The following is a 72,089-nucleotide window of genomic DNA, read 5'->3' on the forward strand; positions in this document are numbered from 1 at the left end:
CTGTTCACAAACAGGGCATATAAAGACACAAACTCAATTTACAAGATAATGGTTGGAATGCGAGTCTTTACAGGTAATCAAGTCTTAAAGGTACAGACAATGTGAGTGGAGAGAGGGTTAAGCACAGGTTAAAGAGATGTGTATTGTCTCCAGACAGGGCAGTTAGTAAGATTTTGCAAGCCCAGGCAAGTCGTGGGGGTTACAGATAGTGTGACATGAACCCAAGATCCCGGTTGAGGCCGTCCTCATGTGTGCGGAACTTGGCTATCAGTCTCTGCTCAGCGACTCTGCGCTGTCGTGTGTCGTGAAGGCCGCCTTGGAGAACGCTTACCCGAAGAACAGAGGCCGAATGCCCGTGACCGCTGAAGGTGTTCCCCAACAGGAAGAGAACACTCTCTTGCCTGGTGATTGTTGAGCGGTGTTCATTCATCCGTTGTCGTAGTGTCTGCATGGTCTCTCCAATGTACCATGCCTTGGGACATCCTTTCCTGCTATCCTTTCATCCTATCAGGTAGACAACATTGGCCGAGTTGCAAGAGTATGTACCGTGTACCTGGTGGATGGTGTTCTCACGTGAGATGATGGCATCCGTGTCGATGATCCGGCACGTCTTGCAGAGGCTGCTGTGGTAGGATTGTGTGGTGTCGTGGTCACTGTTCTCCTGTTCAGTGACCATGACAGCACACAACCCTGCCACAGCAACCTCTGCAAGATGTGCCGGATCATCGACACTACCTGTAACCCCCACGACTTGCCTGGACTTGCAAAATCTCACTAACTGTCCTGTCTGGAGACAATACATGTCTCTTTAACCTGTGCTTAACGCTCTCTGCACTCACATTGTCTGTACCTTTAAGACTTGATTACTTGTGAAGATTCGCATTCCAATCATTATTTTGTTAATTGAGTTTGTGTCTTTATAAGTATAGACACAGAGAGGGACCTGGGTGTACAAGTCCACAGATCCTTAAAGGTGGCAGCACAGGTGGAGAGAGTGGTCAAGAAGGCATATGGCATGCTTGCCTTTATTGGACGGGGCATAGAATATAAAAGTTGGCATATGATGTTGCAGCTGTATAGAACGTTGGTTCGGCCACATTTGGAATACTGCATCCAGTTCTGGTCGCCACACTACCAGAAGGACGTGGAGGCTTTGGAGAGAGTCCAGAAAAGGTTTACCAGGATGTGGCCTGGTATGGAGGGTCTTAGCTATGAGGAGATTGGGTAAACTGGGGTTGCTCTCCCTGGAAAGACGGAGGATGAGGGGCGACCTAATAGAGGTGTATAAAATTATAAGGGCATAGATAGGGTGAACAGTGGGAAGCTTTTTCCCAGGTCGGGGGTGACGAACACAAGGGGTCACGGGTTCAAGGTGAGGGGGGCAAGGTTCAACACAGATGTCAGGGGGACGTATTTTACACAGAGGGTGGTGGGGGCCTGGAATGCACTGCCAAGCAAGGTGATTGAGGCAGACACGCTGGGATCGTTTAAGACTTATCTAGATAGCCACATGAACAGACTGGGAATAGAGGGATACAAACGAATGGTCTAGTTGGGCACATGAGCAGCGCAGGCTTGGAGGGCCTGTTCCTGTGCTGTATTGTTCTTTGTTTGAAAGGAACTTTCATTTAAATGGTGTCTTTCACATCTTTGGGATGTCCTGAAACACTTTGCAGCCAATGACGCACCTTTGAACTGTAGTCACTGGTGTAATGTAGGAAATGGTGCACACAGCAAGATCCCACAAACAGCAATATGACAACACCTAACTGATCTATTTTTTTAGAGAGGTTGATGGAGAGATAAAAATTTCCCAGGACACTGGGGAGAACTCCCTGGCTCTGTTTTGTAATAGTGGTGTTGGGAGCTTTCACACCTGAGACACGAGGCAGAGCCTCAGCTTAACATTTCCTTCATTCAATTCAACACAAGGTGAACTCTTTCTATATTCAATCCATTTAATATTAATCATTAAAATATTTGTTTTAAATGCATTTGTTAAATAATTATTCTGCAAGAAGTCCAATTTTAGTACAGGCAAATGAAAATCATTCTTCTTGTAACAAATTTTACATTTTACAAAAATTGGAGCACATGTTCAGAAGTCCCATGTATATTCATTGCCTAATTTAGTTTAAAAAAACATAAAATATACAAACAGCCTCTGACACAAAGAGTCATTATCCCTGTGAAAGCATTGTCCTGTGCTTAGTCTCTTTCTCGTGTCAAGTGCATCTGAAACCAGCGTAGTCAAGAAAATGTCCCCTTCTGGCTCAGTGTTAGAATTGGTAGAAGTGAAAGTTCAGCAACAATTGCACTCTTCATCTGCTGACTAATTAGCAGGCCCATTAATAGGAAGGTGTGGAGAGATGTTCCTTATAAATCTTCAACATCACAGCGCTATTCAAATTAGTTCTAAGAGAATAGTTAGGGGTCTCAGATCCAGCCCAAGTCTAAAAACAATAGTTCAAAAAAAGCTGTCCTCCTCAAATGGCACCACCTCTTTCTTTGAATAAGGAAGTATCTCTTAATGTCTGATATTTATGGCAGCATATTCTGTATCTTCTTCATCAGGGATAGTGATTGATGGCTTCCTACACAACATGGACGTGTTCAAAGAAGCATAAATAATTGTATTGTTGTCGGAAGAACAAGAATCAATTCTGTGATTTGCAGGATTGTTGCAGTTATTAACAGTTAATGAATTTGGATTTTCACAGCCAACTCCTTCAGAACATTCATTTGTGTTTTCATAGATTGTAGGTTTGCCGTTAGTTTGAGTCATTGTCTTAAAAATGAAAAAAGAAACAATGAGATTTTATGCTGTCATACATATATACATAGATAAATATTACTATGCTTCGATATATATTAGATTGATTTACAAATAAACACGGAAACCAAATGGAAGTTTCAATGTTGGGGAAAGGAACTGTATTGTTGAACTTTATTCACTGCTCCAGAACTCCAGTTACAGCACCTTGCTGGGACAGTTTAAATTTCCCAGCCCAGAACCCAGCAGCACCGATAGTGCTCGGAATCAGTCTCTGGGTTGCTATTTATTCCTATTACACAAATGTGGAAAATCAAGGCCCTGATTGGGTAAACTGGGGTTGTTCTCCTTGGAAAGACGGAGAATGAGGGGAGATCTAATAGAGGTGTACAAGATTATGAAGGGTATAGATAGGGTGAACAGTGGGAAGCTTTTTCCCAGGTCGGAGGTGACGATCACGAGAGGTCACGGGCTCAAGGTGAGAGGGGCGAAGTATAACTCAGATATCAGAGGGACGTTTTTTACACAGAGGGTGGTGGGGGCCTGGAATGCGCTGCCAAGTAGGGTGGTGGAGGCAGACACGCTGACATCGTTTAAGACTTACCTGGATAGTCACATGAGCAGCCTGGGAATGGAGGGATACAAACGATTGGTCTAGTTGGACCAAGGAGCGGCACAGGCTTGGAGGGCCGAAGGGCCTGTTTCCTGTGCTGTACTGTTCTTTGTTCTTTGTTCTTTGTTCTTTTACCGGCACGGCTGCCCCGAAATCGGTGCGGGTGAAGCTCACAGAACAGCATTCCCTATCGGCCTCGGGCACGATCTTACAAGCCTCAGGTGGCCATGCCGGTAAAACCAGGACCCAAGTTTCTGTTGCAACCATTGTTTATTGGTGGTAGGCACAGTAAGAAGTCTCACAACACCTGGTTAAAGTCCAACAGGTTTATTTGGTAAGTCACCTGATGGAGAAGCAGCGCTCCGAAAGCTCGTGCTCCCAAATAAACCTTTTTGACTTTAACCTGGTGTTGTGAGACTTCTTACTGTGGGTCTGAGGTCACATGTGGGCCAGACCGGGTAAGGACGGCAGATTTCCTTCCCTAAAGGACATTAGTGAGCCAGATTTGGAGTATTGTGAGCAGTTTTGGACCCCGTATCTAAGGAAGGATGTGCTGGCCTTGGAAAGGGTCCAGAGGAAGATCACAAGAATAATCCCTGGAATGAAGAGCTTGTCGCATGAGGAACGGTTGAGGACTCTGGGTCTGTACTCGGTGGAGTTTAGAAGGTTGAGGGGGTATCTTATTGAAACTTACAGGATACTGCGAGGCCTGGATAGAGTGGACGTGGAGAAGATGTTTCCACTAGTAGGAAAAACTAGAACCAGAGGGCACAACCTCAGGCTAAAGGGATGATCCTTTAAAACAGAGATGAGGAGGAATTTCTTCAGCCAGAGAGTGGTGAATCTGTGGAACTCTTTGCCGCAGAAGGCTGTGGAGGCCGGGTCATTGAGTGTCTTTAAGACAGAGATAGATAGGTTCTTGATCAATAAGGGGATCAGGGGTTATGAGGAAAAGGCAGGAGAATGGGGATGAGAAAAATATCAGCCATGGTTGAATGGCGAGCAGACTCGATGGGCCAAGTGGCCTAATTCTGCTCCTATTTCTTATAGTCTTCTGGTCTTAAATGGTTTTTTACAACAATCTGTGATACTTTTATGGTCACCATTACCAAGGCTAGCTTTTCAATTCCAGATTTTATTAATTGAATTTAAATTCCACCAGCTGCTATGGTGGGATTTGAACCAATGGCCCCAGAGCATTGGAATACAGAGTGGTGAGATACACACCATCGATCCTGTATGGGATTATCCTCAGCACCTCTGCTAAAACTTTCAACAAAGTAAAAGTCTGATGTCTCTGCTGAAGGAAATCCAGCAAAATTCTAAAGTAGCATCACAGCGACTTGATCAAAACCTTTCAGATCCTGAGGGGATTTGACAGGGTGGATGTGGAGAGGGTGTTTCCTCTTGTGGGGGAATCTGAAACTAGGGCTCACTGTTTAAAAATAAGGGGTCACTCATTTAAGACAGAGATTAAGATAATTATTTTTCTTTCCGAGGGCTGAGAGTCTCTGGAACTCTCTTCCTCAAAAGGCAGTGGAAGCAGAGTCTTTGAATATTTTTAATGCAGAGCTAGATAAAGTTAAAGTTTATTTATTAGTCATAAGAAGGCTTACGTTAACACTGCAATGAAGTTACTGTGAAAATCTCCCAGTTGCCACACTCCGGCGCCTGTTCGGGTACACTGAGGGAGAATTTAGCACGGCCAATGCACCTAGCCAACACGTCTTTTGCGACTGTGGGAGGAAACCAGAGCACCCGGAGGAAACCCACGCAGACATGGGGAGAACGTGCAGACTCCGCACAGACAGTGACCCAAGCCGGGAAGCTAGATAGATTCTTGATTAACAAGGGGGTGAAAGGTTATTGGGGGTCGGCAGGAATGTGGGATTGACGTTACAGTCAGAGCAGCCATGATTTTATCGAATGGGGCAGCAGGGCTGAGGGCTGAGGGGCCTACTCCTGCTACTAATTCATATGTTCATATAAAGATGAACAGAATTCATTTGCAGAAGAGATTCCTAATTTCGGGAATAGAAATGCACCCAGTAATAGATTGCTAATGACATTTGTCCATTCTCAACCTTTCACCATTTTTTGGTGTTTATAAATAGAATTGTAAAGTAGGACTCTGTATTTACATATCACCCCTTATTATATCAGCGAGCACTAAAGTGCTTTATAGATACTGCTGTTCCGAAAGTGTTTTACTGACGGAAATGTAACAACCAATTTTGTGCATAGCAAGATCCCACACACATGTGATAATTAATGACCAGATAATGTGTTTCTATTGATGATGGTGCCTATTAACAATATCAGCCAGATTGTTGTTTATTTCATGACCAGTCTAACCCGCTGCTTTTCGTGTGGACCTGTGACTGGTCCAGGTGTGTATTTTGTGAACTGATTCTGCATTGTGAGGCTGGGAGTTATGGGGAGTGAGGGCGAAGGCACAGAAACAGAGACTCTGACATGGAACATGAACCCCACAGCCCAACAGAGAGGCGAGGGTCCTACCCACTCAACTATGGGACATCCAGTCTAATCCCACTCTCCCCCTCACTCCCCGCACTCTTTAATATCCCACCCAGTCTAATCCCACTCTCCCCCTCACTCCCCGCACTCTTTAATATCCCACCCAGTCTAATCCCACTCTCCCCCTCACACTCTGCACTCTTTAATATCCCACCCAGTCTGATCCCACTCTCCCCCTCACTTCCCGCACCCTTTAATATCCCACCCACTCTAACCCTACTCTCCCACTCACTCCCTGCACCCTTTAATATTCCACTCAGTCTAATCCCACTCTCCCCCTTTCTCTGACACACCCTTTAATATCCCACAAGGCCTGACCCCACTCTCCCCCTCACCCTTTAATAACCCACCCAGTCTAATCCCACTCTCCCCCTCACTCCCCGCACCCTTTCATAGAATCATAGAAACATAGAAACCCTACAGTGCAGAAGGAGGCCATTCGGCCCATCGAGTCTGCACCGACCACAATCCCACCCAGGCCCGACCCCCACATATTTTACCCGCTAACCCCTCTAACCTACGCATCCCAGGACTCTAAGGGGCAATTTTTAACCTGGCCAATCAACCTAACCCGCACATCTTTGGACTTTAATATCCCATCCAGTCAAATCCCACTCTCCCTCTCACTCCCAGCACCCTTTAATATCCCACCCAGTCTGACCCTACTCTCCCCCTCCCCGCACCCTTTAATATCCCATGCAGTCTAATCCCACTCTCCCCCTCACTCCCTGCACCCTTTAATATCCCACGCAGTCTAATCCCACTCTCCCCCTCACTCCCTGCACCCTTTAATATCCCACCCAGTCTAATCCCACTCTCCCCCTCAGTGCTTATTCACTGATGTTTTGAAATCTGTTTCATTCTGGTCAGTGACTGAGATTTCTATGTGCTGATGACCCCGTGCGTAAAGACATTTTTGGGAAACATCCATCAATTCTATTTGTGATCATCATTAATTTGTGCCTTCATTCGCCCTGGAAATTGCCTATCATTATTTATCCAACCTCTTGCCAATCAGGAAGATCTCTATCAGATCAGTCAGTAAGTTTCATTCATCCAGTAAAAAATGGACCTAAAATTCTCAATTCTGTCTGCCGCAGTCACTGTGTGAATCAGGCGAGATAAAAGTTGTACCAAAACAACTAAACCTGTAAGTAAGACTAAAATAAGTATCTAAGTGGCTAAAGGTGACCTGTTAGATGTACTGTGCTGAATCTCCCTCAATTCTCTGCCTCTGACTTACAGCGATGGAACTGGAAATAAATGTTATAATTATTATTTGTCTGAAATATAATTGTTCACAAGATAGTTAAGCAATAACGAATGTGGTTTTAGTTTGAGAGAACTCCTATCTGCTCTCTGTTTTAGGATAAAAGTCCTTCCATAATCTTCTAAACCTTTAATAGTCTCACACCTTCTTTATCACCATTGCCCCAAACAAGAATATCCCACACTGGGAAATCAATGGTACATGTATTGTTCCTCACATGTAAGAGTCATTTAAGGTCAACTTAAAAGGATTAAACTAAATTTAAAACTATTAAAACTAGCAGAACTAGTTGTTGACAGACACTCTCTTTACTTATTTTTACATTAAATTTACAACACAGAAACTAACAATTCAACCCAATTATGTTTCTGCTTCAAATGAACCTCCTGCCACCTTCTCTTCATTTCACCCCGTCAGCATCTCCTTCTATTCCTTTCCCCCTCGTGTGTTTATCCAGCTTCCCCTAAAATGTCTCAATACTATTCAGCTCGATCACTCCCTGTGGGAATGAGTCCCACATTCTCCCCACTCCCTGTGGGAGCGAGTTCCACATTCTCCCCACTCCCTGTGGGAGCGAGTTCCACATTCTCCCCACTCCCTGTCGGAGCGAGTTCCACATTCTCCCCACTCCCTGTGAGAGCGAGTTCCACATTCTCCCCACTCCCTGCGGAAGCGAGTCCCACATTCTCCCCACTCCCTGTGGGAGTGAGTCCCACATTCTCCCCACTCCCTGTCGGAGCGAGTTCCACATTCTCCCCACTCCCTGTGGAAGCGAGTCCCACATTCTCCCCACTCCCTGTGGGAGCCAGTTCCACATTCTCCCCACTCTCTGTGGGAGCCAGTTCCACATTCTCCCCACTCCCTGTGGGAGCGAGTTCCACATTCTCCCCACTCCCTGTCGGAGCGAGTTCCACATTCTCCCCACTCCCCGTGGGAGCCAGTTCCACATTCTCCCCACTCTCTGTGGGAGCCAGTTCCACATTCTCCCCACTCCCTGTGGGAGTGAGTTCCACATTCTCCCCACTCCCTGTGGGAGCCAGTCCCACATTCTCCCCACTCTCCGTGGGAGCGAGTCCCACATTCTCCCCCACTCTCTGTGGGAGCGAGTTCCACATTCTCCCCCACTCCCTGTGGGAATGAATTCCACATTCTCCCCACTCTCTGTGGGAGCCAGTTCCACATTCTCCCCACTCCCTGTGGGAGCCAGTTCCACATTCTCCCCACTCCCTGTGGGAGCCAGTTCCACATTCTCCCCACTCCCTGTGGGAGTGAGTTCCACATTCTCCCCACTCCCTGTGGGAGCCAGTCCCACATTCTCCCCACTCCTCGTGGGAGCGAGTCCCACATTCTCCCCCACTCTCTGTGGGAGCGAGTTCCACATTCTCCCCCACTCCCTGTGGGAATGAATTCCACATTCTCCCCACTCTCTGTGGGAGCGAGTTCCACATTCTCACCACTCCCTGTGGGAATGAGTTCCACATTCTCCCCATTCTCTGTGGGAATGAGTTGCACATTCTCCCCACTCTCTGTGGGAGCGAGTTCCACATTCTCACCACTCCCTGTGGGAACGAGTTCCACATTATCCCCACTCCCTGTGGGAGTGAGTTCCACATTCTCCCCATTCTCTGTAGGAATGAGTTCCACATTATCCCCACTTTCTGGGTAAAGCCATTTCTCCTGAATTCCCCATTGGATTTATGAGTGACTATCTTACATTTATGACCCCGAGTTTTGTAGTCATCCATAAGTGGAAACATCTCCTGTAGATCTGTCGTTCAGAGGTCATTCCTAATTTAAAGACCTCAATCAGGTCACCCCTTGGCCTTCCCTATTCCAGAGGGAGCCTGTCAACCTATTCTGGAGGAATGCCACTTCTCAGAGAGTTATGGTGCCACGGGTGGTTACAGAGACTCGGAGAGGGTGCGGAGGAGATCGACCCGGGTGGTACCACAGATGACGGTCTTCAGTTAATGTCCAGCGACCAGAGAGACAGGGATTTTTCTCTTTAGAGCAGAGAAGGCTGAGGGGAGGGTTGCTATTCTGAGGGTACAGATTTAAGAAAATTGGCATGAAACTGCTACCAGGGAGATAAGGAGGAACCTTTGATGCAGTGAGTTGTGGTGATCGGCTACAATGTGCAATGGAAACAGATTCAGTCGTAAGTTTCAAAAGGGAATTGGATAAATACTTGAAAAGAAGAATTGGGAAAGCTCCAACATTGATTCACATTTATATAGTACCTCCCACAGAGTGAAATAGTTCCACAGGTGTGTTCTCAGACATGCTTTCACATTGAGACACGTAAGGAGATATTAGGGCAGATCACCAAAATCTCGGACAATGAGATCACTGTTAAGGAGCGTATTAAAGGAAGGAGAGTTAGGAGATGGAGAGGCCTAGAGAGGGAATTTCAGAACTTAGGGCCCAGGCAGCTGAAGGTCACCATTAGTGGATTAAAATTGGGGTGAGTTAGAGGCTAGGATTGGAGGAACGCAGAGACCTCAGAGGGTTGTAGAGCTGTGGGCTCTACAGATAGTGGGACAAATAGGATAGCTCCTTCTTAGAGCCAGGACATGGCACTATGGGCCGAATGGCCTTTTCCTGGGTGTTGTGTTCTTCTATAATTAAGGGTATGGGGCACAGCGGAGGAGGAAGAGAAACATTGCTTTGGTTTTCAGCTGGACATTAGTTCTAACATGAGTGAAATAATGAAAAATCCAGACTCACATGGCATTCATGTTTTCCACAGCTATCACTGCGTTGTCTTGTCTCTCGAAATTCTGGAAAACGATGAATGAATTGATTATGCATCAACGGCAGAAGAAGCCTATTTGAAAATAAAGTTCTGAAATAAAAATAGCGCTGATGTTTATTGGACGGGAATCCTCACCATTCATGTTTCTGATGCAGAAATATGTGATGAGCACAAGAAATAGAACAGTGCCCAAAATCCCCATGACAATAATACTGTAAAAGATCCAAGGCGGGGTACCCAGAGCACCTACTGGCTTCATTGTGGAGTTTGTAGTCGTCTCTGTAAACACAAAACGCAGAGCTTATAGTTCATGGGCCATGTACAAGTTGAGCAAACAGTGCCCTCCCCTCAAACCCCCCCAGCACTCCCCTCCCCCAGCCACCCACCTCTCCCCCAGCCACCCCTCCCCAGGCATCCCCCCTGAGCCACCCCTCTCTCTCCCCAAGCTCCCCCTCCATCCCTCCCCTCACCCCCTCCATCCCTCCCCTCATCCCACCAACAGCAATGTGATAATGACCGGATCATCGGGTTTTTTGGTTGTGGTTGAGGGTAGAATATTGGCCAAAACACCAGGGAGCACTGCTCTGCTCTCCCTCGAAATAGCGGAGCTGGGGTCTTTCCTGCCCACCCGATGTTACCCACAGTATACATCACTAACAACAGCGAGAGAAATGAAGAAAATGCAGGAGAGAAGCCAGGGCTGGAGAGAAGTGATGTATCATACAATCTCGACAGTGCAGAAGGAAACCATTTGGCAGATTGAGACCGCACTGACAACAACCCACCCAGGTCCTATTCGCGCAAACCCACACATTTACCCTGCTAACCCCCCCTGACACTAAGGGGCAATTTAGCATGGCCAATCAACCTAACCTGCACAGTCATAGGTAGATAGATTTCTGATCAATAAGGGAATTAAGGGTTATGGGGAGCGGGCGGGTAAGTGGATCTAAACCACTATCAGATCAGCCATGATCTTATTGAATGGCGGGGCAGGCTCGAGGGGCTAGATGGCCTACTCCTGCTCCTATTTCTTATGTTCTTATGCACATGTTTGGAATGTGGGAGGAAACCGGAGCATCCAGAGGAAACCCACGCAGACACGGGAAGAATATACAGACTCCACTCAGACAGTGACCCAAGGCCGGAATCGAACCTGGATCGCTGGCGCTGTGAGGCAGCAATGCTAACCACTGTGCCATTATGCCATCCAAAGAATATAAGGATGTAAGAATAAATGATGGGGAGCACTGTACGATGGATCAGCCTTGATGTGACACTTGGTACATCAGGAACTGGAACTAATAATTGGAGCTGAAGGTTTGGTGTTCCTGATCAATGATCCATCAGTACATCCTCCAAGATTAATGAATACACCCTTGGGGTGAGGAGCCCAAAACGGAAACAGTTACTCCAGAGGAGATCATATCAAACTCCATATAAACCGCAGCGACTTCCATCCTTCTGCATCCCATATAAACTGCAGCAAGATTTCCATCCTTCTGCGTCCCTTATAAACATAGAACATAGAACATAACAGCGCAGTACAGGCACTTCGGCCCTCAATGTTGCGCCGACCAGTGGTACCAATCTAAATCCCCTCTGATCTACACTATTCCAATATCATCCATATGTTTATCCAATAACCACTTGAACGCTCTCAACGTTGACGAGTCCACCACTGCTGCAGGCAGGGCATTCCATGCCCTTACTACTCTCTGAGTAAAGAACCTACCTCTAACATCTGTCCTATATCTCTCACCCCTCAATTTAAAGCTATGTCCCCTCGTGTTAGCCAACACCATCCGAGGAAAAAGGCTCTCACTATCCACCCTATCTAATCCTCTGATCATCTTGTATGCCTCTATTAAGTCACCTCTTAACCTTCTTCTCTCTGACGAAAACAACCTCAAGCCCCTCAGCCTTTCCTCATACGATTTTCCCACCATACCAGGCAACATCCTGGTAAATCTCCTCTGCACCCTTTCCAACACTTCCACATCTTTCCTATAATACGGCGACCAGAACTGTATGCAATACTCCAAATGCGGCCGCACCAGAGTTTTGTACAGTTGCAGCATGACCTCCTGGCTCCGAAACTCAATCCCTCTACCAATAAAAGCTAACACACCGTACGCCTTCTTAACAACCCTATCAACCTGGGTGCCAACTTTCAGGGATCTATGCACGTGGACACCCAGATCCCTCTGTTCATCCACACTACCAAGTATCTTACCACTAGCCCAGTACTCTGTATTCCTGTTCCTCCTTCCAAAGTGAATCACCTCACACTTTTCCGCATTAAACTTCATTTGCCACCTCACAGCCCAGCTCTGCAGCTTATCTATGTCCCTCTGTAACCTGCCACTTCCCTCCGCACTGTCTACGGCAGCAAGACTTCCATCCTTCTGCATCTCATATAAATCGCAGCAAAGCTCCAGATAAACCGCAGCAAAGCTCCAGATAAACCGCAGCAAAGCTCCAGATAAACCGCAGCAAGACTTCCATCCTTCTGCCTCCCAGCTCCCTTTGCATTGAGGAGGAATTCAGCCATTTCTGCAGATTATTGTCCAGTTGCTCAGCAACAGAGCAGCCAGCCAATAACAATGGAGGCTGCGTCTCGTGTTGGTGAGGGTACTGATTCAAATGAGACTCATCATAAACCGATTGAGTTTCACCCCGTAAAGATCCTGATTGTTTGGAGGAAGAAATGTACAACTAGAAGATGTTCCTAATGAGTAAACAATTCATTTGCTTTTACTGTAAACTCACTGGGAGGGTGTCACCGAGAGAAAAGACAAGTCGGAATATCACACTCCAAAGTTGGAGCTAAAGAAAAGCAGCTACAGACTCACCATTGAAACTGTTCCCATCAATGTGTCCTTTCGATTCTAGAGAGACAAATAAACATAGATTCAAAAAAGATTTATCTTCAAACGGGGAATATGTAAAGTGTGACATTTTATCTCCCAGCTCCATCTGGAGTTAATTGGAAGCAAAACAGGAGTTAAGGTTGTAAAGATGTAAATAAATAGAAAAGGATGATTCTGAATTCATTTTAATGTACCATCCGCATCTCATCCACACCTTTAAACATCCACTCCCTCCACCACTATCCCTATCTACAAGATGCACTGCAGCAGCTCACCAAGGTTCCTTCGACAGCATCTTCCAAACCCGTGACCTCTACCATCTAGAAAGACAAGAGCAGCAGATACCTGGGAACGCACCACCTGGAGATCCCCTCCAAGCCACTCACCATCCTGACCTGGAAATATATCGGCCGTTCCTTCACTGTCATTGGATCAAAATCCTGAAACTCCCTCCCTAACAGCACTGTGGGTGTACCTACATCACATGGACTGCAGCGGCTCAAGAAGGCAGCTCATCACCACCTTCTCGAGGGGCAATTAGGGATGGGCAATAAATGCTGGCCTTGCTGTGAAGCCCACATCCTGATTGAAAATCGAGATCTCACCTCTGCACCAGAAGTTATTCCTGAACTAAAGAACATGGATACGGACTTAGAATATTCACATTGCTGGTCAAGGTCCAAATTTGAGATCCACTGATGAAAAATCTGGATGGTCAAGAATCTGAATTAATCTGGACCCGTGCCCATAGTTGCTTTAACATTGTTGTAGATGCATCCGGTTATCTTGTGAGTAACACTCATTATGATATCACCGAGCTCAGTGTCATATAGAGATTCCATTCTGATGTAACAATAAAGGGATTGGATAGAGGGAGTGCCGCACTGTCAGAGGGTCAGTACTGAGGGAGTGCCGCACTGTCAGAGGGACAGTGCTGAGGGAGTGCCGCACTGTCAGAGGGACAGTACTGAGGGAGTGCCGCATTGTCAGAGGGACAGTACTGAGGGAGTGCCGCACTGTCAGAGGGACAGTACTGAGGGAGTGCCGCACTGTCAGAGGGACAGTGCTGAGGGTGTGCCGCACTGTCAGAGGGACAGTACTGAGGGAGTGCCGCACTGTCAGAGGGACAGTACTGAGGGAGTGCCGCACTGTCAGAGGTTCAGTACTGAGGGAGTGCCGCACTGTCAGAGGGTCAGTACTGAGGGAGTGCCGCACTGTCAGAGGGTCAGTACTGAGGGAGTGCCGCACTGTCAGAGGGTCAGTGCTGAGGGAGTGCCGCACTGTCAGAGGGTCAGTACTGAGGGAGTGCCGCACTGCCAGAGTGGATGTAAAGGCTCCTATGGACATAATTTGTAAGAAGATTAGGTGAGTTCAGTCTTGTTCAATCTTCATCCCTCAGCCAACATCACCAGACACAGATATATGATTATTATTGGATTACTGTTTTGGGGATATTTCTGTGCACAATGACGGGCTGAAGAGAAGAAAGTCACTGCAAAAGCTGAGGAAAAACAAATGATCTTAAAGAAACGTCAGAGAGACAGGATGGAGCAATTATCTACAACTCCTTTAGCTCTGCCAAATTCTATAATGTTCAGATTGAACTTGAGAACATTGGCTGATTATAGTTACATCAAAAGATGGCTCACTCAACAGCTACAATAACTTGCATTGATATAACGCCTTTTCCACACTGAAACATCCCGAGAGGAGTGTAAATGAGACACCAAATGCATCAAGTGGAAGCTTCGCGACTGAGGTAATTTTTAAGGAGCGTCTCAAAGGCTGAGCAGGAACATAGAGGGTGGGGAGGGTTAGAGAGGGAACACTCGGCCACCAATGGCGGATTGATGTAAATTGGGGTTGTGCAAGAATCCAGATTTGGAGGAATGTGGAAATATGGGATCACTATAGGACTGGGGGAGGCAACAGAGATGGGGGCGGGGGAGTGAGAACATGGAGGCGGTTGGAATTGAGAATGGGAGAATTTTAAAATCATGGCATTGTTGGACTGGGAACCAGTACAGGTCAATGAGAGACGAGGTTGATGGATGAACAGGGTGGGTGAGCTAGGATACAGGATGCAGAGTTTAAGATGTCCACAGGTTGAAAGGTAGAGTTTTAAAGTTTAGTTATTAGTGTCACAAGTAGGTTTACATTAACACTGCAATGAAGTTACTGTGAAAATCCCCTAGTTGCCACACTCCGGCGCCTGTTCGGGTACACTGAGGGAGAATTTAACATGGCCAATGCACCCTAACCAGCACGACTTTGGAGTGTGGGAGGAAACCAGAGCACCCGGAGGAAACCCACGCAGACACGGGGAGAACGTGCAGACTTCGCACAGACAGTGACCCGAGCCGGGAATCAAACCCAGGTCCCTGGAGCAGTGAGGCAGCAGTGCTAACCACTGTGCCACCGTGCCAGGCAAGCCAAGAGTGCGTTGGAAATACTCGAGCCTGGAGGTAACAAAGGCACAGAGGAGGGTTTCAGAGGCAGATGAGTTAAGGCAGGAGTAGAGATTGAAGAAGTTATGATGAGATTGAGGATGTTATGTGGGGGTAGGGGCTGTTAAGCGGAGATAGAACATACTTTGCAGAAATAGGGGATATTTTGCAGAGATAGGGGATATTTTGCAGGTGGTCTTATGGATGGACAGGAAATAGGATGAGGAACTCTGCTCAGTATCAAATGGGATGACAACATTTCCAACAGTTTATTTCAGTCTCAGAGATTCCCTGGTAACAATCATGGAACAGGTCGTGAAATTAATTTTCTTTTCTTACCGAACACATTCACAACGATGGTGTGTCCCATTGCACTTACACTCCCTTCTTTGGCCTGACATCGATAGGTGCCTCTGTCCGTCAGGTTAATAGAAGAAATTGTGAAAACCAGAAGAATTCTTTGTTCTGTGCTATTGTTGGTAGGAGTGAATTTGTGTTCCTTTGCTTCCTCTACTGGCTCACAGCTGTTTGAATGGAGTTTACACCAGGTAATCTCAGGTAGTTTTGGTCCACAATATAGTATCGTGCAATTCAATGTCAGACTGTCACCAATCGAATAATTTAGCACCGCTCTGGGATATCCCACCCTCAATGGACACGAATAACTGCCTGCAAAATAAACAATCAGATGATGTTTTAATGTTATCTGGAATTATTAACCGCAGCTGCAGTTTTGCTGCTGTTTCCAGTATGGAATGTGGGAAATACACTCATTAAAAACCAGGAACATTGGGGTCAATTCCCTGATATTGATGGTGGCTGCAGAGAGCATCTTTATCTTCCAGCCCACCACTAACTACCCCATTGCTGCGGAAATAACACCAATAGTAGAGTAAGAGGTCTCACAATATCAGGTTAAATTCCAGCAGGTTTATTTGGAATCACGAGCTTTCGGAGCACTGCTCCTTCATCAGGTGAGTGGAGAGGTAGGTTTCACAAACAGGGCATATATAGACAGAGACACAACTGCAAGATAATTACAGATTGGAATGTGAAGAATGTTGGAATACGAGTCTTTACAGGTAATCAAGTCTTTACAGGTACAGACGGTGTGAGTGGAGCATCTACGCTATGACAACGAATGAACGTACACCATGTGACAATCGCCAGGCAGGAGAGTTCTCTACCTGTTGGGGAGCACTTCAGCGCTCACGGGCATTCAGCCTCTGATCTTCGGGTAAGCGTTCTCCAAGGCGGCCTTCACAACACACGACAGCGCAGAGTCGCTGAGCAGAAACTGATAGCCAAGTTCCGCACACATGAGGACAGCCTCAACCGGGATCTTGAGTTCATGTCACACTATCTGTAACCCCCACGACTTGCCTGGGCTTGCAAAGTCTCACTAACTGTCCTGTCTGGAGACAATACACATCTCTTTAACCTGTGCTTAACCCTCTCTCACTCCCACTGTCTGATACAAGACAGTGCCCTGATTGGATTGGATACTGGACAGTGCCCTGGGATTGGATACTGGACAATGCTCTGGGATTGGATACTGGACAATGCTCTGGGATTGGATACTGGACAGCGTCCTGTGATTGGATACTGGACAGTGCTCTGTGATTGGATACTGGACAGCGTCCTGTGATTGGATACTGGACAGAGTCCTGTGATTGGATACTGGACAGTGCCCTGGGATTGCATACTGGACAGTGCCCTGGGATTGGATACTGGACAGTGCTCTGTGATTGGATACTGGACAGAGTCCTGTGATTGGATACTGGACAGTGCCCTGGGATTGGATACTGGACAGTGCCCTGGGATTGGATACTGGACAGTGTCCTGGGATTGGATACTGGACAGTGCCCTGGGATTGGATAAAGGACAGTATTTTTGCTAAGTAGTTTGAAAGGGAAGTGTTGGAACACAGAAAGCATGTTTGCCCTCAGCGGGGCTGTGATCACAAATTTTGACTCTGCTTCCCAGTATTTCAGAGAGTCACAGATTACAGAAGGAGGCTAATCGGCCCCTTGTTCCTGTGCTGTCTGTTTGAAAGAGCTCTCCCACTCTCCCACTCCTTCCCCACAACCCTGCAGTTCTGCTTCTATTTTAAATTTCAGTTTGGATGTTACTGCGGAATCTGTTTTCACAGTTTATTCAGGCAGCATATTCACAGGTCACAGATTCACCGAGTAAAATTCAATGTTCCTTATCACCCCCTCTGGCCTTGACATTTATATTACATTTATATTAAACCTCTGTCCATCTGATTACTGACCCTCTGGCCACTTGGCAAGTTTCCCATAATCTTTTAATGACTTTGCACACGTCCAATAAATCTCCCCTTAACCTTCTCTGCTCTAATGTGGCACAGTGGTTAGCACTGCTGCCTCACAGCGCCAGGGACCCGGGGTTCAATCCCGGCCTCGGGTGACTGTCCGTGCAGAGTCTGCACGTTCTCCCCATGTCAGCGTGGGTTTCCTCCGGTGCTCCGGTTTCCTCCCACAGTCTGAAAGATGTGCGGGTTAGCCGGATTGGACATGGTAAATTGCCTCTTGGTGTCACTTGCTCCTTAGGGGATTAGCGGGGTAAATATGTGGGGTTACGGGGATAGCGCCTGGATGGGATTGTTGTCGGTGCAAGCTCGATGGGCCTCCTTCTGCACTGTGGGGATTGTATGCCAGATTCTCCAGCCTCCCGATATTAACTGAAGACCCTCATCCCTGGCACCGTTGTGGGTTAATCTCCTCCGCACCCTCTCTAAAACCTTTCAGAATTAAATTCTGCATCAATGGTTTTTTTGTGGTTAGCAACATCTGTACAGAAATCCACCACAAACAAACCTCTTTCCCTTATTGCAAAGAACTTACAATGAACAACTTTTCTTCTTAATAATTTCATGTCTCCCACTCTCCACTGAGTAAAAGCCTGCTATATTTTACACATTAAATAATTTCTGTATTTTATTCTTCTTGCTGGGGACATTGGAACTGGGCTCCATCTCTATCGATATTTTAGTTAAGGTTAAGTTTACAGAGCGAAGGCTTGTTTCAATTGTTAACGTGTGGATGAGCCATGACCTGGTTAAGTGGGAGAACAGGCTCAAGGGGCCGAATGGCCTCCTGCTGCCCCTATTGTCCCCAGATGGTCAGGTCCCTTCTTGTCGGTCAGTGCTCTCATCAAGCGGATAAACTAGGAGTGGGATTGGCTGATATAAGATGGTGAAAACTGCTCAAAGATAAGAATTTAGGTGACCAAAGATGGACAGTGCTGTGGGTGGAGGGTCAGTGCTGTGGGGGGAGGGTCAGTGCTGTGGGTGGGGGGTCAGTGCTGTGGGTGGAGGGTCAGTGCTGTGGGGGGAGGGTCAGTGCTGTGGGGGGAGGGTCAGTGCTGTGGGTGGGGGGTCAGTGCTGTGGGTGGAGGGTCAGTGCTGTGGGGGGAGGGTCAGTGCTGTGGGGGGAGGGTCAGTGCTGTGGGTGAGGGGTCAGTGCTGTGGGTGGGGGGTCAGTGCTGTGGGTGGGGGGTCAGTGCTGTGGGTGGGGGTTCAGTGCTGTGGACTGGGGGGGGTCAGTGCTGTGGGTGGGGGGGGGGTGGGAGGGTCAGTGCTGTGGGTGGGGGGTCAGTGCTGTGGGTGGGGGGTCAGTGCTGTGGGTGGGGGGTCAGTGCTGTGGGTGGGGGGTCAGTGCTGTGGGTGGGGGGGGTCAGTGCTGTGGACTGGGGGGGGTCAGTGCTGTGGGTGGGGGGGGGTCAGTGCTGTGGGTGGGAGGGTCAGTGCTGTGGACTGGGGGGGGTCAGTGCTGTGGGTGGGGGGGGGTCAGTGCTGTGGGTGGGAGGGTCAGTGCTGTGGGGGGAGGGTCAGTGCTGTGGGGGGGGTCAGTGCTGTGGGTGGGAGGGTCAGTGCTGTGGGGGGAGGTCAGTGCTGTGGGGGGGGAGGGTCAGTGCTGTGGACTGGGGTCAGTGACAGGAACAAGGTGAGAGTGAGTGAGGTGTCACACAGGCTCCTGCTTGAAATATAAACACAGTTTTGCTGCCAGAATATCCAACCATTACTGTAAAAGTTTCAAACGTATTTTCAACTCCCTCCATGACTTCACTCCTCCCTATCTCGATAGTCTCTCCAATCCCACTCCACTCCGAGCTCTCTGCATTCTTCCAATTCCAAATTCTCGTGCAATCTTGATTTTAATTATTGCTGGATGTTCCTTCAGTCCTGGGATTCACTCCCCAAACCTTCGTCCCTCTCCCTCTGTCTTCAAGGTGGACTTTTAGATCGACTTCCTTAACCAATCTTTTGGTCAGTTGTGATATCGCTGTGTGCGGTTCAGGGTTAAATTTTGTTTGAAGTGGAATTTTTAAAATCACATTAAATGTGCTATACAAATGCAAGTTTTATTGTTGCGTATAAATCAATCTTGTGTTTCATTTGAAATGATGTCCTTCTGCTTATCTGTCTATTTTGCACAATCTAATTGGCTCATTTGCTAATCACAGAATCTTTAGTTAGGCCGCACTTGGAATATAGTGTTCAATTCTGGTCGCCACACGACCAGAAGGGTGTGGAGGCTTTGGAGAGGGTACAGAAAAGATTTACCAGGATGTTGCCTGGTATGGAGGGCATCAGCTATGAGGAGAGGTTGGAGAAACTTGGTTTGTTCTCACTGGAGCGATGGAGGTTGAGGGGCGACCTGATAGAAGATTATGAGGGGCTGGACAGAGTGGATAGTCAGAAGCTTTTTCCCAGGTGGAAGAATCAATTACTCGGGGGGCATAAAGAACAAAGAACAAAGAACAAAGAACAATACAGCACAGGAACAGGCCCTTCGGCCCTCCAAGCCCGCGCCGCTCCCCGGTCCAGGATTGAATCCTGAATCCAGGATCCCCGCCCAATTTTCCAGCCTATCTACATACCAATACCCTATCCACCGAGCTGTCCCTCACAGCTACGATGCTTTGTTCATCACAACCTATTAACTCACCCCCACCCCCCCCATTCCAGACCATGTGATCTCCAGGGAGAGGCGAAAACCCAGAGTGAAAACCCCAGGGCCAATATGGGGAAAAAAGAATCTGGGAAATTCCTCTCCGACCCCCTGAGGCGATCGAAACGAGTCCAGGAGATCACACTGGCCCTGATCGGAAAATGCTTCCCAACCCTAGTCATTTCCACTTCCACGAACACCATATGAATTCCCTGCCCCCGAGACAGGTTCCCAACTATCCGCAGTCTCGCTCTGTACTGGCACCAGCAAGATGATCATAGAATGAAGCCTTGAAACGAGAAACAAGGAACAATTAGCCCGCGCCACTCCCTGGTCCAAACTAGACCACTCTTTTGTATCCCTTCATTCCCACTCCGTTCATATAGCTGTCTAGATAAGTCTTAAATGTTCCCAGTGTGTCCGCCTCCACCACCTTGCCCGGCAACACATTCCAGGCCCCCACGACCCTCTGTGTAAAATATGTCCTTCTGATATCTGTGTTAAACCTCCCCCCCTTCACCTTGAACCTATGACCCCTCGTGAACGTCACCACCGACCCGGGGAAAAGCTTCCCACCGTTCACCCTATCTATGCCTTTCATAATTTTATACACCTCTATTAAGTCTCCCCTCATCCTCCGTCTTTCCAAGGAGAACAACCCCAGTTTCCCCAATCTCTCCTCATAACCAAGCCCCTCCATACCAGGCAACATCCTGGTAAACCTCCTCTGTACTCTCTCCAAAGCCTCCACGTCCTTCTGGTAGTGTGGCGACCAGAACTGGACGCAGTATTCCAAATGCGGCCGAACCAACGTTCTATACATCTGCAACATCAGACCCCAACTCTTATACTCTATGCCCCGTCCTATAAAGGCAAGCATGCCATATGCCTTCTTCACCACCTTCTCCACCTGTGACGTCACCTTCAAAGATCTGTGGACTTGCACACCCAGGTCCCTCTGCGTCTCTACACCCTTTATGGTTCTTCCATTTATCGTGTAGCTCCTCCCTACATTATTCCCACCAAAATGCATCACTTCGCATTTATCAGGATTGAACTCCATCTGCCATTTCCTTGCCCAAATTTCCAGCCTATCTATATCCTTCTGTAGCCTCTGACAATGTTCCTCACTATCTGCAAGTCCTGCCAGTTTTGTGTCGTCCGCAAACTTACTGATCACCCCAGTTACACCTTCTTCCAGATCATTTATATAAATCACAAACAGCAGAGGTCCCAATACAGAGCCCTGCGGAACACCACTAGTCACAGGCCTCCAGCCGGAAAAAGACCCTTCCACTACCACCCTCTGTCTTCTATGACCAAGTAAGAAATTTAACAACACCAGGTTAAAGTCCAACAGGTTTATTTGGTAGCAAATGCCACACAAGCTTTCGAGGCTCTAAGCCCCTTCTTCAGGTGAGTGGGAATTCTGTTCACAAACAGAACTTATAAAGACACAGACTCAATTTACATGAATAATGGTTGGAATGCGAATACTTACAACTAATCAAGTCTTTAAGAAACAAAACAATGGGAGTGGAGAGAGCATCAAGACAGGCTAAAAAGATGTGTATTGTCTCATATACACATTATATATTATACACATCTTTTTAGCCTGTCTTGATGCTCTCTCCACTCCCATTGTTTTGTTTCTTAAAGACTGGATTAGTTGTAAGTATTCGCATTCCAACCATTATTCATGTAAATTGAGTCTGTGTCTTTATAAGTTCTGTTTGTGAACAGAATTCCCACTCACCTGAAGAAGGGGCTTAGAGCCTCGAAAGCTTGTGTGGCTTTTGCTACCAAATAAACCTGTTGGACTTTAACCTGGTGTTGTTAAATTTCTTACTGTGTTTACCCCAGTCCAACGCCGGCATCTCCACTTCTATGACCAAGCCAGTTCTCCACCCATCTAGCCACCTCCCCCTTTATCCCATGGGATCCAACCTTTTTCACTAGCCTACCATGAGGGACTTTGTCAAACGCTTTACTAAAGTCCATATAGACAACATCCACGGCCCTTCCTTCGTCAACCATTTTGGTCACTTCTTCAAAAAACACCACCAGGTTAGTGAGGCATGACCTCCCTCTCACAAAACCATGCTGACTATCGTTAATGAGTTTATTCCTTTCTAAATGCGCATACATCCTATCTCTAAGAATCTTCTCCAACAACTTCCCCACCACGGACGTCAAGCTCACCGGCCTATAATTACCCGGGTTATCCTTCCTACCCTTCTTAAATAACGGGACCACATTGGCTATCCTCCAATCCTCTGGGACCTCACCTGTGTCCAGTGACGAGACAAAGATTTGCGTCAGAGGCCCAACGATTTCACCTCTCGTCTCCCTGAGCAGCCTTGGATAGATTCCATCAGGCCCTGGGGATTTGTCAGTCTTTATATTCTCTAACAAACCTAACACTTCCTCCTTTGTAATGGAGATTTTCTCCAACGGTTCAACACTCCCCTCAGAGACACTCCCAGTCAACACATCCCTCTCCTTTGTGAATACCGACGCAAAGTATTCATTTAGGATCTCCCCTACTTCTTTGGGCTCCAAGCATAAGTCCCCACTTTTGTCCCTGAGAGGTCCGATTTTTTCCCTAACAACCCTTTTGTTCCTAACGTATGAATAAAATGCCTTGGGATTCTCCTTAATCCTGTCTGCCAAGAACATTTCGTGACCCCTCTTTGCTCTTCTAATTCCCCGTTTGAGTACTTTCCTACTTTCATTGTACTCCTCCAGAGCTCCCTCCGTTTTTAGCTGCTTGGACCTAACATACGCCTCTCTTTTCTTTTTGACCAGTCCCTCAATTTCCCTGGTTATCCACGGTTCTCTAATCCTACCCTTCCTATCCTTCTTTTTAACAGGCACATGCTTGTCCTGTAGCCCTAACAACCGTTCCTTAAAAGACTGCCACATACCAGATGTGGATTTACCCTCAAACAGCCTCTCCCAATCAAGAGCTGCCAATTTCTGCCTGATCCCAATAAAGTTAGCCTTCCCCCAATCCAACACCTTACCCTTGGGACACCACTCATCCTTTTCCATCACTATCCTAAAGCTAACAGAATTGTGGTCACTATTTGCCACATGTTCCCCAACCAAAACTTTGAAGACCTGACCGGGCTCATTCCCCAGTACCAGGTCCAGTATAGCCCCCTCTCTAGTCGGGCTGTCCACATATTGTTCCAACGAACCCTCCTGTACACATTTTACAAATTTCTCCCCATCCAGAGTCCCTGCCCTGTGGTTTAAGGTTCGAGGGGCAAGGTTTAAAGGAGATGTATGAGGCAAGTTTTTTACACAGAAAGTGGTGGGTGCCTGGAACCCGCTGTTGGGGGAGGTAGTGGAAGCAGATACGATAGTGAGTTTTAAGGGGCGTCTGGACAAATACATGAATAGAATGGGAATAGAGGGATATGATCCCCGGAAGGGTAGGGGGTTTTAGTTCAGTCGGTGCAGGCTTGGAGGGCCGAAGGGCCTGTCCCTGTGCTGTAATTTACTTTGTTCTTTGTTCCATATGGCCTTTCCTCCTGCGTTCTGATTAGCTACAGATGTGTGTGCTAAGAATTAGTGTATGGTTAATCTGACTGAGGTGTTTATAGTTTTCAGAAGGGTGGTGGAGAAATACTAGAAGGAGGAACACTGCAAGGCTGTGAGGAAAGTGCAGGCGAGTGGGGTTAATTGGAGAGCACTTTCAAAGAGATGGCACCAGCACAATGGGCTGAATGGACTCCTATGCTGTGAGATCCTATACCCATCACGCTGAATGCAGAGTTTGGATTTAACAGTTTCTGGTTGGGATTTTACAACCTCGCTCATCCCAAAACTATAAAATCCTGCCCGAGGTTACCGGACCTTTCCATGGTCCGCCCCTCGCCCACTCCGACTCCTGCGGCGGGCAGAACGGTAAAACTTCGGCCAAGGTGAGTGAGTGAATATTAAATGCATCATTACAAATGGCTGCTAGTTTGTTCCTGAGCTCTGCACTGTACAGGGCGGCACGGTGGCACAGTGGTTAGCACTGCTGCCTCACAGCGCCAGCTACTCAGGTTCGATTCTCGGCTTGGGTCACTGTCTGTGCGGAGTCTGCATCTTCTCCCCGTGTCTGTGTGGGTTTCCTCCGGGTGCTCCGGTTTCCTCCCACAGTCCAAAGATGTGCAGGTTCGGTGATTGGCCATGATAAGTTGACCCAAGTGGCACAGTGGTTAGCACTGCTGCCCCACAGCGCCAGGGACCCGGGTTCGATTCCTAGCTTGGGCTGCTGAGTGTGTAGAGTTCGCACGTTCTCCCTGTGTTTGCGTGGATTTCCTCCGGGTGCTCCGGTTTCCTCCCACGGTCCGAAAGACATGCTGGTTAGGTGCATTGGCCGTGCTAAATTCTCCCTCTCTGTACCCAAACAGGCGCCGGAGTGTGGCGACTAGGGGATTTTCACAGTAACTTCATTGCAGTGTTAATATAAGCCTACTTGTGACACTAAATAAATTAACTTTACAAACTTTGCTCAATGTCTAAATTGAGGTTCTGCAATTTTAAAACAAATACAGTTCCTTTTCTTTACAGAACAGATCCGGGAAACAATCACCTTAGAAATTGTTTTCTTCTTGTTTTGTCTTCCAAGCTTCAAGCTGAGTGCATGACCTGTGAGATGCATTTTCCAAATGTACAAGTAGAAAGTTGTGCCCTTTAAAGTTGTCTTTTTTGTTACTGAATTTGAACAGGATGTGGGAAGGTGGTGCTATGAAACCACTCCGAAACAATGTCCTCCCAACAGAGGTTTCACCACCTCAATTCTCCGCTTACTCTCCCTCCCATCTATTGTTTCCATTCTGCAGCCCGTAAACTCCTACCCTCGCTACAACTGCAGCTCTGTCATTGTTCTGCAAGCATTTCACATCCTTGGTAATCTCTCTGCCTTTTATCTTTTGGATGCATTTAGGCAAAAGAAAATGGATTTATCAAAGTAAAAGTCATAAAACAAGCACAAAATGGAGAGTGTGTTGGTTCACCTTGTGTTTGACAGAAGCCCCGAGTGTGAGACGGAGAGGCACAGCACTCTTCCAATTCTGATCCCTTATCATAGAATCATAGAAACCCTACAGTGCAGAAAGAGGCCATTCGGCCCATCGAGTCTGTACCGACCACAATCCCACCCAGGCCCTACCCCCATGTCCCTACATATTTACCCGCTAATCCCTTTAACCTATGCATCTCAGGACACTAAGAGGCAATTTTAGCATGGCCAATCAACCTAACCCGCACATCTTTGGACTGTGGGAGGAAACCGGAGCACCCGGAGAAAACCCACACAGACACGAGGGGAATGTGCAAACGCCACACAGACAGTGACCCAAGCCGGGAATCGAACCCAAGTCCCTGGAGCTGTGAAGCAGCAGTGCTAACCACTGTGCCACTGTGCCGCCTATAAACCTCAATTTTAATCACCACCAATGATGGATGTGCTTCTGTTGCCTGGACCCTAAATTCTGAAATTTCAACTTTAAAACCCCCCAACTCTCTCCTCCTTTAGGACACTCCTAACAATCGACTTCTTTGACCAAGGGTTTGGGCACCTGTCTCCTTCTGTGGCTCAGTACCAAGTTTTTGTTTGATAATAAGCCTTGTGGAGTTTGGTAAACTCTGGCCTTTGCTAAAGTAAAGGTGCTATATAAATGCAAATTGTTGTTGCCGAAACCCCAAATTGCACTATTTCTGTCCCATTAACAGACGCCACACTTGCGCTGACAATATAAACACATCAAAAGGTGATGTGGATTGAGAGAAGCAGAAGTTCAATAAGAGATTGTGGTGACTTTACAGTGAGACTCATAGTTCAGAAGCAGGAAATATATTGGCACAGTGGGAGGTTTTTTCCAATCGAGATGTCAACCATGGCTCACGCTCTGTGTCTCAGGCACACTCAGCTATTAGTGAGAAGATTCAGTGTTATAATCACCAATCGCTGAACAAGAGGGTATAACCATGAAATTGGAGTCAAGGGGTGATGCCAGGGAAAACCTCCTCACACAAAGGGGAGTGGAACTCTCTCTCTCCAACAAAACTGCTGAGGAGGGGGTCCAATTGACAATGTCAGAACTGAGATGGATTGATTTTAATTGGGGGAGTGAATTAAGGGTTTCAGAAGCAAGGCAGGTAGATGGAGTTAAAATACAGATCCGCCACGTTGTAATTGAATGGCAGAACAGGCATGAGGGGCTGAAGGGCCTCCTCCTGTTTCTCATGTTGCCATTGTGTATTGGGTATTTAACCCTTATTCACTATGGTACCTCACCAGTGAGCAACCTGAAGATTCTCCTATCCTGTACATTGCCAGGAATGTCCAGGTGACTAAAAGCTCCCCACAGTACCTTTCGAACATAAGGCATAACGTGCCTTCACCGAACTGGACACGAGTCAAGACTCTTGAGGTACTTTCACAGACAAAAGCTTCTTTTAAAAGAAGAAAGTTCAGCTTCTGACTTACAAAACAGTGTTGGTGATATTCCCATTTTTTTATTATTCATTTGTGGGACACGGGTGTCGCTGGCTGGCCAACATTTATTGCCCATGCCTTAGAGGGTAGTTGAGAGTCAACCACATTGCTGTTGCTCTGGAACCACATGTAGGCCAGACCAGGTAAGAACAGCAGATTTCCCTAAAGGACATTAGTGAACCAGATGGGTTTTTCCAACAATCGACAATGGTTTCATGGTCATCAGTAGATTCTTAATTCCAGATATTTTTTATTGAATTCAAATTCCACCATCTGCCGTGGCGGGATTCGAACCCGGGTCCCCAAAGCGTTAGCGGAATTTCTGGATTAATAGTCTAGCGATAATACCACGAGGCCATCGCCTCCCTCCTTCCCATTGCTCAATGACTTTCACTGAAATAGTTTTGTTGAATTGTTTTCTCTTTATTTGAACTAAACCGACAGTGAAAAGAGATATGGGTGTTTCTGGGAATGTGACCAAGCAACCAGATAGTTACTGGAGAGGGAATGCCCAAACTGGGAAAATATCCTTGAAACTGATGAGTTAAGCCGATTTTCCTTCAGCGGAGAGAAAGAGAGAGCGAATGATGACCAGTCTTGTATTTCTAAAGGTCCTTTCCTGAATGTCCCGGAGTGCTTTGCAACCAATGAAGATATTTTGTCATCTGGTCACTTTGATAATGCAGAACGAATGGCTGAATCTGAATCGAGATCCCGCAAACAGCAACTAGAAACTGAAGCTGCGGATGGTGGGATATAAATAAAAATCTTTCTTTTCTTGTCTTCTCTCAAGGCGTCCTTGCATTTTCACAGTATGTTGAAACCATGATCAGTACCTGAGTGGGTAGTTGCTGGGGATAATGTACTATAATACTGGCTCATTGATCTCTAAGTCCTCATCGAGTTATGGGCTGCACACACACTGTCCTTTGATGACTGGAGCAGTCTAACTTGAGGGCATTCGTAGAGGAGTTTGTAATGAGATTACGGGCACAATTTTCCCATCCTGCCCGCCACGGGAATCGTAGTGGGCTGGACACGGAACATGCAAAGGTCCGCTGACCTCGGGCAGGATTTTCTGGACTTGGGGTGAGCGCGGCTGGAAAATCCCCTGCCCTAAGCCTCTGCCAAAGGTTTCACTGGGGGCTACCAAGAGGTTGGTAGCAACATCCTGCAACACCACTGTCTCATAACCAGCCTCCCTCACCAATTACAGAGAGCAATTTTCACATTGTTTCTGTGGTAACGAGGCCCCTTTAAGGGACAAACCTTTGCGGGCCACGTGATGAGGCCAGACCCAATGGAGTGGCTGCGTGAGAAGAGGGGCCAATCAGGAGTGAGGGCGCACATCCTGGGATGGGGAGAATCTCCAGTTGGAGCCAGGGATGTGAAGAGAGTGGACCTGTCCGAATGTTTGTCAGACCTTCATCCCGTATATGTATTTATATTGGTTAATAAACTCTTTGTTGTTGGAGCCAGATTGCGTTGCCTCCAGTTATTACAACTCCTAACTGGTGCTGAGCTTACTATTGGATCAGATCCATCAACTCTTTGTCCGTGGTTAGATACACCTCGCAGTTCCTCTTCCAATGAGGAATAAAGAAAATGGTCCACACAAGTCGAGAGTCGAAATGTACAGACTTCTCTATTTTGTGAAATTGGATATATTTAGGTTTGATATCACCCTCGATGGTCACATGTATTTCCGGAGTTTTCATCAGATGATTTCCTCCTGCCACACGCTGCCCAATGCTCTACCAATGCCTGGCCAACACTTCCATCCTTGTGGTACCCACGCCAACTGGAAACTGGCTGTCAAAAATCATCCAATTGCCCAAAGCAAACTTTTTCATCTTCAATATTTTATAAAGAATAAACAAAAATGGTCATAATGGAAAAGAAAACTTTTTTTCCAATGTCTCTATCTATGACTTTTCCCCTCGGTTTTTGCTCAGAGCAGCATTCTGGAGATTAATCTTCAACTTGTGGCAACACCTGGCTAAAGCTGAAAGGCTGGCAAGCCTACTTTGGATGGTTTTAACCTTTGCTATCAGGGCTGGTATCCATTCCCTTAATGAATACATCTTATTTTGAGTACCGCTGAAAAAGACACACATTGTTAAAACTTTTCATCTTGCACTCATCAGGACAATTCACAAGAATACCAAAGGTAAAGGGAACAACAATTTATACTTCATGAAAAGAGAGAGTGCTGAATAGTTGGCAAGTAGACTCTGTAACCATAACCAATTCTGCACAACATGAGTTGAGCGAGTTGCTACAATCAGTTAGGAACACACACGGTGAAGGATTCCTTCACATTTGCGAAGACCCTATAGGACTTGAATTTCAATTATGATGCTGTGTCCATGTGCTTATTCAACATTGCTACCCTAATCGCCAATATACTGCTCAAGGAAGCCATAGGCATTTGCACCGTGTCACTGCATCATGGTGATCTGGACCCTCCACCTTTATGAATCTGTATTCATTGAAATTATGGACTCAGCAACTCGCACACTTTGAGTTCAGTTTTACCAACAACATATACACCCAAATCGATGGTGTTGCCATGGGATCCTCTCAACGCCCCGCTCTCGCAAACACCTTTGTCGGTTTCTATGAGAAACGTGCCTTGGGTGGAATGCCACCCAGTGTCCGACCTCTGGCGTATTTCTGTTCTGTAGATGATCCATTTGCTGCATTTCAGAGTTTCCACACGCACCTTACTCTGCTCCATCCTCTGCTCCGATTCATCTTTTGAAATGGCGCAGACAAATGAGCTCTCTTTCCTCGGTGCGCTGGTTGAGAAATCTGCCGGTGGGTTCTCCACCCCTGTCGACCGCGAGCCTCGCTGCATTGGTCAGTCTCAGCATTGGGATTCTTACAGTTCCACACGCTACGAGATTGGCCTTTTCAGTAAGCGCACAGACAGAACCCGAGCCGTCTGCTCACTGTGTGAGCTGATGCTGCAATAGAGAACATCTAAACTATCCTCCAGAATAATGGCTACCCTGATCAGATCATTGCTGACTATATATCACACAAACTCAAGCACGGGACCAAGGTTGTCACTTTAGGCAGTGCCGTGGTGGTATTATCACTGGATTAGTAATCCAGAGACCCAGGGTAATGTTCTGGGGACCCGGGTTTGAATCCCACCACGGCAGATGGTGAAATTTGAATGCAATAGCAATGTGGAATCAAGAATCTACTGATGACTATGAAACCATTGTCAATTGTCGGAAAAACCCATCTGGTTCACTAATGTCCTTTAGGGAAGGAAGTCTGCAATTCTTACCCGGTCTGGTCTACATGTGACTCCAGAGCCACAGCAATGTGGTTGAATCTTACCTCTGAAATGGCCGAGCTAGCACTCAGTTCAAGGATAATTAGGGATGGGAAATAAATGCTGCAACATCCACATCCCATGAAAGAGTTAAAAGAATGTGCCCAGTCTACCTCAGATTACCCTGAAAGGATAAGGTGTCTGAAAATATTGAGCCACAGGTGGAGCTAGCTGTTTCACGCTGTTACAGTAGCAACAGCAAGTGGTATTCACCACTTGATGCTGCCACCAAGCCAAAAAGATGTTCTGGTTACACACATATCAATAATGTGGTGTGTGAATGTCAGTGCTGGTGTGATGCCAGGTATGTAGACCGTACGTCCCAAATACTGATAGATCGTATCAAACAGCATGTCCCTTCCACTCTTTGTAACAGACAAGGGACAGACCTGTACCCAACCAACCCGTGCTTGCAAAACTCAAAACAAAGTGTCCAACATAAGATTCTACGATCGAACAACATTTACTGAGCATTCCTGAGTGTGCTAACAATTATACTGATAACAAATTTAAGATTGTCAGTTGGGCTTGCAGTGTGGTACACTTGCACTTACACTACACAGATCCTTGTTCTTTGCAGGCAGAAAGAACATGTACATACATTGCATTTATTTCAACTAAACAAATAGGTGACAGCCATTCTCTGGTTCATTCCTCAGGGTTAACCTGCCTGGTTTGGGTTTAAAGAAAGCTTGGTGGTTAATAGTCAGTCATCAGTTCACTGGTGCATGCTTCGTGGCAATGCCTCTACCAATCAGATACTGCTTGCCAACCAATCAGCACTCTCTCCACATGAAGTACAAATTGTTGTTCCTTTCACATTCGGTATTCTTGCAAATTGTCCTGATGATTCCAAATGAAAAGCTTTGACAGCATTTGTCTTTTTTCAGCAAGACTCATGTTCTGTTTTACCAAGTGACTATCAATATTAATCCCTCAACCAACATCACTTAAGCTGCTTGGCTGGTCGTTTATTTCATTGCTGTTTGTGGGATCTTGCTGTGTGCAAAGTGGCTGCTGCAGTGGCTACAACAGTGACTAAATTTCAGAAAGCGCGGCCTGGCCAGAAGTGCTTTGGAACTCCCTGGGCTATAGAAATGCAAGCTCAGTCTGAGAGTTTCTGGCACACAGGGAAGTTTGGGATGTCCTGGGATGTAACTCGTTCCAATGAAATGGTATTGGTCTGAAACGTGAACCCTCTCTCTCTCTCTCTCTCTCCCCACAGGCGCTGCCTGTCCAGCCGGCTACTTCCTGCAGTTGTTGATTTTATTTCTGTGATGTAAACTTAGTTTAATGTTGAATTCTGCCCAGCTTCCAACACATTAGCTGGGAGCACGATGACATCTGTTATAAAAAACACCTTGCTTTCCTAAAGCAAATTCTTAAATTCTAAAATGAAAACCGATGTCACGCCCATTGTATAAATAGAATACCACAGGGTCCAAGCAGGAGACCACATTTGAACAGATTATAGAGTTGACCAGATACATTAGATTGATGTTTCATAGCAAGTCCCCAACATGCTGTGTGGTGTTATGTGGTCAGGTATCTTGAATGGTATCTGTGTAGAACTATCCATCAAACAAACCTCTATTTTATCAGACTGTTCTCAGTGGGCAAATTAGCCATAGCAGCTGTATCAGTGACATCACAGAGGGCCTTTTGGCTAAGATCAAGTGTAGTATGGTCGGCAGCCCATGGTCGGCCGCACTTGGTTGAGGTCATTGGGTTGCACTGAGGCTTCATATGTTTCATATGAAGCAATTTTTTAAAGCGGCATCTCGGCCTTTTGGCTAAGATGCAGATGAGCTCGGGTCTTGGAGGAGGAGCCTCCCCCTTCTCCAATCAGCTTGGCTCATGTAGATCAGGCCCAGGACAGGGTGGTTTGGTCGCTCGCCCTGTCTTGTCAGCCTGGATCTGAAATGTCTCAACTTGTTGAGACTCTGAATTGGATTTGATTTGATTGAATTGGAAAAGTATTTAAAAAAAAAGCTGGATCAGTGACATTACAGAAAGAAGCAGCAGTTAATTGTTTTATGAATAACAGTAACCTCTAGTTGCTGGAATGCACTCTCTGGGAAGGCCAGTGCAGGCTGATCTTGCATTGGACTTTGAATATTCTTGAAATAAAGGTTGGATCTCATGAGATAAAGGGGGAGGTGGCTAGATGGGTGGAGAACTGGCTTGGTCACAGAAGACAGAGGGTGGTAGTGGAAGGGTCTTTTTCCGGCTTGATGCCTGTGACTAGTGGTGTTCCGCAGGGCTCTGTATTGGGACCTCTGCTGTTTGTGATTTATATAAACGATCTGGAAGAAGGTGTAACTGGGGTGATCAGTAGGTTTGTGGACGACATGAAAATGGCTGGACTTGCAGATAGTGAGGAACATTGTCAGAGGCGACAGAAGGATATAGATAGGCTGGAAATTTGGGCAAAGAAATGGCAGATGGAGTTCAATCCAGATAAATGCGAAGTGATGCATTTTGGTAGAACTAACGTAGGGGGGAACTATACGATAAATGGCAGAACCATAAAGGGTGTAGATACACAGAGGGACCTGGGTGTGCAAATCCACAGATCCTTGAAGGTGACGTCACAGGTGGAGAAGGTAGTGAATAAGGCATATGGCATGCTTGCCTTTATAGGACGGGGCATAGAGTATAAAAGTTGGGGTCTGATGTTGCAGTTGTATATAACGTTGGTTCGGCCGCATTTGGAATACTGCGCCCAGTTCTGGTCGCCACACTACCAGAAGGACGTGGAAGCTTTAGAGAGAGTGCAGAGGAGGTTTACCAGGATGTTGCCTGGTATGGAAGGGCTTAGTTATGAGGAGAGATTGGGTAAACTGGGGTTGTTCTCACTGGAAAGACGGAAGATGAGGGTGACCTAATAGAGGTGTATAAAATTATGAAAGGCATAGATAGGGTGAACGGTGGGAAGCTTTTTCCCAGGTCGGTGGTGACGTTCACGAGGGGTCATAGGTTCAAGGTCAGCGGGGGAGGTTTAACACGGATATCAGAAGGATGTATTTTACATAGAGGGTGGTGGGGGCTTGGAATGCGCTGCCGGGCAAGGTGGTAGAGGCGGACACACTGGGAACATTTAAGACTTATCTAGATAGCCACATGAACGGAGTGGGAATGGAGGGATACAAAAGAATGGTCTAGTTTGGACCAGGGAGCGGCATGGGCTTGGAGGGCCGAAGGGCCTGTTCCTGTGCTGTATTGTTCTTTGTTCTTTGTTCTTTGAAGTGGAGATATTTACAAGGCTCTGGGGAAAGAGAATGGGTGTGCGATTAATTGGATAGCTCTTTCAAAGAGCCAACATGGGCTGTGATGGGCTGAATGGTCTTCTTCCATGCGTTTTTTTTTGCTATTATTCTAGCCCAGGAGATGCTAGTATGTGCGTAATGTTGTGAATCATGCTTGTCGTATCTTGACTGCGTGAGACAGACTCGATGTGCCATATGGCCTACTGTCCATCATTACACAGGATCCTCAAATATTGCAATGCAGGAGAGTATTCTGTCCATTGTGTCTCTTTGAGAGAGTTTTCTCACTCCTCTGCTGTTTCTCCATAGCCCTGCAAATAATTCCCTTTCAAACGTGTCTCCAATTCACTTTTGAAAGGTTTTATTGAATCTGCTTCCACCGCCCTTTCAGGCAGCACCTTCCAGATCACAGCTATCTTTATCAAAATAACTCTCCTCATCTCACCTAGAAACATAGAAACATAGAAAAACTACAGCACAAACAGGCCCTTCGGCCCACAAGTTGTGCCGAACACTTCCCTACCTTCTAGACCTACCTATAACCCTCCATCCTATTAAGCTCCATGTACTCATCCAGGAGTCTCTTAAAAGACCCTATTGAGTTCGCCTCCATCACCACTGACGGCAGCCGATTCCACTCGCCCACCACCCTCTGTGTGAAAAACGTCTCCCTAACATCTCCCCTGTACCTACCCCCCAGCACCTTAAACCTGTGTCCTCTCGTAGCAGACATTTCCACCCTGGGAAAAAACCTCTGAGAGTCCACCCGATCTATGCCTCTCAACATCTTATATACCTCTATTAGGTCTCCTCTCATCCTTCATTTCTCCAAGGAGAAAAGACCGAGCTCCCTCAGCCTATCCACATAAGGCATGCCACTCAATCCAGGCAACATCCTTGTAAATCTCCTCTGCACCCTTTCAATCTTTTCCACATCCTTCCTGTAATGAGGCGACCAGAACTGAGCACAGTACTCCAAGTGGGGTCTGACGAGGGTCTTATATAGCTGCATCATTATCCCCGGACTCCTAAACTCAATCCCTCGATTGATAAAGGCCAGTACACCATACGCCTTCTTAACCACCTCCTCCACCTGCGGGGCCGATTTTAGAGTCCTATGGACCCGGACCCCAAGGTCCTTCTGATCCTCTACAGTACTAAGAGTCTTTCCCTTAATATTGTACTCCTTCATCCTATTTGACCTACCAAATGGACCACTATGCATTTATCTGGGTTGAAGTCCATCTGCCACTTCTCCGCCCAGTCTTGCATCCTATCTATGTCCCTCTGTAACTTCTGACATCCCTCCAGACTATCCACAACCCCACCAACCTTCGTGTCGTCGGCAAACTTACCAACCCATCCCTCCGCTTCCTCATCCAGGCCATTTATGAAAATGGCAAACAGCAAGGGTCCCAGAACAGATCCCTGGGGCACACCACTGGTGACCGACCTCCATTTAGAAAAAGACCCATCTATACCCACTCTCTGCCTCCTTTGGGCGAGCCAGTTCTGGATCCACTGGGCAGCAGCCCCTTGGATCCCATGCCCTCTCACCTTTTCTAGAAGCCTTGCATGGGGGACCTTATCGAACGCCTTGCTAAAATCCATATAAACCACATCTACCGCCTTCCCTTTGTCAATGTGTTTAGTCACATTTTCTAAGAACTCCACCAGGCTCGTAAGGCACGATCTGCCCTTGACAAAGCCATGCTGAGTATTCTTGAGCATACTAAACCTCTTTAAATGCTCATATATCCTGTCCCTCAGGATCTTCTCCATCAGTTTACCAACCACTGAGGTTAGACTCACCGGTCGGTAATTTCCTGGGCTATCCCTATTCCCCTTCTTGAAAATAGGAACCACATCCGCAATCCTCCAATCCTCCAATCCTCTGGCACCTCTCCCGTCTCCATTGACGACGCAAAGATCATCGCCAGAGGCTCTGCAATCTCTTCCCTCGCCTCCCACAGTAACCTGGGGTACATCCCATCCGGACCCGGCGACTTATCTATCTTGATGCCATTCAAAGATTCCAGCACAACCTCTTTCTTAAAGTCCACATACTCAATCCTTTCAGTCCACCGCACGCCCGCAGTACATCCACCCAGGTCCTTCTCCTCTGTGAAAACCCAGGCAAAATACTCATTAAGCACCTCTGCTTCTTTTGCCAATTATTTTCAATCTGTGTTTCTCTGGTTACTGGCCCTTCCACCAGTGGAAACAATTTCTCCCCATTTATTTACCAGAACCATGAATGATTTTGAACACTTTGATTAAATCTCTTTCTCTGCTCTAAGGAGAACAATCCCAGCTTCCCCAGTGTCTCCACATTCACTGAATTTCTGTGCGTTTAGAGTTGGATGGAAGGCTCAGAGATAATTCTTCCAAGTACAGAGCAGCACTCAGCAGCAAAAGGTGGACAAATAAAAGAGATTATGGCTGGGATTCTCTGGTCTCGTACTTTTAGTAAGAAGTCTCACAACACCAGGTTAAAGTCCAACAGGTTATTTGGCAGCGGCCTTTTGGCTAAGATCAAGTGTAGTATGGATCGGATGCTGCACTTGGTTGAGGTCATTGGGTCACATTGAAGCTTCATATGTTTCATATGAAGCAATTTTTTAAAGCGGCATCTCGGTCTTTTGGCTAAGATGCAAATGAGATCAAGCCTTGGAGGAGGAAACCTCCCCCTCCTCCAATCAGCTTGGCTCATGTAGATCAGGCCCAGGACAGGGTAAATGGTCGCTTGCCCTGTCTTGTCAGCCTGGATCGGGAATGTCTCAACTTGTTGAGACTCTGGATTGGACTTGATTTGATTGAATTGGAAAAGTATTTGAAAAAACAGGTTTATTTGGCAGCACTAGCTTTCGGAGCCCCAAGCCCCTTCTTCAGGTGAGTGGGGACTCGTGTTCACAAACAGGGCATATAAAGACACAAACTCAATTTACAAGATAATGGGTGGAATGCGAGTCTTTACAGGTAATCAAGTCTTAAAGGTACAGACAATGTGAGTGGAGAGAGGGTTAAGCACAGGTTAAAGTGATGTGTATTGTCTCCAGCCAGGACAGTTAGTGAGATTTTGTAAGCCCAGGCAAGTCGTACACTACAGATAGTGTGACATGAACCCAAGATCCCGGTTGAGGCCGTCCTCATGTGTGCGGAACTTGGCTATCAGTCTCTGCTCAGCGACTCTGTGCTGTCGTGTGTCGTGAAGGCCGCCTTGGAGAACGCTTACCCGAAGATCAGAGGCTGAATGCCCATGACTGCTGAAGTGCTCCCCAACAGGAAGGGAACACTCCTGCCTGGTGATTGTTGAGCAGTGTTCATTCATTCGCTGTCGTAGCGTCTGCATGGTCTCCCCAATGCCTCGGGACACCCTTTCCTGCAGCGTATCAGGTACCTTTACCAGAGAGAACGGAGAATTTGACACCCAGCCAAACCTCTGTCCACAGCAGCGAGACCGGAGAATCCCAGCCGCGGGTGAGATTGGAGAATTCCAGCCGATGTTATTCAATCAGAGGTAGAGAACTTTCTTGGTAACAGTCTTATAGATTGAGCTCCTTTTGGCAGCTGAAGTTAAACACTCCAATGAGAGATGTTAAAACACTCACTTTATTGTTCGCACTTTGTGAGGAAGTCATGCTATCCACTGGATTTAACTGCATTGTGTACACACTAATCAGCAACTTTCAATTCAAACTAACCCAGGTCCTGCTGTGTCGGTGATTAAATTCACACTCACTGACAATATTCCCGAAGGAATAACACAAAGAGCAGTTTGAATCTGCCCCCTAGTGGCCTCTCTGCCTCGCTTTCCCACATAATGCAACACTGCATCTCTAATACTCTGCTTGTGATCCATTGCCAACTGCTACACTGTGGAGCATTACTCACTCTGAGCTGTAGAAGGAGATTGTATTGAGGGAGTGCCGCACTGTCAGAGGGTCAGTACTGAGGGAGTGCCGCACTGTCAGAGTGTCAGTACTGAGGGAGTGCCGCACTGTCAGAGGGTCAGTACTGAGGGAGTGCCGCACTGTCAGAGGGTCAGTGCTGAGGGAGTGCCGCACTGTCAGTGGGTCAGTACTGAGGGAGTGCCGCACTGTCAGAGGGTCAGTACTGAGGGAGTGCCGCACTGTCAGAGGGTCAGTACTGAGGGAGTGCCGCACTGTCAGAGGGTCAGTACTGTGGGAGTGCCGCACTGTCAGAGGGTCAGTGCTGAGGGAGTGCCGCACTGTCAGAGGGTCAGTGCTGAGGGAGTGCTGCACTGTCAGAGGGTCAGTACTGAGCGAGTGCTGCACTGTCAGAGGGTCAGTACTGAGCGAGTGCCGCACTGTCAGAGGGTCAGTACTGAGGGAGTGCTGCACTGTCAGAGGGTCAGTACTGAGCGAGTGCTGCACTGTCAGAGGGTCAGTACTGAGGGAGTGCTGCACTGTCAGAGGGTCAGTACTGAGGGAGTGCTGCACTGTCAGAGGGTCAGTACTGAGGGAGTGCCGCACTGTCAGAGGGTCAGTACTGAGGGAGTGCTGCACTGTCAGAGGGTCAGTACTGAGCGAGTGCTGCACTGTCAGAGGGTCAGTACTGAGGGAGTGCTGCACTGTCAGAGGGTCAGTACTGAGGGAGTGCTGCACTGTCAGAGGGTCAGTACTGAGGGAGTGTCGCACTGTCAGAGGGTCAGTACTGAGTGAGTGCTGCACTGTCAGAGGGTCAGTACTGAGGGAGTGCCGCACTGTCAGAGAGTCAGTACTGAGGGAGTATGTCTGTACAATTATCTCTCCCAGGAGATTACGTGGCTGTGAGGTGCAAGCTGGGATATGGGACGTGTGGATCATGGTTCTCTGACAGGACTGTAGGAAAGGTTTAAGGATCCAGCTGGACTTTTCCTGTCCCTCAGTTTTTGTATATTCGGAAAAGCAGCATATAATTCCCAGATTTGCCACGATGTGGTTGTGTTTGCAATATTGAACACGAGGCTCGGGAGAGTATTGGGGAACAGCTGAAAGCAGGAGGAAAGACATACATTTCTATCGCACCTTTTCTGACCTCAGGTTGTCTCCCTGCACTTTATGGCCAATGAAGTACTTTTTGAAATAGAGTCAATCTTTTACTGTCGGCAACACTGGACCCAATTGTGCACAGCAAGCTCCCGCAAAGAGCAATGTGACTGTGACCAGATAGTCTGATTTTATTGATGTGGGCTTCAGTCTCAGGGAGAACTCCATTACTCGTCTATAGATATAGAATCCCTACAGTGCAGAAGGAGGCCATTCAGCCCATTGGGTCTGCACCAACTCTCTGACAGAGTATCTTATCCAGGCCCTCTCCCCCAGCCTATCCCTGTAACCCATTTACCATGGCTAATCCATCTAACCCGCACATTATTGGGCTATGGGAGGAAACTGGAGCACCCGGAGGAAACCCACACATACAATGGGAGGGCATGCAAACTCCACACAGACAGTGACCCAAGCCGGAAATCGAACCCGGGTCCCTGGCGCTGTGAGGCAGCAGTGCTAACCACTGTGCCACCGTGCCAATCTTCATTAAGTAACAATCATGAGATCTTTGATATCCACCTAAGAGGACAAATGGAGCCTTGGTTTAACATCCCATCAAAGAGACAACTCCCTCAACCATGCAGCACTCCCTCAGCACTGCACTGTAATATCAGCCTGGATGATCCAGCCACATCTCTGGAATGGGAATGGAACACACAACCTTCAGGGAGACAGGCTACCCACTGAGCCAAGATTGAGATGTGTGCAATGAGAATTTTACTTAAACGTTAACCACTATCCATCTAAAGATGCAATTTAATGAACACCCAGACCCGAATAGGGAGAGATTTTATTAAATAGACTCACAATCTCCCAAGTCAAATTCTCAATCATTCATCAGTCTACCCTTATCTATAATTTGTAAATGATTTGAAGTTTATTTATGGGGAAATAGTATTTCAAGTGAAGGCCAAGAAAGTAATGAGTCACTTCCCATTTAACAGATGGAAAATATTTTCTACTTCCTTCTAGTTTACGAACCTTGGCCAATAAGAGGAAGTTTCTTTATTAACCAGTTCCACCAAAAGCCTTGTTTGGGCAATGTTTCCTTCTTCATGAGCAGAATTTCAAAGGCTTTGGGTTATTGCTTAACATTTCGGAGGCTTCTCCTGTCTGCGGTCAGTATGTTGTCCAGAATGTGTAGAAAACTGTCAGGTTGGGGGAAAGATCTGATGCAGTTGTGAAACCCCTGAGGCTCAGGTTGCCCTCCAGAGAATGATAAAGGTCCCATGACCACTGTTTCAAAGCAGAGCGGAGGGGCTCTCCGCAGCAACTCAGACATTATTTACTCCTTGGCCAACACCACCAAAAACACAGATTCACCCGCCTGTATCAGATTGCTCTTTGTGGGAGCTTGCTATGCGCAAATTGGCTGCCGTGTTTCCTACATCACAATGGTGACTACACTTCAAAACCGTATTTCACTGCTCGCAAAAGGCTTTGGGACATTCTGAGGTTGTGAAAGGTGCTATATAAATTCTATTTTGTCTCAGGGAGATTACCAGGCTCAATCCCTTGATGTTACCCAGAATTGTGGCAGCTATAAAATGTTGATCTTTCTGGTTATGACGATGATGAGGGTCACGCGTTCAAATCCCACCATTGAACCATAGAATAGAACCATTATAGCACAGAAGGAGGCCATTCAACACATTGGTCGGAATTTTACAGTCCCGCCCTCTACAGGAATCGGAGCGGGCGGGGGGCGGTACATGGAAAGGTCTGTTGATCTCGGGAGAGATTTTATAGTTTCGGGACGAGTGAGACTGTAAAATTCCGGCCATTGTGTCGGTGCTGGTTCTTTGCCGGGGAAACCCAGCTCGTCTGAGGCCCCGCCCTTTCCCAGAAAGGGATTGAAAAGAAGGACCTCACTGGCTGAGTCTAATTAACTCACGCCAAGGACATGTTGTCAAACTGAATTTGATAAGTGTGAGTCGGTGTTGGTTAAAATGACCACGGAAGCTGTTGGCTTGATAAAAACCCCAGCAGGTTCATTCACAACCCTTCAGGGAAGTGAGCCTGTTGACCCGAACCAGCGTCGCCTTGACGTGAGTCCAGAACCAAACTATTGTGGCTGAACTGAACTGTCTCCCAAAGTGATCTCGCAAATCACCCAGGTTAAACACTGAGCTAGATGGGGACGCAGTGTGTAAATGTGGTCTCACCGAGGTACAAAGCATCGTGAAAAATGATCACCAAATACGTTAGCAACTTGGAAATCCCAGTCAGACTTTAAGATGAAAGAACTTCTGTGCATAACCGAGAAGAAGTAAACTCCCACTTCACTTTCACTCACACCTTCTGTGTGGTTGCAATCTATCAAGATGTACTTTTACACTGAAAATCCCAATAATGCGTGACTGGGGGGTTATTGATTATAACCACTGATCTGTAGGCAGTAATTATGAGTCAAATGATTGGCTTTATTCATAACAGATTGCTCATTCATTTCATTTTCTTTAGAATGTCCCAAAGCACTGGGGGGGGGGGTTACTGTTGGCAAAGTGCTCACTGTCAGAATGCAGGGCAAATATGTCAGCCCTTTGAGACACTGCAAGATCCCAACAATGCAGTGAGTTAAATGACCGGGTTAACCTATTTTTGTGTAAATGTACCATCCAGTCATCAGCACCAGGACTTAGGAACAGGAGTAGGCCATTCGGCCCGTCGAGCCCGTTCTGCCATTCAATACAATCATGGCTGATGTGTTTGCAGTCTCAACCTCACTTTCTTACCTTTCCCCCACCCAGATCTTGACACCCTTCTCTATCAAACATCTGTCCAATTTAGCCTAGCAAATAGTAAAAAACCCATTACTTTCTGTGGAAGAGAATTCTACACTCGAATAGTCCTCTGAGAGAAGATATTCTCCTCACCTCTGTCTTGAAATGGACACCTCTTATTCTTAAACTATGTCTCCCAATTCTAGTTTCCTAGTTTCCCTCACAAGTGGGAAAATCCTCCGAGTCCACCCCATCAAGTCCCCTCAGGATCTTCTATGTTTCAATAAGATCTGCTCTCATTCATCTAAACTCCAATGGGTCAAGGCATAACCGGTTCAACCTTTCTTCATAAGGTAAACCTCTCATCCCAGGAATGAGTTACGTAAACCTTCTCTGAACTACTTCTAAAACAATTATATCTTTTTTCAAATAAGGAGATCAAAACTGTACACAGTATTCCAGATGTGGTCTCACCAAAGCCCAGTACAGCTGCAGTAAAATATCCTAACTTTTATATTCCATTCCCCTTGCACAATGCCAACATTCTATTTGCCTTCCTAACCATGCCGACACTATAGTTAAGAAAGCCCACCAATGCCTCTACGTTATAGAACCCTACAGTGCAGAAAGAAGCCATTTGGCCCATCGAGCCTGCACCGACCACAATCCCACCCAGGCCCTACCCCCATATCCTTACATATTTACCCAATAATCCCTCTAACCTACGCATCTCAGGACACTAAGGGGCAATTTTTTTTTTAGCACAGCCAATCAACCTACCCCGCACATCTTTGGACTGTGGGAGGAAACCGGAGCACCCGGAGGAAACCCACGCAGACACGGGGAGAATGTGCAGACTCCACACAGACAGTGACCCAAGCCGGGAATCGAACCCAGGTCCCTGGAGCTGAGAAGCAGCAGTGCTAACCACTGTGCTACCGTGTCACCCAGAAGACATGGCAGAAGACTTTCTCAGAAGACTAAAGAAATTTGGCATGTCAGCTACGACTCTCACCAGCTTTTACAGATAGAACATAGAACAGTACAGCACAGAACAGGCCCTTCGATGTTGTGCCGAGCTTTATCTGAAACCAAGATCAAGCTATCCCACTCCCTATCATCCTGGTGTGCTCTATGTGCCTATCCAATAACCGCTTAAATGTTCCTAAAGTGTCTGACTCCACTATCACTGAAGGCAGTCCATTCCACACCCCAACCACTCTCTGCGTAAAGAACCTACCTCTGATATCCTTCCTATATCTCCCACCACGAACCCTACAGTTATGCCCCCTTGTAATAGCTCCATCCACCTGAGGAAATAGTCTTTGAACGTTCACTCTATCTATCCCCTTCATCATTTTATAAACCTCTATTAAGTCTCCCCTCAGCCTCCTCTGCTCCAGAGAGAACAGCCTTAGCTCCCTCAACCTTTCCCCATAAGACCTACCCTCCAAACCAGGCAGCATCCTGGTAAATCTCCCCTGCACTCTTTCCAGCACTTCCACATCCTTCTTATAGTGAGGTGACCAGAACTGCACACAATATTCCAAATGTGGTCTCACCAAGGTCCTGTACAGTTGCAGCATAACCCCACGGCTCTTTAACTCCAACCCCCTGTTAATAAAAGCTAACACACTATAGGCCTTCTTCACAACTCTATCCACTTGACTGGCAACCTTTAGAGATCTGTGGATATGGACCCCAAGATCTCTCTGTTCCTCCACAGTCTTCAGAACCCTACTACATTTAAATTAGTCCTACCAAAATGAATCACCTCACATTTATCAGGGTTAAACTCCATTTGCCATTTTTCAGCCCTGCTTTGCATCCTATCTATGTCTCTTTGCAGCCTACAACAGCCCTCCACCTCATCCACTACTCCACCAATCTTGGTGTCATCAGCAAATTTACTGATCCACCCTTCAGCCCCCTCCTCTAAGTCATTAATAAAAATCACAAAGAGCAGAGGACCAAGCACTGATCCCTGTGGCACTCCGCTAGCAACCTGCCTCCAGTCTGAAAATTTTCCATCCAACACCACCCTCTGTCTTCGATCAGATAGCCAGTTGCCTATCCAATCGGCCAACTTTCCCTCTATCCCACACCTCCTTACTTTCATCATAAGCCGACCATGGGGGGCCTTATCAAACGCCTTACTAAAATCCATGTATATGACATCAACTGCCCTACCTTCATCAACACACTTAGTTACCTCCTCAAAAAATTCAATCAAATTTGTGAGGCACGACTTGCCCTTCATGAATCCGTGCTGACTATCCTGGATTAATCCGCATCTTTCTAAATGGTCGTAAATCCCATCCCTAAGGACCTTTTCCATCAATTTACCAACCACCGAAGTAAGACTAACCGGTCTATAATTACCAGGGTCATTTCTATTCCCTTTCTTAAACAGAGGAACAACATTCGCCACTCTCCAGTCCTCTGGCACCATCCCCATGGACAGCGAGGACCCAAAGATCAAAGCCAAAGGCTCTGCAATCTCATCCCTTGCCTCCCAAAGAATCGTAGGATATATTTCATCAGGCCCAGGGGACTTATCGACCTTCAGTTTATTCAAAACTGCCAGTACATCCTCCCTCCGAACATCTATTTCCTCCAGCCTATTAGCCTCTAACCCCTTCTCTTCCTCAAAAACATGGCCCCTCTCCTTTGTGAACACTGAAGAAAAGTATTCATTCATCACCTCGCCTATCTCTACTGACTCCATACACACGTTCCCACTACTGTCCTTGACCGGCCCTAACCTCACCCTGGTCATTCTTTTATTCCTCACATAAGAGTAAAAAGCCTTTGGGTTTTCCTTGATCCGACCCGCCAAGGACTTCTCATGTCCCCTCCTAGCTCTCCTAAGCCCCTTTTTCAGCTCGTTCCTTGCTAACTTGTAACCCTCAATTGAGCCATCTGAACCTTGTTTCCTCATCCCTACATAAGCTTCCCTCTTCCTTTTCACAAGACATTCCACCTCTTTCGTGAACCATGGTTCCCTCACTCGGCCATTTCCTCCCTGCCTGACAGGGACATACCTATCAAGGACACCCAGTATCTGTTCCTTGAAAAAGTTCCACTTTTCATTACAGTTTCCCTGACAGTTTCTGTTCCCATCTTATGCCCCCTAATTCTTGCCTAATCGCATCATAATTACCTCTCCCCCAGTTGTAAACCTTGCCCTGCCGCACCATAGAAAGCATTCTTTCTGGTTTTATCACAGCTTGGTATGGCTTCTGCTCTGCCCAAGACCGCAAGGAGCTACAAAAGGTCGTGAATGAAGCCCAGTCCATCACGCAAACCAGCCTCCCATCCATTGACACTGTCTACACTTCCCACTGCCTCGGCAAAGTAACCAGCATAATTAAGGACATCACGCACCTCGGACATTCTCTCTTCCACCTTCTTTCGTCGGGAAAAAGATACAAAAATCTGCGGTCACATACCAACTGACTCAAGAACAGCTTCTTCCCTGCTGCTGTCAGACTTTTGAATGGACTTACCTTGCATTAAGTTGATCTTTCTCTACACCCTAGCTATGACTGTAACACTACATTCTGCACTCTCTCGTTTCCTTCTGTATGAACAGCATGCTTTGTCTGTATAGCGCGCAAGAAACAATACTTTTCGCTGAATGCTAATACATGTGACAATAATAAATCAAATCACTTACAGTTCCCGCAGACTAACTTTTTGTGATTCATGTACTAAGACACCCAGATCCCTCTGTACCTCCGAGTTCTGCAGTTTCTCTCCATTTAAACAATATTCTGCTTTCCTATTCTTCCTGCCAGAGTGGACAAGTTCACATTTTACTCCATCTGCTAAATTTTACCTGCTCACTTCACCTGTCTCGATGTCGCTGTACCGACTGTCTACCCCCCCTTGACAATTTAGGCGAATTTAGCCACCGTACGCTCAATCCCTTCATCCAAGTCATTGATGTAGATTGTAAAAAGTGATAAGTTAATTAGTGTCACAAGTAGGCTTTCATTAACACTGCAATGAAGTTACTGTGAAAATCCCCCAGTCGCCACACTCCGGCGCCTGTTCGGATTCACCGAGGGAGAATTTAGCATGGCCAATGCACCTAACCAGCACGTCTTTCAGACTGTGGGAGGAAACCGGAGCACCCGGAGGAAACCCACGCAAACACAGGAAGAACATGCAGACTCCGCACAGACAGTGACCCAAGCCTGGAATTGAACCCGGGTCCCTGGCGCAGTGATAAGCACTGTGCCACCGTGTCGTCCTATTTGATGACCCAGCACTGATCCCTGTGGCACCCACTAGTTCCAGTTTATCAATCAGAAAAAGACTCCTTTAATCCTACTCTCTGCTTCCCATGACCTGACCAATCATCTATCCATGCTAACATGTTACCCCCTTTGCCACGTACTCTGATCTTGTGCAGCAACCATTGATATGGCACATTCTGAAATGCCTTTTGCAAATCAAAGTGCACCATTTCCATTACCAATTCACACCCTCACAGTTACCATTGGAGGGTCAGTGCTGAGGGAGTGTCGCACTGTCAGAGGGTCAGTACTGAGGGAGTGCTGCACTGTCAGAGGGTCAGTACTGAGGGAGTGCTGCACTGTCAGAGGGTCAGTACTGAGGGAGTGCTGCACTGTCAGAGGGTCAGTACTGAGGGAGTGCCGCACTGTCAGAGGGTCAGTACTGAGGGAGTGCCGCACTGTCAGAGGGTCAGTACTGAGGGAGTGCCGCACTGTCAGAGGGTCAGTACTGAGGGAGTGCCGCACTGTCAGAGGGTCAGTACTGAGGGAGTGCCGCACAGTCAGAGGGTCAGTACTGAGGGAGTGCCGCACTGTCAGAGGGTCAGTACTGAGGGAGTGCTGCACTGTCAGAGGGTCAGTACTGAGGGAGTGCCGCACTGTCAGAGGGTCAGTACTGAGGGAGTGCTGCACTGTCAGAGGTGCGTCATCTTCAGGTGAGACATAAAATTGAAGATTTATCTGCTGATTCAAATGGATATCTAATATCCTAGGGCACCATTGTGAGAAGGTCAGAGGAGATTACCACAGTGTCCTGACCAATATTAATCCCTCAATGAACATTACTGAGGCAGATTATCTGGGTCAGGATCACATTGCTCTTTGTGGGATCTAGCTGTGCACCAAATGGGATGACTTGTTTCCTACATTTCAACGGTGAATACCACTCAAAATGTACTTCATTTATCACGATGCATGTGGAGGCGAGAGGGGAGTTTAAAAAGGGCGCTACAGAAATTCTAGACTTCCTTTTACTGAGAATCAGAGGACTCTATTTGGGGAAGTTAAGGTGTTTTTATCCAGATGCTAACATTATTTATCCAATCATTGTTAATCACTGTTCAATACATTCCACAGAAAACACAGTCACTGCTTTTACTTCCAGTTTCAAATGAGACATTGGAGTTGGTCACAATATTTTCAGTTCCTTTTAGCTTATATTCTTTCAACAACAACTTGCACTTATATAGCACCCTGAATCTGTTGAAAAGTCCCAAGGCACATTGCACTGAGCCACAGGAGGCGATATTTGGACACGTTTCCAAAACCTCGGTTCAAGAGGGAGGTTTTTCAGAGCAGGGTTTAAAGGGAGACAGAGAGACGGAGAGGTTCAGAGAGGTTTTTGTAGAGAGATGGGTCTTGGCAGCTGAAGACCCAGCAACAATGGTGGGCTAATTGGAAAATGGGAATGTGCAAGAGGCTGGAATTGAAGATCTCTGAGGGGTGTAGGTCTCGATGGCAGCTCAGAGAGAGGGAGAAGTGTAGGACCAAGTAAAGGTACAGTATAATTCATCCGCAATCCCCTAAGACCAACCTGGCTTCACCATCACCATCGCAAGGACTGAGACAGTTGGAAAAGAGGACACATCACCATCTGATCAGTACAGCTGGGAATGAGTGTAAATGTTGATGTGTCCTGCATTGCCCACAACCCAGAGAACAAATGTTTCCAGCATGTCCCCTCCAGTCCCAACTTACACAAATTATTCAGAGACTAGTTTAAGATACAAGTTGAGTAAAAGTTGCGTTGATTGAATACTCTTCACTTGTCTGCATGAGTGTGTCTCCGTCACTCAACAGGTTTCCCATCACCCAGGACAAAACAGCCAACTTGATCGACATCAATTCCACCGCCTTAAATATTTTCTCCCTCCACCACCGACAAACAGTGGCAGCCATGCGTACCGCCTACAGATACACTGCAGGAGATCACCAAGATTCCTTCAAAAACACCTTCCAAACCCACGACCGCTACCATCGAGAAGGACAATTGCAGCAGGTGCTTGGGAATGCCACCAATTGCAAATTATCCTCCAAGTTACTCACTATCCTGACTTGGAAATATATCGGCCATTCCTTCACTGAGGCTGGGTCAAAATCCTGGAACTCTCACCCTAACAGCACTGTGAGTGTACCTACGCCACATGGACTGCAGCAGTTCAAAAAGGCAGCTCACCACCACCTTCTCAAGGGCAATTAGGGATGGGTAATAATTGCTGGTCTAACCAGGGACACCCACATCCCGTAAAAGAATTTTTAAAAAACTGTAAAGTGTTGGATTCTGTTGCCCCTACAATGTGCTGACGGGACTGAAACTTGAAGCATTGCTACATCTTCTGTTCCCCTCTTCCTTTCTGAACTTAGTTTGTGAGGGATTGGCAACGTGTCCAACTCTGAGGCAGAATGTCACTTTTTAAACCTCTGTTGCAGACACGAAGCTAACCAGCACTGACACTGCGGCGCACTGAGCGAGGGAGCATTGCACTGTTTGGCGTACTATCCTGCAGATTATTCATGCCATTCCATGTGGTGGACTCTGCTCTTTAGGGAAGCGAAGACTTGAGGTTGATCTGATCAAGTTTTCCAAGCGAATAAAGGGAATAGATTGAGTTCCAGTTAAACAGCTTAGGAGAACCAAGCATCACAACTTGAGGGTGTCTGAGGACAGATCCAGGCTGGATGTCAGGAGTTGGTTCTTTTCCCAGTGATCTGTGAACCTTTGGAACAGAGTTACCATCTGATGGAGCGGACACTGACTCGTTGAGCGAGTGGGAGAGACAGGTTAACGCAGCAAGTGGTTAGAGTCTGGAATACACAGCCTGAGGGTGTGAGGGAGACAGGTTCAATCGTGGTTTTCAAAAGGGAATTGGGGGATCACTGTCAGAAGAGAAAAGCATTCTCAGGGTTCTGAGGAAAGGGCGGTGAGTTGCTCTTACAGAATGCCAGCACAGACACAAAGGACTGTAACCATTCTATCATTCTATGATTTTTGGGGTTTTTTGCCTCTTGAAGGATATTACACGATTTTGGGTGGTTATATTGTGATACAGAGTTCTACATTTGTGTAGAGCAGGCTGGATTGGCCAGAGGCTGATTTCGTGTCTTCATTGGCAGAATGTACAAAATCCCTCAAAACAATTTGAAGTGTTGATGAAAATTTTTTTGGTGTCCGGCACAGAAAGAGACCATTCAGCTGACTGAGTCTGCACGAGATCTTTCGAAGATTTATTCGATCGCCCCCCTATAATTCTTCCTCCTTCAAGTTTTTATCCAATTCTCTTTTGAAGAGCAACAATGAAGAGTGTATCTGTCACCCTTTCAGCGAATACATGGGGCAGCACGGTAGCACAGTGGTTAGCACTGCTGCTTCACAGCTCCAGGGATCTGGGTTCGATTCCCGGCTTGGGTCACTGTCTGTGTGGAGTTTGCACATTCTCCTCGTGTCTGCGTGGGTTTCCTCCGGGTGCTCCTGTTTCCTCCCACAGTCCAAAGATGTGCGGGTTAGGTTGATTGGCTATGCTAAAATTGCCCCTTAGTGTCCTGAGATGCGTAGGTTAGAGGGATTAGTGGGTAAAATATGTCGGGATATGGGGGTAGGGCGTGGGTGGGATTGTGGTCGGTGCAGACTCGATGGGCCGAATGGCCTCTTTCTGTACTGTAGGGTTCCTATGATACATACCATACCCTAACCACAGGTTGCAAAACCAGCATTTCAATGTCACTTTTACTCCTTTTGCCAATCAGTTTAAATTTGTGCTCTCTTGTCACTGCCTCCAGATATTGGAAAAGTTTCTCTTTATTTACCTTATCTAAACCTTTCATGATTTCAAAGAGTGTGTCTTTTAAACTCTTTCACAGGATGTGGGTGTTGCTGGTGAGGCCAGCATTTGTTGCTCATCTCTAGTTAACCCTAAGAAGGTGGTGGTGAGCTGCCTTCTTAAACCGTGACAGTCCAGGTGACGTAGGTACACCCACGGTGCTGTTAGGAAGAGTGTTCCAGGATTTTGACCCAGCGACACTGAAGGAATGATGAATGTTATTGTAATTATTGTTAACAATGGATATTATTAAGATTATGAAATTGTTGTTGACAATTGTTATCATCTGCTCCATTTTCCGAAAACCCAATAAATATCTGTTAGCTTGTCGCATTGCTGATAAATTTGATTTGTTGCATGTTCAACATCTTACGTCGATGAAAGGACACCGATGATTGATGCTAGAACATTTACATTTATAAAGTGGTACATCCATTTTCTCACAGCCGGAACTGAGACCTGGGTGATGACATACACAGATCCTCAAAGATGCCTGCACGCTTTGACTCCAGTCCCCTCTCAGCGAACACCATCGCTAACTGATCAACTCACAATTCACCTCATTGATAGTGGTGAGAGAAGCATAGAAGCATAGAAACATAGAAACCCTACAGTACAGAAAGAGGCCATTCGGCCCATCGAGTCTGCACCGACCACAATCCCACCCAGGCCCTACCCCCACATATTTTACCCGCTAATCCCTCTAACCTACGCATCCCTGGACTCTAAGGGACAATTTTTAACCTGGCCAATCAACCTAACCCGCACATCTTTGGACTGTGGGAGGAAACCGGAACACCCGGAGGAAACCCACGCAGACACGAGGAGAATGTGCAAACTCCACACAGACAGTGACCCGAGCCGGGAATCGAACCCGGGACCCTGGAGCTGTGAAGCAGCAGTGCTAACCACTGTGCTACCGTGCCGCATTTGCAGCATTGATCATTGCCGCTGCATGCTGTATCTCAGCGAGTCGCACCCACCCCTCTGGACTCAGGAGGTCATGAGAATAACCCTCATTCCATAGATTTGAGCACAAAATATTTGCAGTTCTGAGGGAGGGCTGCACTGTCAGATGAAACCTTAAAGCAACACACTGTGGACACAGAAGAGCCCGTGCTACACTTGCATAGAAGATTCAGGGAGTTATATCTTGGAAATAGCCTTTATTTACAATCCAACAGCAGTACACAGAGTGCTATCAGGCAGCAGTCTACCTTCGGGAGCGCCAGAGGAACTGACATTCCCAGTTAAGTACAAGGAAAAAACTCCCTGATTGGCCCATCAATTAGATCCTGAATCAGGGAGTCCATACTCCGACCTCAATGGCCTGATTGAAGTCATTACAATCTGTTGTCATGGCTAATATTTATCCTCAACTAGCCTCAGAAACAGATATTCTGGTCACTATCACATGGCTGTTTATGGGATCTTGCTATGTACAAGTTGGCTGTTATGTTTCTGCTTTACTTTATCATTTATGGCCCACACCTAGTTGCCCCTGAACGGAACGGTTTGCTGCAGTCATTTCAGAGTCAACCACATTGCTACGAGTCTGTAGTCACATGTACGTAGATTTCCTTCCCTCCGTGAATCAGATGCTTTTGTCCATGATAAATAGTTGATAGACATAGTCACTGAAACTAGTTATTAATTACATTTAAATTCCACCAGCTGCCATGGTGAGATTTGAACTCGTGTCCCCCGACGATGAACTTCGGCTTCTGGATTACCCAGTGACATTAGAGCCACACCGCCATCTTCCCACCTTACAATAATATACCTACATTACAATGGTGTACCCCACATTACAATGGTGTACTCCACGTTACAATGATGTACCCCTCATTACAATGGAGTATCCCACATTACAATGGTGTACCCTACATTATAATTGAGCATCCCACGTTTCAATGATATACTCTACATTACAATGGTGCACCCCACATTACAATGATATACCCACATTACAAGAATGTACCCTATATTATAATGGTGAACTCCATATTACAATGGTGTACCCCACATTACAATGGTGTACCCCTCATTACAATGGTGACTACACTTCAAATGAATGATGACAATATTATTACTTTGTTCACCATTTAGAGCTGTGAGTGGGATTTTACAACCATGTGCAGTGTGTGATAAACAAAGTAACAAACACAATTTTAACAGGAAATCTCACTTCCTCTTGAATTATAAGAATTGAAATTGTTTTGTCCAGAATCTCCTCAGACATGGTATTTAACCTGCGGGAAACCGATGATGAAATAACTCAGAGATCTAACCACCTGGATTGAAATCAGCAGAAGTTTTTAATTTATTTATTCTTTCAAGGGGTGTGGGCATTACCCCTGAGTCACATAAAAGGCCAGATTGGGCAAGGGCGACCGATTTACCTTCCTAAAGGACATTAGTAAATCAGATGGGTTTTTACAACAATCCATGATAGTTTCATAGTCACCAATCACTGAGATTAGCTTTTCTATTCCAGAATTTATTAATTGAATTTAAATTCCACCAGCTGCCCTGAGGGGATTTGAACCTGTGACCCCAGAGCCTCTAGATTACTAATCCAGTGATATCACCATGTCCCCTCCACCCCCCCAAAAAACAGGTAAGTCATAGAAATCGTAGAAACCCTACAGTGCAGAAGGAGGCCATTCAGCCCATCGAGTCTGCACCGACCACAATCCCACCCCAGGCCCTATTCCCAGAACCCCACATATCTACCCCGCTAATCCTTGTAGCCTACACATCCCAGGACTCTCAGGGGAAATTTAGCATGACCAATCAACCTAAACTGCACATCTTTGGACTGTGGGAGGAAACCGGAGCATCCGCAGACACGGGGAGAATGTGCAAACTCCATACAGACGGTGCCCCAAGCCGGGAATCAAACTCAGGTCCCTGGAGCTGTGAGGCAGCAGTGCCAACCACTGTGCCACCCACATAAGTCCTGAATGAACTTCCCAATATAGTCACACAATCTTAGAGCCTTTAGTTTTGAGGATAGATTAGAGAGGTTGGGGCCATTCTCCTTGGAGAGAAGACGGCTGGCAGGAGATTTGATAGAGATGTTCAAAATCATGAGAGACAGAGTAGACAGGAAGAAACTGTTCCCGCTCGCAAAAGGATCAAGACCGAGAGGACACAGATTTAAGAGTTGAACACAATCCTCCAGCTGGGATTTAACCAGTGGTTTATAAAGGTTCAGCGTAACCTCCTTGTTTTAGTCGCCAATGATCTTATTGTCAATGACGCATGTCCCATTTGTTTTCTTAACCATCTGATCAACTTTGCCCTGTCACCTTGAAGGATAGTGGGCACCTTTTGACATGGCTATTTGTCCAGTATGAGGGTTGTCTATGATAAGCAGGGTTTACCGTAAGGGGTAGGGATTTCCAAATATGTTTGAAACTATTGAATCAAACTATTGTACTACCGTTGAAGCAAGTATGCATCTACCCAAAGTTAGTGATGTCAAAAAATAAAGCCAATATTAAAGATGAAATGAGAAACCCTAAAATAGTTTTCTGAATTAAGAATAAAATTCCGTTTGGCGTGAGTTGAATATACATTTTGAACTCCCTGACTTTACACTGAATGGATAAATCAGCATTTTAATTGTAGTGTTTATATTAAAAGCAAAGATTCAGAAGTTGCAATAACTAGGAGAATGGTTTGGAAATACATCTTTTACCAGAACTGAATGATTCTGCTGATGACACTTCTCAGAAACAATGACTTTGCTTCAAAATGGTTTTGTTTGGAAAGGACGAGTATCTTAAAACAGAAAAGCATCACTCTGCTGTTAACATTTGCATCAGGCGCAATAGATAACATTTAGAGTCGTGTGGTTTACAAGGAATTGTTGGATATCTGATCAAATCAAAGAAATCACAGAAAACAATGAGCGTAGGGGAAATGATTAGCAGTTTGCAAATGATACAAGATTTGTCTGTGTAGCAAGCAGGAAGATATCAATGGACTTGTTAGATGGGCAGAAAAGTGACAAATAGAATTCAGCCCAGTAAGTGTGAGATTATACATATGGGTAAGGATAAAATATTAATTAGGTCGTGGTTGGTGTTCTGTGTACAGTTCCTTCGCATTACAGGAAGAATGTGATTACGTTAGAGAGAAGATTGTCTAGGTAGGAGAATTTTACTTATGGAGGTTGATTAAGAAGCTGGGGTTGTTTTCCTAGAAACTGAGAAGGCAGAATGGAGAAGCAGAACCTACTTCCCTGAGCACAGAGTTCATTAAGTAGTGGGGAGAGATTTAAAGTCATTGACAAAGGATTAGAGGAGAGTTGAGAAATATATTTCACCCAGACGGTGGTCGGGAATCTGGAATTCACTGCCTAACAGGGGGATAAAGACAGAAACCCTAATTACATTTAAAAAAAACCTCTTAGAAATGTACTTGAGGTGCTGTTACCTATAGGCATAGGGATCACAAGCGGAAAAATGGAATTAGGCTGGATAGTTCTTTCTGACAGGCACAGACAGAATGGGCTGGATAAAAAGACACAGAGATGGTCTGTACAGAAGTATAGCATAGGAGACCATTCAGCCCCTCGTGCTAGCTCTTTAACTGGAGCTGTCAATTCTGACCCCATTTATGCTGCAACTTCGCTGCACCATTTTCTATCCTTCATATTAAATACTGATCCAATCACATTCTATAAACCATGTTACAGTTGTCTCTGTTCTAATGACCCTCATTATAAAATTATTCCTTCCACTTTCCTCTTTCATCTACCAGTGTGAAGGCCCAGTCTGGTCCAAGGAGCTGAATTTCCTCTGATCACCAGTCAGAGGTCATTGGCTCCCATGTAGGATCTTACTTCCAATCAGGGGCTTGGAGAGGGGCGAAGGGGATTCACCAGAATGTTCCCAGGAATGAGGGACTTCAGTTAACGTGGAGAGACTGGAGAAACTGGGATTATTCTCCTTAGAGTAGAGAGAGTTAAAGGGAGATTTAATCAAAGTGCTCAAAATCACGGAGGGCTGTGATAGAGTAAATAAGGAAAAAGTGTTTCCACTGACAGGTGATTGGGAACCGGAGGGAATCAGATTAAACTTTGCTGGTAAAAAATTGAGGGGGGGAGATGAGGAGTTTTTTTGCACAGCGAGTTGTTGTGATCTGGATGGCGCTGCCTGAAAGGGCGGTGGAAGCAGATTCAATAGGAACTTTCAAAAAGCTACTGAATAAATAACTGAAAAGGAAAAGTTTGTAAGGCTATGGGGGTAAGAGCATGGAGAGAGATAAATTGGATTCACTCTTTCAAAGAGCCAGCACAATGTGATGGGCCAAATAGCCTTTTTTCATGCTGAACAGAACTCCAGCCTCAATGTACAGCTCCTGAAGACCTGTTTTCTGTTGAGTTGATAAAGTTTTTGGACCTGATCAGAATTAACTCCCTGTTGAATCTCTTTGGCCTCTCTGAATTTGCGAACAATATACCAGTCTGCATGCGCCACAATCGAGATAATTAAGCTATCTATGATCTGTAACCGCCCAACTCAAACCTTTCTCCAGAAGGATATTTACATATTAAAACTTGACACAGTGTTAACTGTGATTATGGAATGGATGGAGTTTGGTTTGATAGCAGCCAGTTCCTTACTAAATGAAGAGACAATTTGTATTTCTTACCCAGATAGGAATCGGAGATATCTTACCTTCTAAGTGTACGGTAAAGTAAACGCAGGCAGCCAGGAGGAAATAGTTGCAAGTTTCTATCAGCCGCATTGTTCTCCGATGAGTGGTTATTTACCCATTAAAAGGACAAACTGGGGAATGAATCTCCGCTCTCAGTAATGATCACAAAGCGTTGAAGGAGCGTAAGCGAAACCCTGTGAAAGCAGTTAACATTACTGACATTACCACACTGCCAGCAACATGTGAGTGAGCTACTCAGCGACACACTCCAGAAGTGACGTAACTCTGTGGTTAGTTTTTGAACAGATGTGCTTTAGATGTTTTTGATAAAATTACAATTATAGTCAAAATGCGCCCTCTGATTAAGATCTGTTTATTCACGAGCTGGCAAGCTCTCTACCCGTTTCTCTCTCTCGCCAACTTCTTTTCCAAAAATATACTTTATTCATTAAATTTCTAAAAGTGACAGCTCAACGTTGGTATTGGATAAGGAGCAAATCCAATCAGTTTATTCCTTTGTTGTACACATTACCTTTAGAAATGCAGTTAATATTTACAACATACGGTTCATGTCAGCGGCACGGTGGCACAGTGGTTAGCACTGCTGCCTCACAGCGCCAGGGACCTGGGTTTGATTCCCAGCCTTGGGTTACTGTCTGTGTAGAGTTTGCACATTCTCCCCGTGTCTGCCTGGGTTCCCTCCGGGTGCTCCGGTTTTCTCCCACAGTCCAAAGATGTGTGGGTTAGGTGAATTGGCCATGCTAAATTGCCCCTTAGTGTCAGGGGGATTAGGGCAAATCCCTGGGGTTACGGGGATAGGGCCTGGGTGGGATTGTCATTGGTGCAGGCTCGATGCTCTCATTCCTCGATTCCCTGGATCCCTGAGTGTTCATACGTTAGCCGTGAGACATTGACTGCAAGGGCAACTTGAATTTGTCCCTAACATCTCAAGTTTGGTGCAGGCTCGATGGGCCGAATGGCTTCCTTCTGCATTGTAAAGAGTCTATGAATCTATGATTCTACTTCACTGGAGCTGACTATTTTGGATCATTCAGAATTCATATGGAGCCAGGGGACATATTAGGACAGGGAAAGTAGGAATAGGTGGAAGTAGTTCATTTGCCTGTGTCTGTTCCACCATTTAATGAAATCATTGTTGATATGTAGCTTAACGCAACCCCCATCCCCCCGGGGAACACTTTGAATCCTCGCGAATAGACACAAAGACTGGAATTTTCTGGCTGTTTCACGCCAGCAGGATTCTCCAGTCCCGCTGCAGTGAATGGATTTTTGGCTGAGCGCAAAATTCTCCGTCCTCGCTCGCAGCAGCAGCGGAGCGAGAACAGCTGGAAAATTCCAGCCCAAGAATCTGCAAAGGGACATGGACAGGTTAAGTGAAAGGGCAAAACTTTGGCACCATAATGTGGGGAAATGTGAGGTTGTCTACTTTGGCAGGAAGAATAGAAAAACAGATTATTATTTAAATGGAGAGAGACTCTAGAATGCTGCAGTGCAGAGGGACCTGGGTGTCCTTGTACATGAATCACAAATGTGTGCAAGTGCAGCAGGTAATTAGGAAGCTAAATAGAAAGTTGGCCTTAATTGCAGGGAGGTAGATTAGAAATGTAGGGAAGTGTTGATATAACAGTACAGGACATCAGTGAGACTGCGTTGGAGGAGTGTGCACAGTTCTGGTTCCCTTACTTAAGGAGGGATACTCTTCTATTGGAAGCAATTCGGAGAAGGTTCAATCAGCTGATTCCTGGGATGAAGGGGGTTGTCTTATGAGGAAAGGTTGAGCAGATTAGGCCTACATTTCATTGCAGTTTAGGGGAATGAGAGGTGATATAAGATTCTGAGGGGACTCGACAGGTGAATGTGAGAGGATGTTTCCCTCACTGGGGAAGTTAGAATGAATAAACTTTTTAAAAAGTTTCTTTATTAGAGTCACAAGTAGGCTTACATTGCAATGAAGTTACTGTGAAAATCCTCTAGTCGCCACACTCCAGTGCCTGAGAATTTAACAATAACAGGTCTTAAAGTCACAGTCAGATCAGCCATGGCCCTGTTGAAGGACAGAGTAAGCTCGATGGGCTGAATGTCCTTCTCCCGCTCTTATTTTTTCTGACCTTACCTGAAATCCATCAGTTTCATCCATTCACTTAATCGCTCAATGTTTCTTGGTGCTTTCCTGTTCCTGTCTCCATTACCGTCTCACTAATCCTTGTGTCATTGGCGTGGTGTTCCCATGCACTGACCACCTTTCTCTTTCTAGTGTGTAAGACACTTTTTAAAAATACTTTTCCAATTCAATCAAATCAAATCCAATTCAGACAAGTTGAGACATTTCAGATCCAGGCTGACAAGACAGGGCGAGCGACCAAATCACCCTGTCCTGGGCCTGATCTACATGAGCCAAGCTGATTGGAGAAGGGGGAGGTTCCTCCTCCAAAACTTGAGCTCATTTGCATCTTAGCCAAAAGGCCGAGATGCCGCTTTTAAAAATTGCTTCATATGAAACATATGAAGCTTCAATGTAACCTAATGACCTCAACCAAGCGCAGCATCCAATCCATACTACACTTGATCTTAGCCAAAAGGCCGACAAGCGATGCTGTTATGCTTCTGTCTTCTGCTCCATGAAGGTAACTTTCCTGAATTTGTGTTCTCATTGCTGAGGGTTCTGTGACAGAGCACCACCTTTAATATCTGCTTGTGTCCTAATCATAGCAAGACCCATCGCTCTTTCTCTCCTGTGCTCGCTGACATACGCTATCTTCTGTTTAACCAACATCCTGACTTTAAAATAAATTCTCACACAAAAACAGAAAATGCTGGAAAATCTCAGTGGGTCTGACAGTGTCTGCGGAGAGAGAATAGAGCCAACGTTTCGAGTCTGGATGACCCTTCATCAGAGATTCTCATCCTTGTTTCCAAATCCCTCCATGATCTCCGAGGTGGGATTCTCCAGCCGTTCCTGCCGGCGGGATTTTCCAGTCCAGCTGCAGTGAATGGAGACGTGGCTGAGCGCCAAATTCTCTGTCCTCGCGAGCAGTGGCGGCGGGGCTTGAGTGGCCGGGGAATTCCGACCCTGGTCTCGGTAATCTCCTCCAGCTCCCACAACAAAGGTGTAACTGGTGTTATCAGCAAGTTTGCGGATGACACGAAGATGGCTGGACTTGCGGATAGCGAAGAGCATTGTCGGGCAATACAGCAGGATATAGATAGGCTGGAAAATTGGGTGGAGAAATGGCAGATGGAATTTAATCCGGATAAATGCGAAGTGATGCATTTTGGAAGAACTAATGTAGGGAGGAGTTATACAATAAATGGCAGAGTCATCAGGAGTATAGACACACAGAGGGACCAAGGTGTGCAAGTCCACAAATCCTTGAAGGTGGCAGCACAGGTGGAGAAGGTGGTGAAGAAGGCATATGGTATGCTTGCCTTTATAGGACGGGGTATAGAGTATAAAAGCTGGAGTCTGATGTTGCGGCTGTATAGAACGCTGGTTAGGCCACATTTGGAGTACTGCGTCCAGTTCTGGTCACCGCACTACCAGAAGGACGTGGAGGCTTTAGAGAGAGTGCAGAGAAGGTTTACCAGGATGTTGCCTGGTATGGAGGGTCTTAGCTATGAGGAGAGATTGGGTAAACTGGGCTTGTTCTCCCTGGAAAGACGGAGAATGAGGGGAGACCTAATAGAGGTGTACAAAATTATGAAGGGCATAGATAGGGTGAACAGTGGGAAGCTTTTTCCCAGGTCGGAGGTGACGATCACGAGGGGTCATGGGCTCAAGGTGAGAGGGGCGAAGTATAACTCAGATATCAGAGGGACGTCTTTTACACAGAGAGTGGTGGGGGCCTGGAATGCGCTGCCAAGTAGGGTGGTGGAGGCAGACACGCTGGCATCGTTTAAGACTTACCTGGATAGTCACATGAGCATTCTGGGAATGGAGGGATACAAACGAATGGTCTAGTTGGACCAATGAGCGGCACAGGCTTCGAGGGCCGAAGGGCCTGTTTCCTGTGCTGTACTGTTCTTTGTTCTTTGTCCCTCTCAGACCAATCATGGGCCTTTTGCCCTAATATTACCTGGTGTGGTTTGGTGTATCATTTTGCCATTAAAGGTGTTGTAAGTTGTTGTGTGTTTGTGTGGCTGTCGCCCAGGCTGTGTTTATCATGCCAATAAAACCTTATTTCTCCTAAGGTTTTTGAGAATCTCTGATCAATAGTGACAAGCGTATAAGAGTTTTTTGAGATGTCAACGCTTCAGCAGAGAATGTGGATCTAGTCAAAGCCACAACAAGGTGCAGTTGTTTGCAAAGGGGTTGCAATGATTTCAGGGTGGAGGTGATGTTACAATGGGGCCTGTTTTTATGTATAATCCATCCGGCAGAGTGCACATCTGCAATCCCCTCTGCCCAGGTCCAGCTGGGGGACAATGAGCGAGTTACACATCTCAGCTGTTCACGATGAGCCGTGCTTTCTGTTTACAATCTGCCTCCCACTCATTTTCCACCAGCCCACAGCTTACAGCAGGGAAAGTTACACACACACAACGTACCTGTGTTACCACAAACTGTAAAATCCAAATCACACATTGTAAAGCTGCTGCTGCACACCTGATAATCCCTCTCCTCACTGCACCTTCAAATGTCCTCACTGAGGCGTGTCACACTCACACACACACACTCACACACACACACACACACACACACACACACATATACACACACTCACACATACACACACTCACACACACATATACACACACACTCACACACACACACACTCACACACACATATACACACACTCACACTCACACACACATATACACACACACACTCACACACACTCACACCCACACTCACACACACTCACACACACACTCACACACACACACACTCACACACACATATACACACACTCACTCACACACTCACACACATGCATACACACACACACTCACACTCACACACTCACACACACTCACACACACACTCACACACTCACACACACTCACACACACACTCACGCATATACACACACTCACACAAACACACACACTCACACACACACACACACTCACACTCACACACACACACACGCATATACACACACACTCACACACTCACACAAACACTCACACTTACGCATATACACGCACACACGCGCACACACACACACTCACACACACTCACACACACACTCACACACACACACACACGTACGCATATACACACACACACGTGCACACACACACACTCACACACACTCACACACACTCACACATACACTCACACACACACACTTGCGCATATACACGCACACATGCACACACACACACACACACTCACACACACACTCACACACACACACTTGCGCATATACACACACACACGCACACACTCACACACACTCACACACACACTCACACACTCACTCACACACACTCACTCACACACACTCACTCACACACTCACTCTCTCACACAAACACTCACACACACTCACGCTCACACACACACACACACACACTCTTACACGCACACTCACACACACACACACTCACTCACACGCACACACACACTCACACATACACATACACATACACACACACTCACACACACACATTCACACACACTCACACATACACATACACACACACTCACACACACACACACACACTCACGCACACTAGCACTGCTGCCTCACAGCGCCAGCGACCCGGATTCAATTCCTGGCTTGGGTCACTGTCTGGGTGGAGGTGGCACGTTCCCCGCATGTCTGCATGGGTTTTTCCTCCCACAGTCCAACGATGTGCAGGCTAGGTGGATTGGCCAAGCTAAATTGCCTCTTAGTGTCAGGCGGACTAGTTAGGGTAAATGCATGGGGTTACAGGAATAGGGTCTGGGTGGGATTGCGGTCGGTGCAGACTCGATGGGCCGAATGGCCTCCTTCTGCACTGTAGGGATTCTATGATCAACCGTGGTCTGTTTGATTGGCAGAGCAAGCTCGAGGGGCTGAATGGCCTACTTCTGCTCCTCTGTTCCTCGTGGATGGCACAGTGACACACTGGTTAGCACTGCTGTCTCACAGCGCCAGGCAGGGACCCAGGTTCAATTCCCAGCTTGGGTCACTCTGTGTGAAGTTTGCACATTCTCCCCGTGTGTGGGTTTCCTCCGGGTGCTCCGGTTTCCTTCCACAGTCTGAAAGATGTGCTGGTTAGGGTGCATTGACCCGAACAGGGTGGCGACTAGGGGATTTTCACAGTAACTTGATTGCAGTGTTATTTTACTGTTACTTTACAATACAGGAACATGGGAATTAGGAGTAGGGGTAGGCCATTCGGCCCTTCGTGCCTGTTCTGCCATTCAATCAGATCATGGCTGACCTCATTGTGTCCCTGACTCCATTTTCCTATTCGCCCCTCAAAAGCCTGACTCCCTTGTTGATGGAAAATCTGTCTAACTCGATCCTAGATATCTTCAATGATCCGCAGTCTTCACTGCTCTCTGGGAGAGAGGGTTCCACAGACTAACCACCCTCTGGGAGAAGAATCTCCTCCTCATCTTCATCTTAACCTGTGTCCCCTGGATCTAATCTCTCCCAAAAATGGGAAAATCCTCCGAGTATCCACCCCATCAAGATCTCCTATGTTTCAATGAGATCTCATTGGGCAATCCAATGGGTAAAGGCTCAACTGTTCAACCTTTCTCCAGAAGGTAAACCCCTCATCCCAGGGATGAGTCGTGTGAACCTTCTATGAGCCGCTTCTAAAACAATTATATCCTTTTTCAAATGAGGAGATCAAAACTGTACACAGTATTCCAGATGTGGTTTCACCAAAGCTGTACACAGTATTCCAGATGTGGTTTCACCAAAACTACACAGTATTCCAGATGTGGTTTCACCAAAACTGTACACAGTATTCCAGATGTGGTTTCACCAAAACTGTACACAGTATTCCAGATGTGGTTTCACCAAAACTGTACACAGTATTCCAGATGTGGTTTCACCAAAACTACACAGTATTCCAGATGTGGTTTCACCAAAACTGTACACAGTATTCCAGATGTGGTTTCACCAAAGCTGCAGTAAAATATCCTAACTTTTATATTCCATTCCCCTTGCACAATGCCAACATTCCATTTGCCTTCCATTTGCTGTCCACAAGGAACAGAGGAGCAGAAGTAGGCCATTCAGCCCCTCGAGCCTGCTCTGTCAATCAAGCAGATCACGGTTGATCATAGAATCACTACACTGCAGAAGGAGGCCATTCAGCCCATCGAGTCTGCGCTGACTGCAATCTTTCCCAGACCCTATTCCTGTAACCCCATGCATTTACCCTAGCTAGTCCGTCTGACACTAAGGGGCAATTTAGCATGGCCAATCCACCTAGCCTGCACATCGTTGGACTGTGGAAGTTCCTAATCACTTGCTGTACCAGCATCTTTGTGACTTGGACCAGGAAAGCCAGATACCTCTGAACTTACAAACATAGCAACAATGGAAACAAACAGTAACTGACCCATGACACCATTGTTAATTTTAAAATGTTAATGTAAGCCGACAACAACACATACACACTAACACACACTTGTGTCGGTTGGTATGTGTCCTCAGACTTTTGTACCTTTTTTCCGATGGAAGAAGGTGGAAGAGAGAATGTCCGGGGTGCGTGGGGTCCATGATTATGCTGGCTGCTTTTCTGAGGCAGCGGGAAGAGCAGACAGAGTCAATGGATGGGAGGCTGGTTTGCGTGATGGATTGGGCTACATTCACGACATTTTGTAGTTCCTTGCGGTCTTGGGCAGAGCAGGAGCCAGACCAAACTGTGATACAACCAGAAAGAATGCTTTCTATGGTGCATCTGTAAACGTTGGTGAGAGTCGTAGCTGACATGCCAAATTTCCTTCGTCTTCTGTGAAAGTAGAGGCGTTGGTGGGCTTTCTTAACTATAGCATCGGCATAGGGGGCCCAGGACAGGTGGTTGCTGATCTGCACACCTAGAAACTTGAAGTTTTTGACCATTCCCACTTTGTCCCCATTGATATAGACAAGGGCATGTCCTCTACTACGCTTCCTGAAGTCGATGACTATCTCCTTCGTTTTATTCACCAGATTGTCTTTCCTGTACTCTGTCCCGTCATTGTTTGAGGTTCAACCCACTGCAGTGATGTCAACAGCAAACTTGAAAATGGAGTTTGAGGGGAATTTGGCCACACAGTCATAGGTATATAAGGAGTACAGTAAGGGACTGAGAACACAGCCTTCTTGGATCTTGGAGGGAGTGCATTGTTGACTTACTAGAATGAGCATTAGACTCCAAGGATCAAATTACGAGGCAAGATTATAGAAAATGGGGTTGAATTTGATGGAATTTAGAAGGTTAAACAGTGATTTGATCAGAGTTTTCAAGACATAATTTGGAACTGATGGGCTGGATAGAGAGAAACTATTTCTCCAGGTTGGAGAGCTGAGGACTCAGGGGCGCAGTTTAGACCCAAACCTTTCAGGAATGAACTTAGAGAACAAGTCGTCTGTAACACTCTTTTGCAAAAGGCAATTGTAAAGTTTTATGTCTGAGATTGATAGATTTTTGATGGACATGCAGAGTTAAGTCAGCCATGGTCGTGTTGAATGGAAGAACAGGCTTGAGGGGCTGAATGGCCTCCCCTTGTTAATACGTGTCTCCATTTTCCTGCTTTTAAGATGATTTTCTCCACAAAATGTACAAAGGATCCACAGCTCATCAATATGTTGTTGTCAATAACAGGTACATTTATTAAGATGCACGACGTACAGAAAGAACTGAATCCATTTTTAATACTGGGTCTATGCAGTTAACCGTGAATATCAAACTAGACCAGAACTGCAGACAGATTTAAATAAAAACAGGAAATATTCAGCATGCCAGGCAGCTTCTGTGGAAAGACAATGCTTGATGAATGATAACTTTTCATCAGAACGGGTTATTTTGCACCTTTCTGGACCTGACAACAACAGCAGATTATAATCACTTTTCCCATTTGGACAGTAGCTTCTGACAATGATTCTGGTGGATGTTGTCTACCTGGATTTCAGCAAGGCCTTTGACAAGGTCCCTCATGGGAGGTTAGTTAGGAAGGTTCAGTCGCTAGGCATACATGGGGAGGTAGTAAATTGGATTAGACACTGGTTCAATGGAAGAACAGTAAGAAGTCTCACAACACCAGGTTAAAGTCCAACAGGTTTATTTGGTAGCAAATACCATAAGCTTTCAGAGCGCTGCCCCTTCGTCAGATGGAGTGGAAATCTGTTCTCCAACAGTGCACAGAGACACAGAAATCAAGTTACAGAATACTAATTAGAATGCAAATCTCTACAGCCAGCCAGGTCTTAAAGGTACAGATAATGTGGGTGGAGGGAACATTAAACACAGGTTAAAGAGATGTGTATTGTCTCCAGACAGAACAGCTAGCTGTTCTGTCTGGAGACAATACACATCTCTTTAACCTGTGTTTAATGTTCCCTCCACCCACATTATCTGTACCTTTAAGACCTGGCTGGCTGTAGAGATTTGCATTCTAATTAGTATTCTGTAACTTGATTTCTGTGTCTCTGTGCACTGTTGGAGAACAGATTTCCACTCCATCTGACGAAGGGGCAGCGCTCCGTAAGCTTATGGTATTTGCTACCAAATAAACCTGTTGGACTTTAACCTGGGGTTGTAAGACTTCTTAGCGTGCTTACCCCAGTCCAACGCTGGCATCTCCACATCAATGGAAGAAGCCAGAGAGTGGTTGTGGAGGATTGCTTCTCTGAGTGGAGGCCTGTGACTAGTGGTGTGCCGCAGGGATCGACGTTGGGCCCATTGTTGTTTGTCATCTATATCAATGATCTGGATGATAATGTGGTAAATTGGATCAGCAAGTTTGCTGATGATACAAAGATTGGAGGTGTAGTGGACAGTGAGGAAGGTTTTCAAAGCTTGCAGAGGGATTTGGACCAACTAGAAAAATGGGCTGAAAATGGCAAATGGAATTTAACGCAGACAAGTGTGAGATATTGCACTTTGGAAGGACAAACCAAAGTAGAACGTACAGGGTAAATGGTAGGACTCTGAAGAGTGCAGTTGAACAGAGGGATCTGGGAATACAGGTACAGAATTCCCTAAAAGTGACGTCACAGGTGGATAGGGTCGTAAAGAGTGCCTTTGGTACATTGGCCTTTATAAATCGGAGTATCGAATATAAAAGTTGGAGTGTTATGGTAAGGTTATATAAGGCATTGGTGAGGCCGAATTTGGAGTATTGTGTACAGTTTTGGTCACCTAGTTACAGGAAGGATGTAAATAAGGTTGAAAGAGTGCAGAGAAGGTTCACAAGGATGTTGCCGGGACTTGAGAAGCTGAGTTACAGAGAGAGATTGAATAGGTTGGGACTTTATTCCCTGGAGCGTAGAAGATTGAGGGGAGATTTGATAGAGGTGTATAAGATTTTGATGGGTATAGATAGAGTGAATGCAAGCAGGCTTTTTCCACTGAGGCTAGGGGAGAAAAAAACCAGAGAGCATGGGTTAAGGGTGAAAGGAGAAAGGTTTAAAGGGAAGCTTCTTCACGCAGAGTGGTGGGAGTGTGGAATGAGCTGCCGGATAAAGTGAGGGGTCACTTTTAACATTTAAGAAAAACTTGGACGAGTTCATGGATGAGAGGGGTGTGGAGGGATATGGTCCAAGTGCAGGTCAGTGGGACTAGGCAAAAAATGGTTCGGCACAGACAAGAAGGACCAAAAGGCCTGTTTCTGAGCTGTAATTTTCTATGGTTCTATGGCTCTATGATTCTGTTTTTCCAGTTATTTCTCTCCCACACACATCTTTCTTTTCTTGTTTCATTGCCATCTTCTTTTTGGATTGTCCAACGAGGAGGGATTGAGGAGATAGGGCCCGAACTTTCCGGCAGTCCACCCCGCTGTGGGCTTCGCGTTGGTGAGGAACGCCTGCACCAGGAACCCCGTTGACAACGGCAGGACCGGAAGATTCTGCTGTTGGCCAATGACGGGCTGTCTCTCGGCAGGTTGTGCGGTAAATTCCACCCTGGGTCTGTGCCCTCTAGAACAGGGGTCCCCAGTCAGTGTGCCGTGGCAGACTAGTGGGCTGTGAAGACCACCCCTCCCCCTCCCGCCCCCAAGTGCACTGCAAAAAAAGATTCAAAATGATTCAACATTCATGTAATTAAACTAAAACTAACCTTCACCTTCAGCTGTGTGGTTGGCATCTCCGAGACCCGACAAATTGTGGGTCTCCCCCGCGTGCGCCGCTGTGAAAAAGCCGCACGTGTGTGTTTTAGATGTTTTATGTTGGTCGGGTCCTTGCGCATCTCCGCCGGGACTTGGCAATGAAGATAAAGGTCCTCATGTGCCCGCAGAGAAAGTGAAAACCCAGAAAGGGATGAAAAACCCTGGGAGAAGCGAGAGAGAGTCTCACAACACCAGGTTAAAGTCCAACAGGTTTATTTGGCAGCACTCTTCTTGGAGATCCTGTCCACTTGGAGCTGGCAGTTTGCGGTGTCGATGGTAGCCATGATGTGGAGATGCCGGAGTTGGATTGGGGGTTACCCCAATCCAACGCCGGCATCTCCACATCAAAAGCGAGAGAGACAGAGAGAGGTTAAAAAAACCAGGCGAGAGGAGAAGTTAAATGCAAAGCTCCCAGGAAGGGAAGAAGACAATGAAAATAGGAGGTGTGTCTAACTATTTCTTTATAGTATAGAGGCGCGCCACAACATACGAAGGGTTGAGAACCAGTGCTCTAGAGTTTAGAAAAATCATAGCATCATAGAATCCCTACAGTGCAGAAAGAGGCCATTCGGCCCATCAAGCCTGCACCGACAACAATCCCACCCAGCCCCTATCCCCATAACCCCACACATTTACCCTGCTAATCCCCATTATACTAGGGTCAATTTAGCATGGCCAATCAACCTAACCCGCATCTTTGGGAAAATGAGAGGTGATCTCATTGAAGTGTACAAAATTCTCATGGGGGTTGACAGAGTGGATGCAAAAAGGAGGTAGAACCAGGGGACACAACAAGGGATGGGTTATTTAGGACTGAGATGAGTAGGAATTTCTTCACTTGGAGGGTGTTAACTCTTTGAAATTCTCTACGCTGGGTGGCTGCGGTGGTTCAGTCATTGAGTATTTTCGAAGAAGAGGTGGATAGATTTCTAGATATCAATGATATTAAGGGATAAGGGGATAGTACAGGAAGATGGTGTTGAGGTAGATCAGCCATGATCTGGTTAAATGGCGGAGCAGACTAGAAGAGCCAAATAGTCTACTCCTGCTCCCATATTCATTCTGTCTTGCGCCATCAACTCTTCTGTATCTCTCCTGCCATCCACCCAACTACAGACATTCTCTTTTGTCCTTTCCTTCCTCACCACACCACTCCCACCCTGACTTTCCCTGCCTCTGTACTTGCTTAAAGTCTGTTCCATCTCTAACTTTTTCCAGTTCTGATGAAAGATCATCGACCTAATACATTAACTCTGTTTCTCTCTCCACAGACGCTGCCTGACCTGCTGAGTTTTTCCAACACTCTCTGTTTTTATTTCAGATTTCCAGCACCTGCGGGGTTTTGAATGATTGAAATGTAACAGATGTTCTGGCATTACCACAAAACTGTTTGAAATTACATCCCTCCACGTAAATAACCTAAAATTAACTCGACAAAGAGAATCCTTTGATACTGAGTTAATCTCAGAAGACAAAAGCTTTTCACCAATTTTCTGTTCAGTGACACTCCATTTATTCCTGGAAACCACCTGTAACAAAACAAATAACAAAGCATTACAGACCCCAATCCTGTACCCCGAGCTTCAGAAAACAGACTGGAATCGAGATCAGGGACAAAACTACAGATACACTTCGAGATCATTCAAGACCACTCCAGAGACTGTGGGTGGCACAGTGGCACAGTGGTTAGCACTACTGCTTCACAATGCCAGGGACCCGCGTTCGATTCCTGGCTTGGTCACTGTCTGTGTGGAGTTTGCATGTTCTCCCCGTGTCTGCGTGGGTTTCCTCTGGGCGTTCCGGTTTCCCCCCACAGTCTGAAAGGTGTGCTGGTTAGGGTGCATTGACCTGGACAGGCGCTGGAGTGTGGCGACTAGAGGAATTTCACAGTAACTTTGTTGCTGTGTTAATGTAAGCCTTACTTGTAATTACTAAATAAATTTTTAAAAACTTTAACAAGATCCAGGCTGACACTCCCCATGCGGCACTGAGGGAGTGCTGCACTGTTGGAGGTGCCAGTTTCAAACTGAGGTCCTGCCTGTCCTCTCAGGTGGATGTAACGATCCCATGACACTGGTTTGAAGAAGAGCAGGAGAAATCTCTCCGCCCGTGTTCCTGGCCAATATTCCTCCCTCATACAAATCACCAAGGAAACAGATCATCTGGTCATTACTCTGTAGTTTTACAATCTTCTCCCTATCAGATTGTGAATAAAGGTTAGTTGGGCAGGATAGATTGTGGTGAGTGTTGTTGACAGTGCCACATGTATAGCCAATGAGATAACAAGTGCCTTGAATCATTCTCCCTCCATCTCTACATTCACTTAAAGTTAAAGTTTATTTATTAGTATCACAAGTAGCCTTACATTAACACTGCAATGAAGTTACTGTGAAAATCCCCGAGTCGCCACACTCCGGCACCTGTTCGGGTTACACTGAGGGAGAATTTAGCACGGACAATGCACCCTAACCAGCACGTCTTTCAGAGTGTGGGAGGAAACCGGAGCACCCGGAGGAAACCCACGCAGACACGGGAAGAACGTGCAAACTCCACACAGACAGGGACCCAAGCCAGGAATCGAACCTGGGTCCCTGGAGCTGTGAGGCAGCAGTACTAACCTTCTGCTCTCCGTTAATCTGCTTTTGGATGTGTCCCTGTGGTATGTGTGCGACTATCTTTATTGATGGTAACAAAAGAAGGGAAAACCTTACATTTATATTAAATCTTTCACATCCTGAAGACATCGCAAAGCATTTTACAGCAAAGGATGGATGTCAAAGTGTCGTTGCTGTTGTAATTTAGGAAAATCAGCAGCACATTTGTGCAGAGTAAGATCCCACAATGTGATAACAATCTGATGGTCAATTGTTTTTCGATGTTGTTGAGTTTATGATAATAGCCAAGGAACAGATATTGACCCAGGTATGAGTGAGAACTCTCTTGCTCTTTTAACTAGATAACAGTCTCTCAAACAATAAGGGCCACTAGTAAAACCAGAGATTAACAAGGTGTGGGACTAATAGTTACTAAAGTAGTTTTGACAACACCTCGCGAACCCAGACCGCTACCATTTAGAAAGACAAGGCAGCAGACACCTGGGAACACCACCACCTGGAGTTCCCCTCCAAGTCGCTCGCCATCCTGACTTGGAAATATATCACTGTTCCTTCACTGTTGCTGGGTCAAATTCCTGGAACTCCCTCCCTAACAGCACTGTGGGTGTACCTACACCACATGGATGGCAGCGGTTCAAGAAGGCAGCTCACCACCACCTTCTGAAGGGAAGCTGTGGGTGGGCAACAAACTCTGGTCTAACCAGTGACACCCACATCCTGAGACTTAATACATGAAATAGATATTGTTGGGAAAGCTGTTCCAGTAAACGCCCAGCTATAATTGTGACATTGAGAAGGAAATCTTCCACTTACATCTTCAATAAATGATCCCAGTGAGACACTGCAGAAGGAATATTAATATCCACAGTTTGTGTGCATGAAACACGTTCCATTTCATCCCATTGTTTCGAGCAGTCGAATCTACTTCCTCCTGGGAGTTTCCTGTAATGTCTGGGAAAGCGAAGAAGTTAGTTAAATATTGCGATAGCTTGAATAGAATGAAGGCTGGTTGTCTGGAAAGGCACATCACAAGGTGAACTAGAGGCTTGTATTCTCCCACCTGGAGAAGATTATTGGATCACCGAATTGATGTCTATCTGATGATTAAAGGATTTGATAGGGTGAATAGAGAGAAACTGTTTCCTCTTCTGGCGGGGGTGGGGGTGTGGGGGGGGGGGGGGGGGGGGGGGGGGCTTGGGGGGTGGTGCCTGGAACTCACTCGTTCAAAGAGCTGCTGAGGCTGGACACTGATGTGAGAATTCCAAACTGAGATTGACAGATTTTTCAGGGATTAAGGTTTATGGAACTAAGGTGGGTAGATGGATTTAAGAAGCAGATCAGATGTCATTGAATTGAATGGTGGAACAGGATTGATGGGCTGAATGGCCTCTTCCTGTATTAATGTAAGCCGTTGACTTGGAGAAGGTTCTCTCGATTGGCAGATGCTTGTAGATCCCACATGCCCAGACCCTGAGGGAATGCCCTGTATCCGACGGAGCCCAAAGGAAAGAACTTGCTTTCGACATTAGATTGGATGTTCTTGAAGCCAAAACTCCCTATGATTTTCTTAGTGAGCGGAATTTTGGGACATTATTATCAAAGAAACCATTTTAGATAATTGGAGCTGATGGATATTTTTCCCCAGGGATGGGTGTGTGACGGAGAGACTGTGGCTGTACACAGTATAATGTGTTAATTATAGGGCCATTCAGCCCAAACGCTTCATACTGCTGTTTATTCTCCACATGGGCCTCCTTCCACTCAACTTCGTGTAATCCCAATAAATATATCCTTCTATTCCTTTCTCCCTCATCTGTCTATCCAGCTTTCCCTTAAATTTATCTCTGCTATTCACCTCAACCACTGGCTGTGGGAATGAATTCTACATTCTCCCCACTCTCTGTGGAAGCGAGTCCCACATTCTCCCCACTCCCTGTGGGAGTGAGTTCCACATTCTCCCCACTCTCTGTGGAAGCGAGTTCCACATTCTCCCCACTCTCTGTGGGAGTGAGTCCCACATTCTCCCCACTCCCTGTGGGAGCGAGTCCCACATTCTCCCCCACTCTCTGTGGGAGTGAGTCCCACATTCTCCCCACTCCCTGTGGGAGCGAGCTCCACATTCTCCCCACTCTCTGTGGGAGTGAGTCCCACATTCTCCCCACTCCCTGTGGGAGCGAGCTCCATATTCTCCCCACTCCCTGTGGGAGCGAGCTCCACATTCTCCCCACTCCCTGTGGGAGCGAGTCCCACATTCTCCCCCACTCCCCGTGGGAGTGAGTCCCACATTCTCCCCACTCCCTATGGGAGCGAGTCCCACATTCTCCCCCACTCTCTGTGGGAGTGAGTTCCACATTCTCCCCACTCCCTGTGGGAGCGAGCTCCACATTCTCCCCACTCCCTGTGGGAGCGAGTCCCACATTCTCCCCCACTCTCTGTGGGAGCGAGCTCCACATTCTCCCCCACTCCCTGTGGGAGCGAGTCCCACATTCTCCCCCACTCCCTGTGGGAGCGAGTCCCACATTCTCCCCCACTCTCTGTGGGAGTGAGTTCCACATTCTCTCACTCTCTGTGGGAGTGAGTTCCACATTCTCTCACTCTCTGTGGGAGTGAGTTCCACATTCTCCCCACTCCCTGTGGGAGCGAGCTCCACATTCTCCCCACTCCCTGTGGGAGCGAGTCCCACATTCTCCCCCACTCTCTGTGGGAGCGAGCTCCACATTCTCCCCCACTCCCTGTGGGAGCGAGTCCCACATTCTCCCCCACTCCCTGTGGGAGCGAGTCCCACATTCTCCCCCACTCTCTGTGGGAGCGAGTCCCACATTCTCTCACTCTCTGTGGGAGTGAGTTCCACATTCTCTCACTCTCTGTGGGAGTGAGTTCCACATTCTCTCACTCTCTGTGGGAGTGAGTTCCACATTCTCTCACTCTCTGTGGGAGTGAGTTCCACATTCTCCCCACTCCCTGTGGGAGCGAGCTCCACATTCTCCCCACTCCCTGTGGGAGCGAGTCCCACATTCTCCCCCACTCTCTGTGGGAGCGAGCTCCACATTCTCCCCCACTCCCTGTGGGAGCGAGTCCCACATTCTCCCCCACTCCCTGTGGGAGCGAGTCCCACATTCTCCCCCACTCCCTGTGGGAGCGAGTCCCACATTCTCCCCCACTCTCTGTGGGAGCGAGTCCCACATTCTCTCACTCTCTGTGGGAGCGAGTCCCACATTCTCTCACTCTCTGTGGGAGTGAGTTCCACATTCTCTCACTC

At 46.6% G+C, this 72,089-nt stretch overlaps 1 protein-coding gene across 2 annotated transcripts; it reads right to left on the bottom strand.

Annotated features, from left to right (window-relative positions):
- Positions 1–1,943: 1,943 nt before the first annotated feature.
- On the bottom strand, positions 1,944–55,182 carry LOC144499993 (B- and T-lymphocyte attenuator). Of its 2 annotated transcripts, XM_078222728.1 has the most exons (6): positions 54,955–55,182; positions 15,609–15,938; positions 12,805–12,840; positions 10,085–10,228; positions 9,922–9,974; positions 1,944–2,788 (listed from the first exon to the last, which is right to left on the bottom strand). In XM_078222728.1, the coding sequence occupies exons 1-6, from the start codon at positions 55,022–55,024 to the stop codon at positions 2,528–2,530; spliced, it is 894 nt and encodes a 297-aa protein (XP_078078854.1). In that variant the 5' UTR covers positions 55,025–55,182; the 3' UTR covers positions 1,944–2,527. The 2 variants fall into 2 exon arrangements, with proteins under 2 accessions (XP_078078854.1, XP_078078855.1); XM_078222729.1 differs by lacking the exon at positions 12,805–12,840 and having other exon boundaries at positions 54,955–55,155.
- Between the last annotated feature and the right edge of the window lie 16,907 nt (positions 55,183–72,089).

The sequence above is a fragment of the Mustelus asterias genome, chromosome 10, assembly GCF_964213995.1.
Source record: "Mustelus asterias chromosome 10, sMusAst1.hap1.1, whole genome shotgun sequence".
Taxonomy (NCBI): Eukaryota; Metazoa; Chordata; class Chondrichthyes; order Carcharhiniformes; family Triakidae; genus Mustelus; species Mustelus asterias.

Excerpts from the sequence above, each read along its gene's own strand:
- LOC144499993 (XM_078222728.1), bottom strand. The coding sequence starts at position 55,024 with ATGCGGCTGATAGAAACTTGCAACTATTTCCTCCTGGCTGCCTGCGTT. Across the intron at positions 15,939-54,954 it reads CTTTACCGTACACTTAGAAG|GCAGTTATTCGTGTCCATTG; the intron begins GTAAGATATCTC and ends TTTATTTTGCAG. Across the intron at positions 2,789-9,921 it reads GTGGAAAACATGAATGCCAT|ACAATGACTCAAACTAACGG; the intron begins GTGAGTCTGGAT and ends TTCATTTTTAAG.